Genomic DNA, 72,089 nt, shown 5'->3' on the forward strand with positions numbered 1-72,089 from the left:
GCAAAACAGAACCTTAAAGCAAAGCTGGCTAGTTGTAAACCTTCAGTTTACCTCCTCCTGTAGCTCCATTATTACTCCCTGCACACAGGCCATTAGCAGGTGCTTTGAAATGCTGGGTTCCTTCCTGTTTTTCCCCACCAGCCGGTTTATGGGAAGTGGATAAGGTGTTGCGTGGGCTGATCCTTCTTGACTGGATGTGGAGCAACTTTTGATCCATGCAGGACCCTTTAAGCTCCCATGTTGACCTCTCGGTGCCACTTAAAAGCCTCTACAAACTACCAAAAAAAAAGAAAAAAAAAAGAGGTCATGCACAGTGCTGGTAAATAAATACAAAAACAAAGAAGTTATTATTGGAACTACTTTACACAGAAATTGTGGTAATCTGGTCTTGAGTGTTGACTGCAATGTAATGCTGCCGTACACCTGATTTATTAGTGTGCCACTTTTGAGATAGTAATGAGCTTGACCTTGTGGTGAAGACCTCACATTTTGGTCTGGGGACTGATTACATGACTCTTAATTAAATTATTTAGTGAATAACTCATTTGCATTTCTTTCTTTTTTCATTTTAGTGCCATTTTTGTGCTTTTACACAAAGTGATCTTTTTTTCAAATTGAAATATAAATGGTTAAAAACCACCCAGACTCTGATGTTATTAGTAGTAATTAGTTAGGTTTTATTATAAAGTGTGTCACAGCTCTGCGGAGGAATAGACTGAGGGAAAAATTATATTTCGGCATGAGAGGAGAAAATGAAAACTTTGACAAAGTGTAGTAAATTAGTAACTGCAGCCTATACAGAAATGTTTGTTGAGAATATGGAGCAGTGACACACTCAATAAAAGATGAAGTTCATGAAGAGTCATTAGCATTTAAATCAAGTACATCAGTCATCTGTGACAAAATGGATTTTTTTTTGTTCTTTTAACAGAGAAGAAATGTGACTGTGTAGGTCAGAATCCAACCCAGCATGACCCTCTATACTGTTTAGGTTACAATGTGCTAAAGATCTGCATATAGTACATGCAATGTATTATACATAACATACCATGGTAACGTGCTGCTCTTACATGTGAGAACTATAACAGCAGAGTTCTACGGAACAACAAACACCCTTGTTTCTCAGCATGAATATTGGAAATATGATTCCATCTGCAGAGTCTGGCTCTCATGTGAGGCCTGATCACGATCTCAGCATGATCGGAAATCTGATGTGCTCGGGGGAAGCCAAACATGGTGCTTCCTCTCCTTCCTCCGCCTCCTCTTCCTCCACTGACATTTTAACTCAATGCACAGTGTCCACTCAGAAATATGGAAACAGCGTGGCACTGTTATGAATGAGGGGAGAACAGAACGCCTCCACAGCCGAGCGGAGGAGTAAAAAAGAAGAGTGGACGTCACAGTAACAGAGAGTGCGTGGGCACAAGAGGAAGAGTGGGAGTGAATCTGTGGGAGGCATTTCAGTATAACTCTCAATCTGTTTTTTATCTTTGTTCATCTCAGCTAAATCACTCTGACTCTTTCAAATGACTCGTCATTTTTGTCTCTCACTGCCATCCTTTAAGTTTAATAGTAAATCACTGCTGTCCTGTACTATGCCGCACCCGTCATGTTATCTGCACATTAAGTGGCGCTTTGTAGTTAACACCCTTTTTATGAGCTAGTAGCCTCCTGTTTGGCCATAACTTTTCATCTGCTGATGACACCTCAACATAACTGCTTCTGTTAACAAGAGTTAACAGAAGCAGTTATGGAAAGTCAGCAAACCTGTGAGGCAACTGTTCCTTCAGGATTATGTAAAGTTTGAATTAAATGGCTTCTAGTTTCTCAATTTGAATGGAGGAGCTCAGTAGAAATCCTACTGGCTGTCTGGTGATGGGGAGATCTGAGGAATGGCAGAGGTAAACGTCTTCATATCTTAACAGCTTTTACTCTACAACCACACAATAGAAATGTATAGTGTTTACCCTATGGCTCCTTTAGAGTGTCTTATCACGAGTTTGTATCCTGTGTAGCAGGAACAAGTGTAGCAGGAACATATGGGACCACTACTGATGTAAAATGAATGGCAGTCAGCACAGGGCGATCTGTTTGGCCCTTCTGTACCATCAGTGTGATCAGATGGTTGGCATTCATGGCCTATCCATGTCGAGGACTGGGAACAGAAGATGGACCATGTGTAGGTGGATGTCAGACAAAAAGCCAACTACAGAAACATCTAGAAGTGAGAGCAAGATGGAAGAGTTTGGATAAAGAGGTCACTGTGTGAGATTACATCCCATTCCTTTACAACCTGGACTTGACCTTGCAATTCCATGTGCAGAAATCAAACACTTGATTATTTTGTGGAGAAAGCAGTGGAGGAATGTTATTTTTGTGGAAGTCTCATGTTTCATGAATTTACATATCTACACAGATATCTTTGACGGGAGCCTTTAAAAGAAAGAGAACAGCACCTGGGCTTAGATGTATGCGTCCCTGTTCTTCGGTTATAGATGCAGTTCATGTTTGTGGTGTTAAACAAGGAGAGAAAAGGTACATTCTGTACGGTCCAGTCTTCACACCAGTGAGGAATAGTGATTAGGTACTGTTCTTTCCCTGTACGAGATGAGGATTGTGGGTGATGTGTGAACACTAGCAGCCGAGGGTGTGAAGACTCATAGTTAAAATTACATTTTTTGGTAGAAGACAACTTTTCCTTATTTGTAATTAACCGGATATGTTAATGAAAGACAGACATACACTCATCCGTGACTGACCTGTATTTCAGTCATAGTTCAACGGCAACAGTTTCTTCAAATTTTACGCTCTTGTCTCATCATACTGTCATTTAACAACTAATGATTATTAAACTGTAAGCCCAGAAGAGCTGCACTGCTGATTATGCATGACACCAGCATCTGTCTTAATGTCACTCTCCTGTGTAAAAAGTTGGGGGTTGCCTCTTGGCTCAGTGCACAAAATGCATTGCCTGATTAAAAAAAAACTACACCATACCTTACATTCTAATTTATTCAGGAGACAACAGCATATCATACTTAGCAAATAACCTTTTACCATGTTTCATGCTAAATTACCTCAGTTAATATTACAAGCTGGATGCTCGAATCTTTCAGTGACCCGTCTGCTTCATTTAGATGCTGAGGGAAGTCTTCACTTATCTCAAGCACCACTAACAAATGTGCTCCTACTAAAAGAAGCCCAATTACAGCAGATGAAAAGGCTGCATGTGCCGAGGCTACATCTACTAACACTGCAAATTTGAGAAAATACTGAGAAAAAAAGCAAAACAAATGATGGGCTCTATATGTTATACACCACATCAAGTCCAGCAGTGAACTTTCAAGTAGAGCCATGCATAAGGCCAATACAATCCGTTGCGCAACATGCATGCTGTGTTGTCCCCTTGTTCTCCGATGACACTGTTCTACACTGTTGTTCGTTCTTTTCAGAAAGCCGGATTGTTGATTTTCTGAGCAGCTGCTGAATTATTGAACAAAGCCATCATTACACCAGCAGACCAAGTATTTACAGTACTGCTAGGATTGTTGTGCTGTTAATGGGCCTGTCCATTAGCCTCTGTGAAGGCCAGAGTAACACCTGCATCAACAACAGCACATGTACGCACACACTCGCGGACACAAACTCTGTCACGCTGTTGTTGTGTGTGTGTGGATGTGTGTGTGAGGGGACCCTCATGGGAGCAGGTTGTTTTTCAACAGTGGTCGCAGTACGTCAGAAAATGTGCTTACACCACGGCGACGCATGCTGGCTCAACAGTATTACGAAGTGTGGCTGTCCTTCAACCTCTCCGGAGACTCTCAGACAAACAATCACATGCAGAAGGCCCACGGCGACAGCATGTGTGAAAGATGTAACACTCTGCCTTCCTTGTTCGTGCATGCATATGTGCATCTGACCTTTTTGTATTCGTGTGCCATCAGTCTTTTCCATCATCATGGGAAATGAAGGGAAAGTTATAAAGAGGCCGGTAACTGCAATCCTCCCCCAGAGACATAAGTGACGCCTTTGGCCTTTCGCTCTGGAAACTTGCATGTTTATAGTCTCCACTGGCGACTCCGGTGCTCCTCGGTCAGCTGACAAACTGTTACATAAAGCAACATAATGGCAACAACATTTGTTGGCCGTTCTTGACACACTGGTTGACCCCATTGCCTTATTATTTCACTCATGCACACATGCCTGCTCCTGAAGAAGAGTTTTTTTTGCCGCTTTCAGTGCATTTGCGTGGGTTTTGCTAGCTTTTGTCCAAAAATAAAGTGCACATTCACACGTCAGCGTTACAGTAGCAATACTACCCGTCACTTTTTAATTTAAATTCACTGTAGCGCTACTTAAACTGACACTTTGCTCAGCCTCACCCCTCTGGATTGCATTTACTGGTCTATCGAGCAATCTGATACTGCACCAGGAAAACACTGTCATATTTCCATGCATACATAAACAGACATTCGTGGCCCATTTAAATTTTAGATTTTACCCAGAGGTAGCCAAAAGCAGTTTTGTTATTTCTGCTTTTGATCCTCACCATCCATCCATCCATCCATCCATCCATCCATCCATCATCTATAACCGCATAATCCTCATTAGGGTTGTGGGGGGGCTGGAGTCTATCCCAGCTGACTTAGGGCGAAGGCAGGGGACACCCTGGACAGGTTACCAGTCTATTGCAGGCCTACATATACAGACAAACAATCACGCTCACACTCACACCCACTGTTCCCTCTAAGCTGCGCGCGTGCGCAAATGCGCACTGCTGACACGGTCTCCGCGCACAGAAAATCTGCGCTGCGCAAAAACAAAAAAAATCCAACTTAAATTATAAATAAAATAAACACGTAACAATTCATTCTGTGCTATTTTTCAATGTGAGTCAGTGAGTGACCGGTGACTGGCTGCTGCAGCCAATGATGCGATTCACATACGTATTTACCATAGACTGTATATAATGGTATTTACGCAGCTAACCAACGTCAGGCGTCCTTATGTGCAGCTACCGTTGTTCTCATAGATATGAATGAGTAGATAGGACACGCCCCTTTGAGCTGCGTGCTACTGCGAGGCTAAGCTAGTGGGGGCAGAGTTTCAGTGCATTCCGTTGATGTAGACGGCGTGAAAACGGAAATAACAAGTATACCGGCTCACTGTGCTGCATACAATTACACACTACGTCGTACGATTGAGACAAGGAAACTTGGAATGACTTTTCATAGGTAAGAATAGTTTTTGGCTCTTTTTTCATTATGAAATTTTGTTGAGAGCTTCCAGTCTGAGAGCTAACTAGTTAGCCACTAGCAAAATGCTAAGGCGAGCTAGCAGCTTGACAAGCAAATACCAGACGATTAATAGTAGCTGTAGTATAGTTGTACAAGCAGTAGTAGTAATACTAAAAGTACAAGCAGCAGTAGTAGTATAAACAGCTGTTAGAGTCGTAGAAGTAGTATCAGCATTTGTAATAGTATTACAAGTTGTAGTAGCAGTAGGGTTGCCACCTTTCAGAAACGAAAATAAAGGACGGCCACCACGGCTCCTCGGGGGCCACAGTTTAGTGAAATTAGACAATGAGGTACAAACCCAAGTAGCTGTCTTTCAAGCTGCAGGAATAACATTGGTGTCAATAGGAACCAATTGATGGCTGCACCAATGTTTTGTGCAGCTTGAAAGACAGCTACTTTTGATAAAACTGGGCTTGTAGCACATTGTCTACTGTACAACGATGAGAAAGAGGCATCGTTTATGTTTGACAACCTCTATCTAATGAGTTATTGATGTCAGAAGCCTGAATCTGTGAATATCTTTCCAATTTTACTGAACTCGGGGCCACTACCACCCAAAGGGCCATATATTTTTGAAAAAAGCACTTAGCCATACTTAATGCTTTAAGTGCTTTATTAACACGAAACTAAGAATTTTGTATTGTTTTATGATCACAGGTTCTGCATGAAAAGAAGTGGCATCATTTTAAACAGTGAAACCATACTAATAAAATGTAATGAGCAACCAGTGTGCAATACTGGATTCTGCAAAAACATAAACAACTGAATGCAGAGTACTGTATAAAGAAATTCTACAAACATTTTTCTTTCATCTGAATATAAATCTTACCTTAACACAGTTATTTATGTGTGTATGCATATATTGATTGATTTATTTAGTACTGTTAACGTATCAGAATTCTGAGTGAATTTTTCTATAGATAGACAAAGGCCATTTATTGATTACATATAGGCTATTAAATAAATGTTTATTCAAAACTAAAAAGCATTTAAAATAATAATAAACAACTTGGGCATTTATTGAGTCACTAAAATACTGTAGAGTCTATGACCACATCAGCATGATTATAAGCATCTTGAACCAGATACTGATGTCTCTCACCATATGGACTTCAGGAGATGATTAGATGATGATAAACTGTGACCTGCTGGTTGGGTTCTCTCTGTTCTCATGTTTCTTCCATGTTGGTCCCCTGATGCTGCCTTACTTCAGCCAGTCCACGAGCAACAGAAAACACAGTTTGCCCTGTACCTATTGCCAGGGGTTCCAGTCTTCACACTCACGTCTGTACATTTGCAGATGTTTTTGCTTCTTTGGATGTGGTGGAGTTTCGGGTGTAGACATTTTTAAACACGCTGGCGCAGCAGCGTCTGTAACCTGGCAACCTGCAGAAGGTCTGTCTGCTCCACTGGACCTCGCATCAGGTCCTCGCTACAAATGTCCCACGAAGATGAAATTGGCTGCCCTTAATATTTCCTGTGTTTTATTTTATTTATTATGCAGTTTTGATGAGTGTGTGACAGACGTGTATGGGATATTTATGAAAATACGGAACAATTTGCATCCCGTATTGATTCAATACGAGACGCAACAATTAATTGTGAAATAAAGGACGATTCCGTATTTTAAGGGACGGGTGGCAACCCTAAGTAGCAATGCCAGTATCAGCAGCAGTAGTTAGTGTAAGACCACTACTACTAGTAGTAGTCACATTGCTATTACTACCACCAATACTACCAATAGTAGTTATAAAGCCTAACTCATGTATATCCAGATTACCATCTATGTTCTTCCTCCAAACCCATTTTATGATTGGGATTACAGGCAGTTCTTTAGGACTGCTCTCAAATAATTGACATGTTACTAAACAAGGTTATACTTATGAAATTAAATAACTCTGGTCTCCAGTATATTGGCGAATTCGGTTCTTTGTACTTAAATTATTAGCATGATTTCTTTTTAATATGTTGTGTACAGACTTAATTACTTCTCTGTCTACTTTTCTTACTCCATGTAGGTTTCCCAGAGACTATGGGTTGAGGAGGAATTGGAAGTTTGTCGGCTTAGACCTGGTGTCATTCCATCAGTGTTAAACTTCCCGGTTCATCTTGGAAGAGTACGTGCCAGAAAGACCACGACCAAGCAGCCTTGAAATCTTAGGCAGCGTCTCCTTCAGGTGGGTGTCAACGGTGTTCACAGTCAGGTCTGTGGTAATCCTGTCAAAAAACAAAACAGAAAAAAATCTAGATTATAAATCAACATGTAACCAAAGCACTCTGTGTATAACGCCATAGTATAGGATGCAGTTCAGAAAATGTCAAAGTATAGTATACTTTACTCAAGAATAACATAGTATGGCCTGTAGTTCATAATATAGCATGTTGGCAAGAAAAAACAAAAAAAAACATAGATTATTATGTGGTTCAAAAAGCGCAAAATGATAGGATGTTGCCTAAAATTGTCATGTATGATATTTGGTTCAAAAAATGTCATAGTGCAGTATATTGTCAAAATAGTATGTAATTCAAGAAAACATCAGAGTATAATATGTTGTCTAAAAAATGCCATAGAATAATAATTTCATTGCACATTAAAAGTATAGTAACTTTTAAAACTTCTTTAAAACTACTTCGAATTCTTATATGTTGCTAAAAAAACAAAAAAATCTAAAACAAAAAAAACGTCAGTAATATGTCAATTAAAAAAGCCTGTAGTATAGCACGTCGCCCAACAAACATCATAGTATAGCATGTCGCTCTAAAAATGTCACAGTATAGCCTTTAGTCCACAGCTGTCAGTAGGTGAGGAGCAACACAAAAACAGTCCAAACGCTGGTTTCCAGAGGGTTAGACGAGTATTTATTTGAAAGAGTAAGTTTACAACAACACAACATGTCAGGGGGTTAAAAACAAATTGGTGTTAGTAAAATAAAAATAAATCAACAGAACTAAAAGTGAACTTCATGTTGACATTGATGGGCATTCCAACCAGGAACAAAGTAAAAGATAATCAATATGAAAAAAAACTCTTCCTGTTCACCTCTGAAAACCCAAAAACACACCGCAGTAGCACCCTAAACTAAAACTACCAATGGGTTCCCTGTTTTCCTTTCTGAACAATTCAAAGGTCCCTCTCTATCTCCCCACACATCCACCAACCACTGGAACACATCTCCAAAGTTCTGCTGGACCAGCTCAGCTTCCCCTCAGAAGAAGTGCTGCCACCTGCCAGATGAAGGAGCCTTTTGAGAGGCAGCTGGCATCGTGATTGGACTGTACTTTGGTCTGTTCCAATCCAGCTTCAGCTCCAGAGACGGCAGGCGGGACGAGTCAACGGAGGCCTGGTGGACGAAGACATGCAGCTGAGTACAATCCAGAAAACAACAGAGGAGGAGTGCAGCGGCCCAGAGCCAGAACAAACAGAGTAGCATCGTATGTCTCTTAGAAAACATCATAGTATAGCCTTTGCTATAAAAAAACGCCATCATATACATTGTATATTGTACAAATAACAAGTCAAAGGAAAGAGACATACATTGTAGAATTGTAGTAATTGTGGGCTGACTGATTTACTGATTATCAGTATTTAATTTTTTACTGATTTACGGTAATAAATAAATTTTAAAATGGTGCTACTTTGGCTCTGAACCTTTATCTACCTGTGGTCGCTCTGTCTTCTGGAGTGATTTGATTGGTTATACGTCACGAATAAAACTCCTTTAACTTAACATCTGTAAACAAAACAAAAACGTATCAAAGTTTTCTGTTAAAGTTTGTGTTCTTGTAAGTTTAACTCCCAAGATTTTAAATACTTTCATTTACTGCAAATGAATATCTACTCCAAATGTCTCACTAATAATCATTATCAGCCTTAAAAACCCACAAAACACCCCTCTATACTCGACCACACTTAGTATAGTCCGGTTCCCCCTTCTATAAATCTGCTTGGAATCTTCCACTTCCTGTTTGTCAAAGTGGCCTTCTACCTGGACAGGTTTTGTTGGAGCTCATGCAACAAACATTTTGGGTAACTGCACTTTAACATGGATGGATGACACTGAATTAGAGTCTGTTTTCATGAGACTGAGTTAAGATGTGTAGCTCTTTCATTAAATAGTAAATTATTTCCAAGAATTCACAGAGAAAAGTCTGAAATGTTTGCTAGGTTAGCGTCCCACATGTTCTTTGGCTCAGCTAAAGCTAACTCTCTCCAACTTCTGGATCTCTTGAGTTGCTTGTTGTTAAAATATCTTGCTAGATTTGCTGAAGCTCAGAAAGTCTGAGATGTTTGTTAGAAAATAAGCTCATTCTCAAGTCTTATCTGAACTGTCTTCTTTTGTTTTAACTTTCCCTAAACTTAGGAGTTAATGACAGAGTAGCACATCCAGACTCAGTCTCATTTATGTAGAGATTAAACTTCAGTGTCATTCATTGATGTTAAAGTGCAGTTTTTCAAATGTTTGTTGCACATGCTCCCGACCAAACCAGTCCAGGTGGGAGACGATGTGAAGAGAAAGCTCCAGAGGATGAATATCACACATTTATGTTGGAAATAAATGTCCTTCAATTTGACATTGTCATGCAAATGATGTTCAAATCTTTGAGTACTTTGCTGATGTTTGTTTCTAAGTGTTGACACGCGGCCCCAAAGATTAAAACCTTTTACAGCTCACAAGCTGCAACAATTCACACATTATCAACTATCTTTCTGACTAAACTAAGATAAAAAGTGAACAACTGCCTGATTCCTGCATCATGAATTTAAATCTTTTTGGTTTTTATGACAGTAAACTGAATATATTTGGGTCTGACATTTTATAAACCAAAACAAGAAATGAATTACTGGAGAAAACAATCAACAGATTAATGGTCAAAGAAAATGTGTTTTCTAACATATATGGCTGAATTACTCCAACCTTACAAGATACATACAATTTTAATTAAATTTTATTTATATAACGCCAATTACAGGTCAAATTGTCTCGACACTTTATTTTTATATTTTTTGTCATATTTAAAATATGACAAAGTAAGAAACTTAAACCTCTTGATATCCAATTTATTATTTGGTTTTTAAGAGACTAATGGACAACTAAAATAACTTTCTCCACTAAAACTAATAAACATGAGGTCAAATAGAAGGAACAGTTTTAAATACTGCAGTCCCACAACGACAAGAATAAAGTTTGTCAACAAAAACTAAATCTGCTGGTGGATTCCATTAAAGTCCTAATAAAGGATAATAAAGTGTGATACTACAGGTTTGTGGTGCTAAAAATCTCCAAGTAAAGATATCAAGTTGAACATCTGGATGGAGGTTGATAAAAGTTGACCTCCCTTCATTTCTCTGGAGCGACTCCATGGATTTTATGGATGGTGTTAAAGACCTGCTCTTCTAGTCGTCTTCCTTCTAGTCGCTGTAAAAAGTCAGTCCATCCTGGCCGACTTCAACACCTCTTCATGACAACTTGTTCTGCCTCCGACCTCGTGGAAACTCCAGAAACTCGGGAAAACCTGTCAAGACTCGAAGAACTCGTCGAGACTCGAAGAACTCGTCGGGCGGGGGAAGGTGTGGTGGGTGGTGGGGGGAGGTGGGGGAGTAGAGGGGGGAGGCCGCCACCCACCTCCCCGCCCACTCTCCGCCCTGACTCCACCCAGACTCCGCCTTGGCTCCGCCCATGTGGTCACTTCAGAAACTACGATGTCAAAGGGACGACGAATTTATTTCTTTTTATCTGATCTGTAGCTCAGTGAGTTAAGGATTTGCCTATGGAGCTGCAGGTCGCTGGTTCAAGACCAGACACTTCTTAAATTTTATTGAAATCCTGACAAAGACAAACAAAGAAAAAGGCCGGTGGTGGGTCTTGAACCTGCGACCCTCCGCTTGGGAGTCTGTCTTCTTATCCCCTGAGCTATCTGCTCAGATACTAATTCTTCTGGTTTTTGCGCATTTATCATCTATTTTTTGTCGTTTTCGAGTTTTTTTTTTAACTCGTGTCTCGTCTCGACCGTTTTTGTCAGGAGGTTGGACTTCAGCCTTTGTGCTGGAGGGTTGAACCCTCACTTCCAAGACTTTCCAAGCCTCCAGACCTCCCAAGTCCTCAGGACCTGAGCTTTCACACAGTCTGAGGACTGAAATTCTCTAAGTCCCACAGTAGTTCTCTGTTAGATTTAACTTCCAGACAGTCCAAGGACTGATATCTTCTAAGTTCCTGAGTAGTTCTCTGTTAGTTTGAACCTTCAGACAGTCTGAGGACTGAAATCTTCAAAGTTTCTCAGTACTTCTCTGTTAGTTTGAACTTTCTGGTGAACAGAAGCCTTAAAACTTGTGACCATGAGTCTTGATTTCACATTTAGACCATCCGAGTTCTTCTCAGACCTTCACCTGTGGGTTTTTTAGAAATCCTCAACAAACTTTGATTCACTTCACTGAACAGTAAAGTTTGTGGAGATCAGAAGGTAACATTAGTTTGATCGATGCCTTCAACTACTAGTAAACTTTATCTGGAAAGCAGTTTTCTGAAATGAGTTCTTAGTAAATCTATCCACAATCAAACCAAGAACACAGAAAGAGGAAATGTTTGAAGAAACAACTTGATGTTTTCATTTCAGACTAGAAAACGCTTAAAGGCCTTTATTTGTTTTTGCTCTTTTTGATCGTTTTATTGTCTCTTCTGTTTAATTTGATCTTCTAAAGTTTAACTGGTGTCTTTTCAAATGTTTTGTCTTTAGTTTGATTCTTCTTAAATGTTTGGTTTTCCTCTTTTCTCACCTTTTATTCTTTTCTAATGTCTGATTTGATTTCAAAATGTTTTGTCTTTTTAATGTTTAATTGTTTTTTCAAATGTTTTATCGGCTTGTTTGAATTTTTTTTCTTTCCCAATATTTAATTTTTCGATTAAATCTTGAAGGTTTTTCTTTTTAAATATTTTGCCACCTTTTAATGTTTAATTTTCTTTTTAAATGCTTCATTGTATTTTCTCTTTAATTCCTATTTGAAGTTTTATTGTCTTTAAGATGTAATTTTCTAATTAAACATTTAATAATCTAATTAAATGTTTTGTATTTTTTTAAATGTTTACTATTCTTTTTTAATTGTACTTTTTGAATGTTTAATTGTCGAAAATATTTTATCTGTAATTTTGAATATTTGTATTTGAAAAATTCTGTTTAATTTCATAGTTACATGTATTGTATCATGTTTAATTATCTAATTCAATATTTTGTCTGTTTAATAGAATTTAATTGTATTTAATGTTTAACTATATTAAACAGACAAAATATTGAATTAGATAATTAAACAAGATACAATACATGTAACTATGAAATTAAACAAAATTTTTCAAATACAAATATTAAAAACTACAGATAAAATATTTTCGATAATTACACATTCAAAAAATACTTTTTAATAATAAACCTTTTTAAAAGTTTTATTGTATTTTTTTCCCTTTGATTTAATTGCTTTTTGTTATGTAGTTTATTTCTTTAATCTTCTTTTTCGGTCAAGATTTTAACCCCAACCTTAACAATGAAATAAACCCTTAAATCACAATGAAAATATTTCTGTTGTCACAATCATGAGTTAGTCAATTATTCAGTTTATCAATTCAACTTTATTTGTTTAGCACCTTTCACACAGATGACAAAACTAAATAAGCAAAGAGAAAAAAAACTATGCTAAAACTATGATTAAAACTCAAAAACATTAAACAAAAAAAAAAGATTTAACATGGTAATAAAATATGTTGTGTGCAGGGGATGGAGGGAGTTTATTGAAGTCTTCTTGGGCTCACATGGGAAATCATTTAAAATATAAACTTGATATTCAGTCTAAGGAAACTGGGAACTGCAGAGTGACAGAAGAACCAACAATATCTCCTGTTTTCTCCTTTAATGAGTCGACTGTTCTTGTGCTTTCAGACCAAAGAACTACAGACTCTTCACAACCTGCTCAAACTCTTGGTACAGGACCTCACCACACGGGTCAAGAAGGTTTCCTTCTCCTCATTTCTACTCTGAAGCTCACCTTCTCCTGCTCAAACTGCTGACAAATGTTTCTGCTGCTCTAAAGTCTGGTCTCCAGAACTTCCTAAAAACTCTCAAAGTCTCTTCTGCTGCAGGTTGCTTTGTAGAACTGTTCCAGAAAACCTCACTAAACCACATGGAGGGGCCTCAAGATAGTCGTCCAAATGAAACCATACAAAAACCAAACTAGCACAACCCAAACGCTAAAGTCTCCTGCAGCCTACCAGAGAACCTCTGAGAACAGAGAATCAGGACAAGAACTCTTACCTTCTGGACAACCAACCTTGGTTCTCAAACAAGAATACAGAATGTGTCTGACCAAAAACCTCTAAAGACTCACTACAGCCAAGATAAAGACACAACTCAGCTGCACCAAATCCACTAATCACTGCACACATTAGCACAATGTGCTACTTGTGTCTAAAGAACCTCATTTACCAAGACAACTATCCAGTACAAAGCCCTAAAACACACCAAGAAACACATTAAAGATGATTTTACTGCTGGAAGCTACAAGCCAACGCCTAAAGAACAGACTAAAGCAATGGAGCCAAACCCAGTTCAGTGGTGAAGAGAAACAGAGGAAATGTTTGTCTGCAGCTAAATAAAGCAGGAAGACACTGAGCTGCTCAGGTGTTCCTGATAACACCAATCAGCCACCTGGACAGCCAATAGGAACACAGCTTACTGGAAGTCCAGAGGGCTGGCTTAGTGAAGGAAATTTAATTTAAAGTTGAAGCAGAAAGTTAATAAAGAAAGTTGAAAACCACCTTCTGATACCTGAAATCTCTGAGTTTTCACACAAAGAACACCTGAACATGTCAAACTGGTTCCATAGTAGAACCCTCATTGTAAAAACGTCATAGTATGGTGTGTTGCTCAAAAAACATTAGGACCCGGCTGTCAGGGGACAAACATGTAAGAAACATGAGAACAGAGAGAACCCAACCAGTAGGTCACAGTTTATCATCCCCCAGTCATCTCCTGAAGTCCATATGGTGAGAGACATCAGTATCTGGTTGTTAATTTACCAGAGGATGCTTATAATCATGCTGATGTGGTCTGTACTCTACAGTATTTTAGTGACTCAATAAATACCTAAGTTGTTTTTTTTAAAATGCTTTTTAGTTTTTAATAAACATTTAAGAGCCTATATGTAATCAATAAATGGCCTTTGTCTATCTTAAGAAAAATTCACTCAGAACTCTGATATGTTAACAGTACTAAATAAATCAATAAATACATGCATACACACAAAAATAAGTTAATACATTAACTGTGTTAAGATAAGATTTAGATTTTTTTAAAAAGTTGTTTCTGTTTTTGCAGAATCCAGTATTGCTCACTGGTTGGTCATTACATTTTGTTAGTTTGATTTCACTGTTTAAAATGATGCCACCTCTTTTCAGACAGAACCTGTGATAATAAAACAATACAAAATATTTAGTTCTGTGTTAATAAAGCACTTAAAGCTTTAAGTATGGCTAAATGCTTTTTTCAAAATTAAATATATCACTCCTTAGGTGGTAGTGGCCCCAAGTTCAGTAAAGTTGGAAAGATATTCACAGATTGGGACTTCCAGCATCAATAACTCATTAGATATAGGTTGTCAAAACATAAACAGTGCTTCTTTCCCATTGTTGCAAGGCAGACAATGTGCTACAAGCCCAGTTTTATCAAAAGTAGCTGTCTTTCAAGCTACAGGAATAACATTGGTGTCTATGGAGTGAACAGGGTCTGTCTGCAATTTGCAAAACCACTGCAACAGTAAAGAGAGACAAATATTCAATAACTTCACTCTTATACATTGTAGTGTCACTAAAATCACTGCAGCCTTCAACTGGCTCCTGTTGACAAAGTGTTTTAACAGAAATGTAAATGCTGTAATTTGATTCTTTTAATGAACCATGTAACTTGAATGGATGTGATGCTGGTGTGACCACAGTGCACACGTCTGATGTTGCTCACAGTGGTCCATGGAACGTTCAGGGAGTTTGTGTGTTTGCTCAGACTCAGGAAAAATTACAGGGAACATTGCTCACACCCATGGACAATTTTGGGGTTCCAATTAACCTGAGCATGTTTTTGGACTGGGAAGAAGCCGGAGTACACGGAGAAAACCCATGCATGCACAGGGAGAACATGTAAACTCCATGCAGAAATATCTCAGGAAGGCCGAGACACAAACCGGGGATCTTCTAGCTGCAAGGCACAAGTGCTAACCACCAAGCCACTGTGCAGCCACACTGTGCTAAATTGATGATGCTTTAATACTATATCCAGCTGGCTAATTGATCATAATTCCAGGATGCAATTAAATATTTCCATGCCATTAGTTTTAATGTATACACGGCACATGACTTACTGCTAAAATGTGTATAAGCAGGTTAAACAAGTGTGTCCCAGGCCTTAGGTTAACATCCTCAGCAGCTGACTAATATCAATAATAAGTAAATAAAATAAGGCATTGTTTTCTTGTGTGGTGGAATGGCCTAGTATTATACTGAAGCAGTATAAAGCAAGATGTAATTTTTAAAAAAAACTTTCATGAGCCTATTTAGCTGTTTACTATAGAAAAATGTATTTGGTAATACAACACTCAAAAATTGGATTTTGTCACCAGGTAGAATTACTTTTTAAAAAGCTTGTTCATTTAAGCAGATACTCAGTTCCAACTGTTTGTCTTCTTCTGTGTCTGTTTCTTCGCTCTCTGCCCTGAAATCTTCTCTGATCTGCAGAACCTACTGTGGACAAATGAAGAGGTCAGGCTTATCATCACAATCATCTCCTAATTTCTTCATGTAAGACGGAGGTGTGGAAGCGATGTCTGATCCTTTAATCTTAATTAGACTATCAAATTATTTCACGTAACCACTCACTGCTTTGTTGTTACCAGCGCACGTGAAGCCTGATGATTAACTGCGAGCCTCTCTGGACTGAAACTTTGCAAATGAGCTGAATTGATGCTGACAGAGTCATGCTGTGTCTAGTCTGTATTTATTAAAGGTTGACAGTGTGTAACTGAAGAAAAGGCATTGGTGCTGATGAAGACAAGTGAAACCGTGCGGAGGGCGGTGGCAAATCTTCCTATTTGAGTACCGTCACACATGAAAGCTCAAATCATCAGCCACTCTATTTCTTGCATATCAAAAGCGCCTTCCACGCGCTATCAATGTCAGGACTCGTCTCATGAGGCCGCAACCTGCAGGACCACTATTTCTCTGATCCCAAAGGCCTCTACATGCAAATGTATATTTAATGACTCCCCTTTTCATCATTCCAGTATATCATTTATTCTGTACACAAAGGCAGCCATGCATTGTCCAAATGCCTGCTCTCTATATCATGCATTTCCTCTGCTGTTGGTCTTTAGATTATTCTTTTAATGTCATGTAAAGTATGTCCCACCACCTCATCCTGTGCAGTTTTATACGGGTAGACTTTAATATTTTAGGTCTACCTATCATGCTCGTGTAGCGTGAGAGTGCAAATATACATTTCATCACCCACGTGCACTTGAACATATATACACATGCACTCATGCGCAGTAACGCAATATTTGTACCTATAAGGTATTCATATAGTCCTCATTCCTACTATCATGTTGAAACTCCATTAAACAGAGAATGGAACAAGTGAAATGTTGGTATGTAAATGTATGTAAATGAAGGGCTCTGCTGCAGCCTCAGTCACACTGAATGGCGACAGAGACTGCAAGACTGACATTTTTCTGTCTCCTAACATTTAGCTCAAATCACAGCCTCAGACAAAATACAGGTGTATAATCTTCCTCCCATTAATATTATAGGCAAATAAGCGATATAAAGGTCAGGGTTAGGCTATACAGACGATACTTGTAGGATGAGTGCATTGTGGGTTTTGTATCGACATTTCATTGACATTAATTCAGATTTTTGTACATCGAACTGCAGCTGACGCAAAACTTCCCTTTACAGGGCAATTTGTCAATTATAGGGCTCCGATTCAGGATTCTGGCCACATATTTTAAGGGACTTAAGGTACTCAGATCTCTCAATAATCCCTAAATTGTACTATAGTTGATGATCACTTTGAGTGTGTGACTGTATTTTTTTTTTTAAACCGATATCAGTGTTTCCAATCGCAGATAGTCGAAGCTGTCCATCCCACAGGGGGTGTCCAGCGCCTGAGGACGACATTTCCTGTGTTCTCTGGCAATCAGTCCACCTCCTCACATCCTCCACCTCCATGGTTGCCAGAACCACTCCATTACTCCTCTAGCCACTACCCACACAGACAGCCTCTGACTGATGATGAGGCAGGCAGACAGAGTGTTTTTACCCTACTATACAATACTCACAAGGTCTTCTGTGATCTCCACCCACCACATGTTGAGAGGAATATGCCACAGAATCTTCCAGACTGTACGGTGGTAAACTCACGAAAAACGGTTTGCTTCTCTGTATGGATAGCCTGGGTTCAAGTGAAAGCTGTCTGATTCACCGTAAGGATGAGGAAGATGGACGTGGATCATTCTGAAATGTTAAATATTTAAGAGCTGCAGGCCTCTGAGCAATAGGAGATGGGGGGAGGAGGAGTGAAAGTGAGAAAGATGAAGAAGGAGTGGGTAGAATGATATAAAACTCCATCTTTCTAATTTCAGAGTAGACTTCATTACATATTCATGTGATGGTGCACTCATTATATTGCAAGTGTGCAGTGCAGCCAGTGATCATATATATTATCTATCACTTCCACTTTAATTGTGCGCGGCCAGGAGAGGGTGGGCTCATATCAATAATTCTAATGTTACATAAAAGCAAATATTCTCGTTTTTCAAATTATCTGCTTGAACGCTCTCTCCCGAGCGTTAGATGAATGTATTTATGTGTGTGTGTCTGGCATATGTTGTTATGACGGATTCTTTCATTAGCACGGCTATGTGCATGCATGGACTTGTCTGCGTGCGTGCATGTGTGTACGTGCGTGTTCATGTGTGAAGCTCCATCTCCACATAGATTTTCATTACAACCCCATCAACATCCAGTTTATTAGATATCATGCACGACTCATAGCATGTTGCACTTCAAATAAATGCGATTATGGTGCCATTGTGTGTGTATGTGAGGGACATTCAACAAATTATTTATGTTATTTGTAGTTTATGTACCCTGACTAATAACATTTTAAGAATGATCCATATGAGAACAAAATTTATTGCTCTGCCAGCCAGAAAGTTCTCATTCGGAATTTTGCCATCAGATAGATTTTTGCCGATATCTGATATGTCGATATTTTCCAACTCATTCTGGCCGATACTGATAAATGAATCAATTTTTTCCATGTAACTGCAGAAACAAGGTATAATATTACCATACAAAATTATTAATGTGCTAAAAATGTGAAGATATTATTAGACCAGCACTAAAAATAAAATATGTAGTTTTACTACATTTTTTCTTTTAATATTTCACATTTTTAATAAAAAATTTTAATGCACAAAAATATTAATATAACTACAAAAATAGACTGAATTTTCATGCAAATTATCATTAAAGACTGTGATTCTGAATAGTCATAAACTTTCCATTTAAAAAAAAAAAAAAAAACAACTTTTTTTTTTCCAGATGGCTTTTAAATCTTACAACAACCAGAATGCATTGCGATGTTGTTGCTCTCCACAGCTCTGCTACTAGATCAGCTTCATACTAGCTTTCATCAAGGTGGGGTTATGAGTTTAAAGTAGAGCCTGGATTCTGCAAATTTCCTCCAGATGATTGCAAAAGAAGAAAGAAGATCCAGTACAGGCAACATTTAGTGAAGTAAGTTACAGTTGACAGGAAATGCTTCAAATATCGAGGAAGCTGAACTTTTAATGTGATGGTAATTCATCTGAGACTCTTTTTTAAACACTGTGAAATAATATAAATAATAAGAAACTTCATTCATATAGTGAAGTGAACTGAGACCACAACAACTGTGAATATACATTTTTTTAAAAATTAAAAAGTATGTAGAGCTGCAGTTTGTGGAAAATGAGCCAAAGAGGAATTCAAAACAAATTATGAGTATCTTTTGATAGACGTCTTTCCAAAAAAAATTGTTTCAAAACTACCAGCACACTGGCTTCAGAAGATCCAATTGTGATTTTTAGAACCTCACTGTGTGAAATTATGTGCAAATATGTGCCCTGCCTGACTGAAAAGTGGCACTGTAAAATTAGTTTCCAAACAAAAGACATGGCACTGCATGGTGAAACAGTAACTATTTGTGTTCATACCAGACAATAAGTTGACCCAGTTAATTCAAGTGAAAGTATTTGTAGACCAACTAACCAAAAGACTTCCGATCATGTGTTTTTGGAGCAGTTTATGAATTGAATTTATTTTGGCTTACATTTAGCTCCACATCCGCTGGTTTCTAGGGTGAAGTGAAATTAATCCGACCTTAATGGGAATGCTGTTGAAGGAGTTTACAGTCGCTTTGTGTATGCAGTCCAATTACACTACACGATGTGATGAGGATGTAATTAAAGCCATATATCAGATAAACTAATAACCTACTAATGGCATCATTAGAAAACAAATAAATACAAGAGCTTATTTTAGATGAGCACATAAACAACAACAAAGCACTTTATAATCACTGCAAACCAGGGCTTTTTGAGAGTGGAAATGAGCGTGTTTGTGCACAAAGCCAATGTAATTGTATTACTTGTCATGGGTGGTTTTTCCTTCTTTGTTGGGGAAAGCCCTCTTTGACCTGAGGGAGTGCCATCTTCTCGTTTGTGGCAAAGAGTCATCAACATCCAATTTAAGCACTTGATGGGCTAATTACACTACATGCATAATTTAACTTTGTGACCCCGCTCTCCTTTCTGTCTTCATTAAAATTAGTGCCACGCACACAAACACATACATGCATGCAGGGGTTTACTGCACTCTAACACCATGTCTGCACATCGCAATACAGAAATACCAACATACAGTAAATAATATGCCAGTGCAGTTACTGTACATATATATTTCCTTTAAAAAACTGCAAAAAGATAAGATAAAATTGCTCATAATACCTGCATTATGCTTGTTGATTAGATTTTAGCCATAAGATACTTCTTTTGAGCATTTAGCTTATCAGAAAGTGTGCGAGTACATATCTGTAAATACCCATATGCATATTATTATTATTATTATTATGTCTGGGATGTACCAGAAAAGAAGCCATAACTAAGGGGGAGGTGAAAAGCCAGCTGTCAGAGTGGGAGGAGGTGCAGCATCATTTAAATATGGAGATAACGACAGATATTTTTATAATAACTCTCTTTGAAGGGATTCATAGTATTACCCATCACTGCTCTCATGTAAGAAATAATTGCTTTTTTGTCTACATGCAGCTACGACATGGGCTGAAAAAGTTAAAGAAATGGTTGGACACAAACACCTCCCTATCTGATATCAGGAAGTTGTGGCAAAATGGGGAATCCAAGAGTTATCCAACGAGCACTTCTGATGGACTCTACTGGAGCCTTAAACCTTCACCAGTCACTCTGTAACATCTGGTTTCAAGGTAGAACTCCTGACCTTTCGCATCATGTGAGCCCAACATCTGAGATCATCCTTAACCAGTACTGAGTTTATCTCACCAGATTACCATTGTGTCTTTTTTCCCCAGCAGGCTGCTCACTCTTGCAGGGTCAGAAATGTGCTATTTGTGTTTTTTTTTAAGCATCCTGTGGCGCTGGCAAACACAAACACACTGTCATTCAGTCTGTACTTAGCTTGTGGCTGCCACACAAAGAAGCTATAATCCACGTGCAACGATGTAATCACCTTGCAGTGTTCCTCGTTTTATCGTGTCTTTGGGTCTGTCTGTCTGTTCCTATGTGATTTATGGTAACTGGCATATGGCTAAGAAGTAGTGGGAAGCCATGAAATTTACTCTCTAATGAGTTCCTTTCAGCAGTGAGGCCTGAATCACAGCTTCCTCTGTGAATCCTTTAGATCTTGTGCTCTCTCCCTGTGTCCATGTTTCAGTTGTTTCCACAGCAAGTCAAGGTGGATTAAAGTTCACGTCTGAAACAGGAACGCATATCAAATGTGCCTCGAGTGACCACCAGTAAGTGAATTTTGCTCTCAAGCTCTCATTTGAGTTTAACTGGGACTGTTGCTGCTAAAGAGAAAGAAAAACCCATGATTGTTCTGAGCCATTTAGAGTATTGTTGTTGTCTTTAGGTATTATAAACAGCACCAATATCAACTGTATATGGATGTTTGTCAGCAAACAGCTTTAAGCACATTGAAGTACACTACATGTATATATTTGACTAACTGGTCCTTGGTCATCCAAATGTGACTTGACCAGCGTTTTTCGTTGTGTGTATCATATTATGTCACAGAAGGACACTGTTGAAGGCTGTGGGAGAGTTAAACTGTATTTAATTCCCATTTTTGTTGCACTCTTTCATACACATCAGCTATTAGGACAGGCAGCTATGCATATGAACTAGGGATTGGTCTTTCTTTTCATTTGTTTTTTTAATAGTGTCAATACTGATACAGATTACTGTAAATCAAGAAAGGCCAATAGCCGATTTTCAGACCCGATATACATTACATGTAATGTTTCAAGAGCACATGACAGCAGTCATAACTAGGCTTCTTTACTAATAAGGGTGACTGGTATTGAGATTGATCAGTTTGTCTCCTGTGTCTCTTTTTTGTTAATCTTTCACCTATCAAATATCACTTTTATTGCTCACTAAGGTCCCGTTCTTACAGCATTATTAATATTTTTCAGACTCTGTTTCAGGGAAATTTTGTGTCTGCCTTCTCTTTTAGCCACTAGCCATTAGCCTGAGCCACTGTGAAAGAAGTTAATTTCCTGGTTTGTGGCAACAGCTTGGATTTCTCGTTCTGTTTTTGCAGTCTCTGCTTGAGAAACATTTCTGAGACCACTGAGTCACGACAGACAGAGGGAGGAGGCTTAAGCAAATCTGAAGTAGTACATATAATTTATCAATACTTGGTCAATAAAAGTACAGATAATTGGAAAAATGCCAGGTATCACTACAATAATCAACCAGGCCATAATTGATCTATTCCTAACACGAGCCCGGCAGCATCCTCTGCAGCTTAAAAATTAAACCAACGCTAACTACAGTTCCTTAAATGGCCACTTGAGGCTGGTTTCAAAAACAAATCAATCTTCACGTCTGTGAAGATTACCATCACAGAACAGTTTCTAGCTCAGAGATGTTTATGCGGCCCGAATCAACTCAACTCCTGCAACAGTTCCTTGCTTGTTTTTGGATTCATCATCATCATCATCATGTGCACACAACCTATTCATTCTATCTGGTTGCAGTTTAACGTCTTACCCAGGACGGTTTTTGGATTATGGGGGGGTCAGTAGGGGTCATTGCCAAGATGGTGACGGCTGAAGTCACCGCACTGAGTTTCAAAATTGCTGTTCAGGAAACCTACTGATGACATTAAACAGGGTTTATCCATCTTTACTTTCAGCCACTACGTCCCCAACATAAGATGAGGCCTAAAACTAAGTTTTTCTAAGCACCGCATATGTTTTTTAAACATGACAGGTCCTTGATATTACATTAAAAATAGCACAGCTGAACATTGTTGTTCGTGAATCGTCTGGAATGCTGCAAGTTGTACAACCACTACCTAACAGTGTTTTTCCACAGTAGTGAAGGTAGCCACAAGCACTCAAGCAACACTGGCATGGTCTGAGTATTTTTCCACTGCACCACAACAAGGTAAAGATGTTTATGGTGATGACATGTTGGAGGTGTACTAGTCCCAAACTGCAGCAGGAGCCTGTCACCTGCAGCCATTTTCAGCTCGCTGTGTTTTTGTTCGCACTATTCCAAATCAAATATTGCAGAAGATACGCAGGTGGGGTTGATATGGTCAGATTGTATTGAAGAATAGCGCCTCTAATGAAGACAAAAACAGGAGAAAGCTGGTAATGTGAAGCTGCAATTGTAGGATAGGTTTGTTTTGCAACACCAGTAACTAAACACAGCTTCAGTTTGCTGTAAATCATCAGCATGCAGCGAAATCTGCAATGCACAAACAAATGCACAACTCCAAACCACACAGATTCAAACAGAAACACACAGCGAGCTACACAAGTTAAGCTGCTGTTGCCACATATAAAGGGAGGAGACCATGATGGGTTGCAGCCATGCAGGACCAGAGCAGAACGGCTTGGCAAACCCCCATGTGAGGCTGTTGTGGAAACGCTTGTCATCGTGATTTGACTTGGTGCATTGCAGCTAAAACGGATTGACCCAGACCAAGTGGAAAAACCCCAAAACCCATCTACGATTTAACACCCATGGTGACCAGACAAAGGGCCACCTCATGCTGTTTTTAGGCACAACCTTAAACATGTTGCTGTAATCACTTGTATTCAGATGTGTCCTCTTCTAACCTAATCAGACAAGACACATTTCGATGTACATTTGTAGCATTTCCCAGGATATCACAGATATAAATCTCAATATTGAGGAATGTGTTTGTTTTAAGTGAGCTGTCACTTTATGTTGCGTAGCTTATGCATTATGATTTTGGTTGGCTGCTATTAAAATTACACCTTTTTAGCTTCTATCTGTTTTTGCATTCGGGTTCGTCTTGAAACTGCAACCCTGGGCGCCCGTATAGCTCAACGTGTTGAGCAGGTGACCCATGTACAGGGGCTGGTCCCCGACGCAGCTGGCCCGGGTTCGATTCCCGCTCGCGGCCCTTTGCTGCATGTCTTCCCCTGACTCTTCTCCTGTTTCCTGTCTCTCTCACACTGCACCTATCCAATAAAAGCTGATAAAAAGCCAAAAAAATAACTTTAAAAAAAAAGAAACTGCAACCCGAGTAGGGCTGACCATATTAATCGTATATTAACTGTATTGTGTTTAATTTTATTTTTAATCTCTCTGACTTTAATATTTCTTATCATTGTATGAATGTGTGTGAATCTGTTTGCATCAGTGGCAGACAAGAGAAGATGGACCAATGCAGAATGTGTATGAGAAAGGCACGAATATTAGACCAGCAGGTTAGCTGAGGCTAAGTTGCAGCAACAATCAATGCACACTACACACTGACACACACATGCACACACACGAGCAAACCAGCAGGAATGGGTAACTTCCCACACACTCCTACGCAGTTCCTTTTTAAATACAGTACTGTTCTTTTTTAAATAATGTACACGTACTGTTCTTTAATCTTCCTTCACTATTCTATGTGTGGACTGCCTTCAATGAAAACAACATCTGCACACTGATTTGTCATTACATCACAAGGGGGGGAGCAATAAATTGCCATAAATCAACCTCAGGTCTCTCACAGTTAAGCAACAAATGTCCAAATTTGAACAGCTGTTGACTCTAAAATTATCTTTATGAACAGGGAAACACTTGATCTTTGTATTTAATGCACTCCTTCTGTCGCAGTCATTGGTTTGTTCTGTTTTGACCGAGGCAGAGAAGGGGCTCATGTATCATTGTCATTTATGTCAAACCACGTGACTCCTGATAACGCATAATTATGACAAATGACTGATGATGGTATTACGGAGCCTGAATTTCATATGCATTCATATCTGTTTAATCACAGCTACACAGAGCTCAGATTTTAGATGGCAGGCTGTTGCTGTGTCTCTGTGTGGCCACAAGAGTAATCTGTTGGGGAGGGGGGTGAAGAGGTGTTCATGAATAAATGTGTTGTCTGCCTATGTCTTCAGCCTACATAAACATATTATCACTGGTTTCTCTTCCAGTCACATGAGCAAGCTGCTGCTGGCTTGTGTCTGCTTTCCCTTCTAATGAGCATATTGAATAAATATCTGTCTCAGTGACCTGTGAAATGGGAAAGCCCGAGTCATTCTGAGCATGAGCACAACAAACTCTTAAAAGGAGGTGATAACATTATGAGGAGATAAGGGAAAGGGTCATAGTTTAAGGGGAATTTTTCACATTGCAGCAGTTCAGTTCGTCATTAAACATGCACACCCATTACCACACAATGATAGCGGTCCATTGATTACAGTATATCAATCGATAACTGAGTTTCTTGTACCATTCGACACATCCATGCTTCCCTGTGTCCATCTCGTAGACCACCTAAAAAATAGAACCAATCCAATGAATTGGTTAACCGAAGTAATCAAAACTGTAATCGCTTGTGCTCCGGCTCAATACGAGTGCGTGCCGTGATGTCCAATAACACAAAGATCCCCATCAGCACACGCTGTCTTTCCTCCAGGTCAGCCTGCCTGTGATCAATCAGCACAAAAATTAACCAGAAGAGAAATTTCAATTTCGCGTCGCCGCATTGATTAGAGAATTGAGTAAATTACTGATGACAACACGAGACTGAAGGGAGCAATCTATACTGTGTGTGCTCAAGAGCACAGAAAACAGCTTCCATTATGTTTACCTGGTTACAGCGCTGGGTTAACAAATGACAGGATAAGACAGGAATGATGTTTAAATGTTGAATACATGCTTAGTAAATGAGTAGCTTAGTAAGCAAGTTTTCCACAATGTGCAGTTTCAAACCTTGTGTTTGCGGTTTTAGTTACTGATTTTTGGGGTCTCTTACAACCGCATTGTTGAATTCATAAAAATGCAAATAGAAAAAAAATGCATCAATGTTTCATTTTCCTTTGACCTCATTAAAACACTGTATGTATAAGTATTGACCTTTTCCTTTGTTACTAAATCAGCTTGCACATTTAATTAAGGTCAAAACATGAAAATGACCAGAAAGCATTGTCACTAAATCAGTTGAGGGAATAATTCATGTTTTATACATTAAAATGGTTATGTATGAACAAATATGTGTTCAGGCTGTTTGCTCAAATTCAAGCAATATATCCAATATTTACATTCATATTATTTATTTCAATTTTGTCAGAATAGAAAAACAGAAAGTCAGATAGATTTATTGAGGATCTGTAAGGAGTGGTGTGGTATAAAAATACATTTTAAAGTCTATTATATTTATCCATGATTTTTTGCAGTCTGCGAGTCTATTAATCACTGTCTCAAACATTTTCTGTATAGCAGATGTTCTCAACCAGTCACCACCTCTTTTCAATTCAAAAACTCTTCATAAATAAGTCATGAACTGTCAGTGTTAAGTGTGTTTTTCAAGATGATAAATAAAGGGCCTGTGATGCCCCGAACTGAACATCACTTATTCACCACTTGAGCAAAAGTCTAACATATTCAGTTAAGTCCCTGACACAACACCCTAAAAATTCAAAGAAATGATCTGTTTCTACACACAATAAATAACAGCATGATTATATTCCCATCAAAAACATCAAAACAGCGCCGTCACAACAATATGAATCAGACACCCCAGGCTTCGCCCATAATCTGTTTTGCTTTTGACTAATGAGATGAGCTAGGGAAGCGGGTGAGTGTTGTCTGTGTGTGATGTTTGGACGCCAGCGATACATGTTTGTACTGTTCATTTGATGGGGCCCCCTGTGGCAGCGAGTGGACGGAGCCTAATCTTTACCCCCTCCTCCCCCCTACTGCTTGTCCTTAATCTTATCTCATCAGTTTGGCTATTCTAATCTACTTTATGAAAGCTTATGAAACTAATCGTCGCACACAGTGACAGTGCAGTGGGTGACTGAGACATTACGTGCTTGGGACTCAGCAAATGGGCCAAGCGAGGCTGCTTGTGTTCGAAGGCCAGCCTAAAGAGCCTAAATGAGATTAGGGCTTCAAAGCTACAGGCTCCTGACTGAACTCAGACGATCTGTTATACTTATACTCTTTGTATGAGATTGCATTTTACTACTGTTTATTTAACACTTTGTGATTGTTTGCTTTAAGATTCTAGTATAAATCAGTGGAAAGCGGAATAAATGCAGTGAGTGAAAAAAGGCCAATCTGTTCTGAGAGGATGCGCCCTTAAAGTCACAGACCCTATTCTTAAATAAACCTATAAAGGCCTAATGTTTTCATTGCCGGGGACGATGAGAGGGCCCATTTAAAGCCTTGTAAATCAGGCTGGGCCGGCCGTTTAATTAACTTGTAAATTAATGCACCATGCTGTGTAAATTGGAGGGTGATAAATATTCATGTAGTTACCTAAGGAAAGGGCAAGGACGTATCACAGACACAACCAGATTGGGTTTTGCAAGAAGCACAACCAGTAAACACCTTACTGGTATTTTATAGACGGCTAATTTGCATTTCTTATGCTTCATGGGTTATGCAAAAAGAAAGAGTCACTCTCTCTGCCCCTGCCTTCGCTTCACACCACCCCCACTCGATTTCTGTTTATCTCGCCGGTGCCAGGTCATGGTATTATACAAGGCGAGCCGTCATACACTTGAAATACTTCTGACAGGACAGTTTAATCCTAATTTCTCTAGGGTTTAAGCAAAGGTAATGGGAGTATATGCTGTGAATGTAACATGTTCACAATAGAGACAATCTGAAATGTTGGTCAGAGTGTGAAAGGGTGTCTGTCATGTAGGGATATCAACAGACAGGGAACCCTTCTTATCCTGCAGAGAGATAAACCAGTCCAGGATGTTTAGGTTCTTGACTCTGCTGCATCTTTTTACATCAATATGCCTGCACAGCACTTTAGATAAGGCTGGGGTAAACATGGTAGCTTATATATAGCAAACAGCTGCACAGAACACAAAATCGTCACTGTCTGTGGGCCAAATGTTGAAATGAAAGCTAATTTAAGGGCAAAAATCACACAATATGCCTTCATAATGCTCATAATAATACTATTACATAATACAAAAAATCTGTACAATACTGCTGACATGCAATAATTATTGTCATAATAGTAGTAGTGTATATTTTGGTTTATATTTTTACCTTTTTACTAAATTCCTTAAATGTTTGCACTATCTTTGCTGCTGTAACAATGCAAATTTCCCCACTGTGGGACTAATAAGGGGTTATCTTGTCTTATCTTACAGCACTATAGATAAGGCTGGGGTAAACATGGTAGCTCAGCTATAGAAAACAACAGCACAGAATGATCACTATCACTGTCTGTGGGTCAAATCTGTAAATTAAAGCTAATTTAAGCACAAAAATCACACAATCTGCCTAATTTGATTCTTCTCCACAATGGCAGGAGTCAAATCATTGCTCCTGGTGGCATAATTGACCTGCACAGGGCACGGTAATTGACCTTGCGGCTGAGGACAGGGTGGCTGGGTGCTGAGCCAGCACTGTGGGATCTGAAGGAAATGGGGACATGAGGTGGGGGGTAGCTTTCCTCATCATCATGGGACGTGCGGATATTCAAAAGTGTCACTGCAGCGGCTTGTTATTGACTGATTATGTAGTTTGAGTGGCAGTGGGAAGGTAGATTAATCCCCACTTAATTAGATTCCAGGGCTAAGTTTAATTTCTATGGCTGTTCGTGTTTACTGGTCTGGCTGTTACTGCGAAGCCTGCTTTCGTCAGTGAAGCTACATCATCCTTGTGCTGGGCAAGAGGAGATGAATGTCATCCCCCAGGAAGTCAAAGGCAGACCACTGGCTTTTCTGCAACACGCACTTTCATCACCCATCACACCAAGCTCGTCTCCCGCATTTCATCATTACGCACGTTAGCAGCCACTGACGCACTGAGATCAGGAGAATTTTTTTGCGTCATCATGATCACTGTTTTATATGACCATATATGGGTGCTATCTATCTGTTACAGGGTGAGGTCTTCTCTTTTACATAAGTCTAGAGTAAGCTTTCACCCTCAGCCACCTTAAACGTTTTGGACGCAGTCTGTGTGTGTCATCCCGAGTTGTATCTTCCACGCAGCCACGCTCTGTTTCTGAATGGGAGGACAAATATAGAGATAAAGCAGTCGGAAACGGACTATGACTGAGCAGCTCAGCTATCCTGGGAGCTGGAGGCAAACATGAATAAAGCAGCAGGCGACAGCGTTACGCAATAAAGCACACTGCACTATATCTGCCCTTCCACGTCTCCTGTACTAGTTGTTTACCACGGAAACGCTTTGACGCTTTCACCGAACACCCGAGGAAGGAAGAGTGGCTTAGAATTTTTTTCTTTTATACCAGTAAATGTATTCTGGCCGGACGGCGCAGAGGGAATATTAAATTCATGTGCCAGAGCTGCAGACTTGACTGGGCGATGCTTGTTTACCAGTTGGAGAGGAGGGCTGACTCCCTCTACAGTCACCTTAAAATACACTCAAAGGTTTGGGTTGAGAATAAACTGTGATAATAAAACAATAACATTAGGTTGGATAAACTCCCTTATTATGTTTGATTTCTTTCTTAAAATAACTATATCCAGGTCATATGTTTTATAATCCACCTCGACGCCTTAAATGACGCAAATGAAGCCTTTATAGGTCAGGAACATCTCTTTTGGTGAGCTATTTGTGACTATATCCTGCTAAAAAATCTGCACAGAAGCCAAATGATGGATCATAGAGGCAGAGATGCTATAAATAAATTTACAAAAAGCTCCAGCCCTGACTGACTACGCGCAAATGAGTCGGAAGAGGGCAGAGTGATAGTAGGAGGGCTTTTTCCTTCTCTCTCTCTCCCTCCTTTGAACGGGGCAATCTCACTCCAGCATTCATCCCGTTTCCACCAATAAGCCCAATGAGCTGAGCGCGCACCGCCCACCGTCGGTGTGTGTATTTTTTTTCCTTCTCCTTTCCCCTTCTCTCCCTCTCTCTCTTTTTTTAAAACCAGAGCTGGATGTGTAGATCGTCACATGTTGTTTGCCCCTCTTCAGTCCGGACACCAGCAGACATGCGTTATTTATTGCTCGGCTGTGTAAGAAGACGCGTAAAACCGGCTCTGGAGACGGAGGATTAAAATTAACGCGCGCCGTTTTCTTTTAAAGCAACTCGAGGAAAAGGAAGAAGCATTGTGTCTGATCAGCAGAAGAGAATGGCGAGTCCGCCAAACACCGGCGATCAGTCGTTATTGGCCGGTAACACGAGCAGCAACGTCAAGAAATGCGGATACCTAAAGAAGCAGAAACACGGACACAAGCGCTTTTTCGTTCTCAAAGAGCCGAGCGAAGGTTTCCCGGCTGCCCGGCTGGAGTACTACGAGAGCGAGAAGAAATGGAAAAACAAATCGGCCGCGAAGAGAGTTATTCCTCTGGACTGCTGCCTCAATATCAACAAGAGAGCGGACGCAAAACACAAATATCTCATTGCTCTCTACACCAAGGACGAGTATTTTGCGGTGGCGGCGGAAAACGAGCAGGAGCAGGAGAGCTGGTACCGGGTGCTAACGGATTTAATGGCAGAGGGGAAAGTGTATGACGGCTCCGCGTCCAACTCTGCGTCCTCGCTAGTTGGCTTCGACGAGGCGAGCTACGGTGTAATAACGCCGGTGGCCGCCACCTACAAGGAGGTCTGGCAAGTCATTCTGAAATCCAGAGGCCTGGGACAGAGCAGAAATCTGACCGGCGTCTACAGACTCTGTCTCTCCAGCCGGACTGTCAGCTTCGTCAAGCTGAACTCGGAGGTGGCCTCGGTCATCCTGCAGCTCATGAATATCCGGAGGTGCGGCCACTCTGACAGCTTTTTCTTCATCGAGGTCGGTCGATCTGCAGCCACGGGACCCGGGGAGCTGTGGATGCAGGCTGACGACTCCGTGGTGGCTCAGAACATCCACGAAACCATCTTGGAGGCGATGAAAGCCATGAAGGAGCTGTCGGAGTTCCGTCCGCGCAGCAAAAGCCAGTCGTCTGGTACGAACCCCATCTCTGTGCCCACACGGAGGCACCTGAACAACCTCCCCCCGAGCCAGACCGGGCTTCCCCGGCGGTCACGCACGGACAGCATGGCCGCGACCTCTCCCGTGAGTAAATGCTCGTCTTGCCGAATACGCACGGCCAGCGAGGGCGATGGCACCATGACACGCCCCATGTCAGTGACCGGGAGCCCCCTCAGTCCCGGGGTGCACAGGACCCTCCTGAGCAGATCTCACACCATTACTGCACGACCTTCTCTGACATTTGAATCGTCTACCCTCCAGCACAGCAAATCCATGTCTATGCCCCTGTCTCACTCTCCGCCTGTGGCCACCACCTGCCCGGGGAATGTGTCCTGCTGCCAAGACAGCAGCGCCCCTCGCCCCTCCAGCTGCAGCGCCTCTTTCTCAGGCTCCCCCAGTGATGCTGGTTTTATATCATGTGAGGAGTACGGCTCCAGCCCTGCGGACGGACGAGACCTCAGGTTACCGCTCACCCTCCGCAGCAACACGCCAGAGTCCCTCAAAGCTGACACCCCCCCCTCCAGGGATGGCAGCGAGCTTGATGGCTACATGGTGATGGAGCGGCAGGGTCAGAATGGTTACCGGCGGTTACCGGAGCTCGACAAGGTGTATCGAAAGCGCACATACTCTCTCACTACACCCCGGCAGCAGAGGGGCACCCCCCAAGTGTCCTCAGCCTCCCTGGATGAGTACACTCTCATGCGGGCCACTTATCACAGTGGGGGCCAGTCTTCTCGGAGGTGTCACACTGCTTCACCTAAAGGAACCTGTCTTGAGGATTACCGGGATGTTCAAATCAGCTCAAACAGTCTCCAAGCTGACAGCGGCTACATGCCCATGATGCCTGGTGTGGCCCCTCAGACGCCGGGGTCCAAGGATGACCCCTACATGCCCATGAGCCCCATGTGTGTTTCTGCTCCAAAGCAGATCATCAACCCTCGTTCTCACTTCTCCTCAGTGGGGCTGGCCCCACGCACAGACTCCCCCGGGAGTGTTTCTCTGGAGGACAGTGGATATATGCGCATGTGGTGTGGAACCAAGATGTCAGTGGAGAGCACCGATGGAAAACCCAACAACGGAGAGTACCTGAACATGTCTCCCATTGACACGCTGGTGTCTGTAACGCCCCCAGACTACATCCTCAGTCCTCCAGGAGACCACCACCACCTCCAGCAAAGTCACAGACAGCCTTATTCTTACAGCTCTCTGCCACGACCACTTAAAGGACAGTTGCAGCGCAGTGGGTCCACTGACACAGACCAGTATGTGGTGATGAGTTTACAGAGACAGCGGATAGATGAGGAGTCCAACTACTGCCCCATCTCTCCAGGAGACTCTGCGGTCAGCAACTCTCCAGTAACACCGGGCACTCCGTCCTCTGCTCCATCTCCCCTCAGAGTGGCTCGGACAGATGGGGGTCTGGTACATCGCGGTAGGGTGTGCCGGCCCACGCGCCTGGCGCTGGAATCCCTCAGAACACTACCATGTATGAGCGAACACCCCCTTCCCTCAGAGCCACGCAGCCCTGGAGAATACATTAACATCGACTTCAGCAGTGCCACTCATAACGCCCTGGTAGCCACAGTGTCAGAGAGCTCTACATCCTCTGTGAGTTTAATGTGTGCAGAGCGGAGATCCCTGTCACTCTCAGACTATGCTAATATTGACGTCAGCTCCCCGGTTCACCTTGGATCACACCAAGCCGGGGGTTCCCCTCCAGCGGGGTGCCAAAAACACACACCTGAAGTTTTGACTTGCCCCAGTCTGGTGAAAACCCAGCAGGATTCACAGGGAGTTGAGGGGGGAGAAGAGGAGAAAAGCATAGAGGGACAGTCAAAGGAGAGGGGGATGGCAGAGGAATATCCTCTGCAGCAGCAGGGGAGCCTGGTGTGTCAGCCGGCTCCAGTCAAAGATGACTACACCGAGATGACCTTCAGCCCTCCCGCTGCTATACCTGCTCTCTGCCCCACTGACGCTGCCCCCCTCCCCACCAGCCCCACCGCCTGTGTCCAGAGACTCAGCCTGGAGAACAGCATCGTGGACGTGGTGCCCCCTGTGCCAGTGGACTCTTTCCTCCTCGGGGGTCCCTCGTTATCTGTCACAATCGTGGATCCACACAGGGGGGCTAAAGTCATCCGGGCCGACCCTCAGGGGCGTCGGCGCCACAGTTCAGAGACCTTCTCCTCCACCACCACCGTCACACCCGTGTGCCCATCTTTTGCCCACGACACCAAACGGCACAGCTCTGCCTCTGTGGAGAACGTTTCTCGCCCTGTTCGCAGCTCCGAGGGCCCCGGCGACGACTACGGCAGCCCCATGTGCAGGGAAACGTCGGCTGGTTATCAAAACGGACTTAACTACATTGCCTTAAACTTGATGGAGGGAAACCTTGGGGGATGCCGGTTAGGGGGCTGTGACGGCCTCCTGAGGTTCAAGACGGCCTGCGGCTGCAAGGGGGGGCTGAATGGGTTCAACACCAGCCCCTATGCCAGCCTTGGATTCAAGGAGACGACTGCTGCTGCTGTGAAAGGTGAGTATTTCCAAACACGCCGCACACACTCATTCATTCAGCCGGTTTTCATTCATGAAGGGAGGGAGCGGTGTCAAGGCTAGAGTAAGATAGAGATCTGCTTCAGGGCAACAGTATACTCTGCAGAGATAGGGCCCTTGTTAACTTGTTTGCAACACTTTTGAGCTCATTTTTATTCCGAAGTTAATAATAATTTTCTAGAAAACATGCATACATTTGGGTTAGCCTGTGATCCTACCACTTGCTGTACTCACTGACACACACACACTTTGTTTACTATTGTTCTCGTCAGCCCTTTTATGGCCTTATAATGACTGACCAGCTGCTGAATATCTAAAATGACCTACATTGTTATGCAGTCTGAACTAAAAGGCTGCGTCCCTTTTCCATTCAGAGTGGTTACATGCTAACACAGGCTACATATACTGAGAGAAGTAAACTAGTTCTGAACACTGCTGGTGGGTGTAGCCTGTGATGTTTAGATAGGATTAGTCACCTACTAGTCACACCCATCACACACTGGCAGATCTCAAGGCTGCGTGATGCTGAGGAAGACTTTAATCTGCTTGAAATCGCAGATCAATAGCACTGACTTTGTTTCCTCACAAGTAAAAGCAGTGAAGTGTGAAAAGCAACACAAATGTATCCATATTCTGTGGTGCTTGCTGCATTTGTGTCTTATAGGAGAAACAACAGCTCAGGATTCACTGTCTTATTTTGAAACAGTTTTATTTTGAAAATGATAACAGGACCTGCTATATTTTCTCCCCTTTGGCTTGATGCTGCAGTTGTGTGTTTGTGTGAATGGTCTGCTCTGGTTTCCCCTCAGTGACGCAGTTTTGTACCACGTCAGTATTTTTAAAAAAAAGAAAGAAGAAACATCTAATCTGATTCAGTGACGCATACAGCACTACACACGATGCCTCTGTGGAAGCACCGAGAACTGGCAAAAGAAACACTTTAGTTTTCTACATTTATAACGCGGTGTAACGAAGCATTTAGAGAGCAGATATGTGTGCATGATTAAGTCGTGAAATCCTTGTGACTAGTGGGAAAGAGCAGTTGCCATCAAAATATTACCTTTCACCTCGTTTTGTTCGCATCGATGGCTTTTCATGTGTCTGTTAAATGGCAGGGATTATTTACAGGGATAGATGACCAGGCAGGGGCATGTCAGAAGCTGCTGTTGTTCGAAAAAGAAAAACACATAGTCTGTGGATCATCGTGAGTCAGGAGTCAATGTTCCCGATGGTGAAACGCAAGAGTTTAATTGGTGTTTGTGGTTTCACAACCGAGTTGTCTGGCTGTCTCTGTCTCAGCTGGCTCTCATGCTGCGAGCGCAGCCAGCGTGGGGCTTGGTGCAAGTCATCGGGTTCCCCAGAAAAACAAGTGAGTCAGTTGTTTATCAATTGTCAGGTACTGGGTTTCAGGGCTGGAATGCAGCAGTGTGCAAAGGTTGCTGGGAGAGGTGAATGCTCACTTGTTTTTCTAACCTGGTGGGATGGACTATGAGGGGGGTGGAGGAGGGGGATGGGAGGATTCTTTCTTTCTTTCTTTTTTTAACTGAGAGCAACTTCACAAACATGCCAGTGAAGCTTTTTTTTTCTTTTTTGCACAGGCACTGACAAGTGTTTTGCTTGAACACACATATGACTTAAACACCCTGTTGAGAAACTTTGGTTCACTGTGTCCTGGTACATTCTGTTACAGGAAATATTGAATTTTCACTCTCAGTGGAGACATTTGTCCAAGATTACGAGAGCAAGGGTGAGAGGAAAGAACAATTGTGAGGGATGGATGACTTGTTTTGTTTTTCATGTAGAACAAAATAAACAATTGAGCTGTTGGCTGACAGGAAGGAGGGAGAGGAAGAATGGAATAAGGAAGGAAAGAAATGAAACACAGAAAGATGTCAGTTGTTTATCTCTGGACTTCTTAGAGTACCAGTGTGGCAAGTTCAGTGATGCTGTCATCAAAATACAGAACATTTGTCTGTCTCATCTGGGTGATTTGAAAAAAGAGTGCACGCCTGTTTACTACAAGATGACAGGCTTTACCACATTCTCTTGTTATCGCTACGTGAACTGGAGTTTGTATTCCTGCCAGCGCATCAATCGGGCACAGGAAGATGACGAAACTTGTCCTCATTTGACATCTGAGGAAGATGCTGTAAATATGTAAGCATATCCTCACTGGCTGCTTGTCTGACTGTCTGTATGTGAAGGTTTACTCATGGCTCAGCGAGGAGGGGTTGAATCTATAACTCCAGTGCTTGGGTTTTTGGTCCTGCCGTGACGTGCAGATGTGTTGTCGCGGGGTGTGTTGTGTAGCTTCCAGTGTGCGCTCTCTGGCCCTGCCGACAATGTCACTTTCTTGACCTCTGAACTTGTTTTATGTGTGAGTGTGAGAGCGAGATATTGCCATGAGGGCATTGCCAGAAATCCACACATTTCCGCCTCACTGGTGGTAAAGAAAAAGGGAGGCGTGTGGGGCCTTTCTACCCCCCTTTGTTTTGGCTGCCCTCTTACTGTCTCTCCTTTTAGAGTATCTGCACTGCCACTTGTCTTTACACCTTAACTGCCTCTTTATCATCCTCCTGTCATCTTCTCTTCCCACTTCTGTCCTCATTTATCTACTGTTTCTCTCCCTGACTAAAAGCGGTCTCGCATGGCTGCAGACGGGAGAAAACGGCATCGCCCTCTTTCCATTTGTGGGCCCAGACTTCCCCCCTCTTCGCGTTTCGACTTTGTGTTCCTTCTCCCTCTCCCTCATGTGTGTCCACATACATCAGCAGATGGCGGAGGGTTTTGGCGAGGAGGTGGGGAGGCGGGGGTCATGGGTTTTTGCACCTGCCCCAGCCAAGCAGTGCTCGCTGGTTATCTGGCCCTTCAGAGGAGAGTGACAATACGCGAATGACTGGCCACCATCTGCCACCACAACAACGATGGAGAAGGTGGGGGGCGTGGCCAAGCAGTTTCAAGAAGCCAACCCCAAAGACCTCCCCCATCTCTCTCCTCTCTCTCTCTCTACCCCTGTGCATCCTCCTCCTCCCCCCATTTCTCCTTCTCTCCAGGCACTGGTTTCTGATTTTCAGGAATCATGTGATTCGTCCCCTCCCTCCCACCCCCCACCGCCTTTCCACACACAAACACATGCCTTCTCCACATTGGTGCATTCAAGCCGTTTGTTTATCCTGTTGTTATCTGATTGACTTTTCACACCCTAGGCCTTAAACTATTGTCTAATGATGCAGAAATTAGCTAGTAGATCCACAAACGGGACTCTCGCATCTTCCGCTGCTCTAGAGAAAATAATATCACATATTTGCTTGTCGTTATGTTTTAATTTATCATTCTAAATTGAATATCTTTGTGTTTTGGACTTCCAAAGCAATCCTTTTGGAAATCTTCATTTTGGGCTCTGGAAAATACTGATAATAATCGATAAAAAAATGTGGGTTTTTTTGTAACTTTTAGCAGACAAACGATTATTCATGATAGTATCCATTAATTGCGGAACTCACCCTACAGTATGTTACGAACTAATGGGACAGTTATCTGAAAATCACTAGCTAGCTGCCAAACTATGGCCTTAATGGAAGACGTAACATAATTCTTTTCAGCTTTTTGAAGTACACTGTAAAAAAAAATCTTTTTCTTATCAGTATTTTACTGCTATTTCACAGATGTTCCCTGTTTTGGTAAATTAAAGATAATAACTAGTGAAATTAAAGAAAAAAACATCAATTTCAACCCTAAAAAAAGGCCAAACAATGTTTACTTTATGTGAATCACAAAAAAAAATATATTATTTTGGAGATATTTGTTGTTGTTTGAAAGAAAATTCAGACATTTTACGGATTTAAAAATGGTAGATCTTTTTTTTAACTGGTATTTTACAAACCTTTCCAGACTGGTTAAATTATAGATATCTACTAAAACCACAGGTGTAAAAAAGTATTCATTTATAAGCCATCTGTTTAAAAAAACAAAAACGGAATAAAAAGAACACATCCACATCAAAAATCAATATTTTTTTTGAAATATTTAGTATAGCATATATATAATTATCCTTTTACAATGTGTAGCCATGAAAATGGACAATTTTTTCTATTTAAATCAGCAAAATCGTATTGTATTTTACAGATATTTGCCATTATCTTCCCAGTTTTGACAATTTCTGTACATTACAATATCTCATGCTTTTTTAACATTTTTTTTCTGTCAGCAAAGGTGCCAGATTTTCACTGCATTTGCAGTTTAGTATAGCTCCTGAATGCAGGCATATATATACACAGAGTGTTTGCTTCTTTGATACCACACAGTTTTTCCCATTCTGACTCCTTCCTCACCTGTTCCGCCCTCCCCATGCAGACACATATACGCTCCTGGCTGACTGATACATAACTCTTTGAGCAAAGTAGGGCGGGATGTTCCAGCACTAGATAAAAACAAAGTTAACCTCCCGTATCCTCAATTTAGCTTGGAGGTAAGAAGGATTACATTCACTTCAGGATTAGACATTGTTCAGTAGCTTGTTTTTCGAAAGGTGGAGGAAGAGCCAGAGCTTCTGTGTGCGGCATGAGTGCGCATTCCTCATAGTAATTAAACACACGCACAACACACGCCAAGTATGTTCAGTCTAGTCTAGTGGCTACCGGATGATTAGACCGTTTTCAGACCTGCTCGTCATAAACTTTCTTTGACTCTGCTGCTGCGTTAATGCTTGTTTATAGAGGGGTTCAGCCAGTTATATAATTAAGCTGCACTTCTAGCGGGGGCTTCTTGTTTGTGACTCATGACACATTTGGAGGTGAGGTTGGGAACTTTTTTTTCACCACTTTATGAACCGAATGATTAATTGAGGAAACAATCATGAGATTAATTAAGAGCCAGACTCAGTTGTTGCAATAAAAAAGGATTAGATGGATTTGGATTTATGTAATAATGAGTCAGCAGACTGAGGGAGTTTTTACAGCGGCGGGTGTGTTTTTTTGTTTTGTTTTGTTTTTTTTGTTTGGTTGGTCAGACAGAGGTGTGGGAGGTCAGAGGTGAGGAGTCAGTCGGTGTTTGTTTGCGCTGCTGTAGATCAGGGAGGAGCCAGAGAACCAGGAATGTAAACAGAGCACATCTGAACCTGCTGATCTCTGACCGTCTGTAAGGTCCATTTACAGCAGAGGTGCCAAACATGCGGCCCACAGGCCAAAACCGGCCCTCCAGAGGGTCCAATACGAGCCTGCAGGATGACTTTGTAAAGTGTAAAAATTACAGAGAGGACATTAACTGCAGATTGTACATTTGTAAAACTGTACATTTAAAATAATTTCTACACCTTGACAGGTTGTTTCGATCATAAAGTAAACTACTAGATTTCTCATTGTTCTTTTGTCATTTTGTGTCTCGTTTTTGTAATATTTTGTCTTGTTTTTGTTGTTTTTTGTCTGATTTTTGTCGTTCCTCTCATGTTTTATTGTTTTGTGTTTCCTTTTTGTCTCACTTGTGTTTTTTGTCTTGTTTTTGTCACTGCGTTTTGCCTTATTCCTTGTTTTGTGTATTGTTTGTGTCGTTTTGTTTTTTTTTTCTCGCTTGTGTTTTTTGTCTACTTTTTTGTTGTTTTGTTTCTCGCCTTTGGCATTTTTTTTGCCTCATTTGTGTTGTTTGTGTAATTTCTTGTCTTGTTATTGTCATTTGTTAATTTTTTGTCTCTTTGTAACTTTTTTGTCTATTTTTTTGTCGATTCGTGTTTTGTCTCATTTTTTGTCATTTTGTCTTGCTTTTGTTGTTTTTTGTCCTTTTTTGTATGACTTTTGTCATTTTATATCTCGTTTTTGTAACATTTTGTCTTGTTTTTTTTGCTTTTTGTCTGACTTTTGTCATTTTGTGTCTCATTTTTGTGATATTTTGTCCTGTTTTTGTTGCTTTTTGTCTGACTTTTGTTGTTTTGATCATAAACTAAAATACTATATCATTCAGTTCCAGACTAAATGTTTTGCGTCTTTGTAGACACTGCGATCTGTAAGTTTTAATGTGTGAATAATAAACTGAGGCATAATATTGCTGAAATTGAACTTATTGTTCTTTAAAAAATTCAGATTGTTCATTCCTGAAATGTGAACATTTACAGAATGTGATTTTTTGCACAAAAACAAAGGAAAAATTTGGAGTTGTGGTTATTTATAGGTTTTTGTGCTCTGATTTTACTGGTCCGGCCTACTTGAGATGAAATTGACACCCCTGGGTTAGAGGGTAGCCAAAACGGGGGGAAAAAACAGAAAAAGGTGATGATTTTTTTTGTTTTTTTTTAAACTTTTGCAGAGAATTCCAGTTGAAGAGGTTCCCCCGGTTGTGTAGCTTTGCAACAACGTAAAAAGTACTACACACTTGACTTGTTTACACTGCCTCTGAGGAGTGGAGGCTGCTAATACATGCCTGTGAGTGTGTCCTGGCCCTGAATGGAGCAGCAGCTAAATTTAGCCCGTGAGAACTAAATAAATAATGAACAGAGCCTTTGCATATGTGTGTGTGTGTGTGTGTGTGTGTGTGTGTGTGTGTGTGTGTGTGTGTGTGTGTGTGTGAAAAGTGTGTGTTTCGGGACAAGGGGCGCAGATATGGGGGGTGATGGGAGGGGCTGCAAAAAAAAAAAAAAGAGGGAGGGGTGGAAGCCGTCGGGTTCATTCCCCCCTGGACCTCTGTCCCCTTCTCTCAATAACATCCCCCCTCCTCAGATCTTCCTGCCCACCCACACACACACACACACACACACACACACACACACACACACACACCCCTTGGTGTTTGAACAGCAGCGAGTGTGTGTGAGCGTGTTAGCTCATTACGCTGCCCGCTTGTGCCATAAAGAAGTAATAATGTTTCAGTGTGTTTATGTTCGTGGCTACACCTGGTTGCTAATCTGAGCTGTTAGTGATTCAACGCTCCTTCCCGGCAGATCCCAGTCATTCTCACCCAAGTGCCTGCCTCTACAGGCCGCCGACTGGCCCAGCCCCCCTCCACAAACACATGCACACACACGCACACACACACACACACACACACACACACACACACACACACACACACACACACACATTGGGATTGTTATGGTCTGTCAGTCCCATGACCTCACTGCATTCCCGTTCCTCTCTGTCAGGTTGATTCTGTTACTGTGGTTTTTCCACCACTTCCCACCCCAGTGTTTCTATTTTTCCTCCCGACACCCCCGTGGCAATGAGGAGACGCAGCTCAGCCGGTCCAGGTGGCCCTCAGGAGTGAAATCAATTATTCTATTATTCAAACCAAGTCTGCGGTTCCATATTTTTCTGCAACTCAGACATCAGTTGGCAGCTGTGGAAATGCTTCAACCTCTTCGGAGTGCTTGTGTTTTTTTTCCTCACCCTCTGATGTTTTGCTCATCAATAATGTCTGTAAAGCTTAGCAGCATTGGATTTTCATTAAGAGCGTATAGGGGAGAAGACGGAGAACAGACGTGTGTGTGTTTACGGTGGGAATAGTTGAGGAGAGGAGGAGGAGGAGGAGGAGGAGGAGGAGGAAGAGGGGGTGGCACTGAGGACTCTGAATGAAAGGTTTGTTTTAGAGAATGACGATCACATCCAGCTTTGTGAAAACAGCTCTTGTTCGCGGCTGAGGGAAGAGGGAGAGGAGACAGCGAATGAGGGAAGAAATGCAGCCGCTGTGTGTGTGTGTGTGTGTGTGTGTGTGTGTGTGTGTGTGTGTGTGTGTGTGTGTGCGTGTGTGCGTGTGTGTTGTGTGTCAGCCGGCCAAGACTTCCGCTCCCATTTGATAGCTCCGCATGCAAATGAAACCTCACAAACATGTACACAGGGGCAGGGGTCAGCACAGCTTTCCACTGGGAGAAAGGAAACACTCAGAAGGCTCCGTGGTTGGTGGTATTTGGAAATGCGCAGCCGCGGCGTGCGTCGGCGCAATCGCGTGTTGTCGCTGTCACTTTCTGTTGTCGTTGGAGACTGCCCTGTTTCAGCTGCACGGTGCTAAATGCCACGCTGTTTTTCCCCTGTCAGGAAAGCACCTGCCACTCCAGCGTCTACCAGCTGAGGAACACACTCACACAAAAGCAGGGCCTTTGAAGAGCACTTATTCCTTACTTGGTAACAGAGTGGGGGTATCCGTTTGACCTTCACCTCCCCTCTGTTTCTCCGTCCTCCGTGATAAACCGCGCACACTGTATGCCCACGCTCACATTTCTGAATATTTAAAGATTCTGCTCTGTTCGTTTTCATTCATTTTCAACAAACTAACTCGTGTTTTCTTCTTTTTTGTCCTTTCAGAATGAAGGCTGTTGGGTCTTCCCATCCCTCCCTCCTTCGTCCTCCTCTTCCTCCCCCCCTCCTCTTCCTGTGAAAGTCGGATTTCACTGCAGCCAGATGATGGGGTCACCACGGCGACAGCTGGACTTTGCGTCCTTTGACCTCTTCGTCGCATCTGGGGGTCACGGGGACGGCCATCGCTATGGCAACAAGGACACTTGACCCCTGCCCCAAATCTTCCCTCCTTTTTTCTTGGCACCTAAAACATTCAGGCGCCATTGCTGCTGTAGTGCTAGATACAAAAAAAATAACAAGAACCTAAACAGACTATTAACTCTAACAAGAGATAGCTAACTATGGATCTCTGTACGTAGGCCTGCAATTCCTTCTGCAGTATATTATTATGTTATTGTTATTATTACTAATTATACACTTTCAGCTGGCTCCCTTATGGCTTCAGCCAATAGTAGCCAGATATTCTCAACCTGAAAACCTGTGAACCAAACCTGGAGAGCATGCGTGCACACACACACATATGCGCAAAAAAAACCTTTCATGCATACAGATTACATGTATTTATTTATTTATCTATCGTGTACGTATGCATTAAATGAAATGTGTGTGAGAATTTGTATACAGATTGTACTGCAAAATGAGACGGCATTTATGAACATATTTAAAAATCTAAGGTAACATTTGCTTAAAAAAAGAAAAAAAAAGAAAACCCTACCTCAGCACCAAGTCACACAGTAAAAATATATATAAAATATTTATTTTCAGAGGTGAATGTTTTTTAAAAATCACCGATCCAAAGCCTTACTCTAGCCATCAGCCCCCATCTGATGGACCTTTTTAGTTTGGACCTGTAAAAACGCAGTATATCAAAGATTTAACCGATCATCTTGGAGACTGAATGTTCATCGGAGCTGAATGAGAGGCTGCCTCTCTGAGATTAAGTTCTTTCTTTCCCCACATTTATGACAAGATTATGTATTAAAAATCCAGAGTAATATATTTATTTATATGCCTGAGATGGAGGATTCAAAACACACTAAAATAAAACCTAGAGGACCTTACAGGGACAGTTGCATTGTGTCATGCATGGGTGCAACAAATCCAAACACTGCAGCATGAGCCAGGTTCAACCCGACCTGACCATCAGATCTGTGGCCTGTCTGAGCCCAAGTCTCAGCACATTTATACACTTTACCAACTCACCCACTGTTCAGCCTATGATCTCCTGCACACCTAAACAGCCTGCAGGAAGTTATGACCTGTCAGGACAAGGGACAGAAACATGAATGTTTGAGGTTATTTATACAGAGTAACTGGAGAGCCCAGTATCTTACATTTTCTCACCTGATGCCTCATAGCGGAGCTCTGTCACACCATGCTTGGCGGCACTGAGCCATGTGGCACATGCAGGACTGCAGGACAGCAGGACTGCAGGGCAGCAGGACTGCAGGACTGCAGGACTGCAGGACAGCAGGACTGCAGGACTGCAGGACTGCAGGACTGCAGGACAGCAGGACTGCAGGACTGCAGGACTGCAGGACTGCAGGACTCAGTCTGACCGGCTGATCCGTCAGTCGCTCGATATCTTGAATCCACGGCCTCCACTGCATGGTCTTGCATTTACAAACTTTATAGATTGTAACACAAGACACATTGAATGTAGTACACGCTGTGTTCCGAGCTTGGGAACACACAACCCAACAACACAACAGCAACAACAACAACAACAATGAAACATGCAGAGGTACAGAATGGGAACTACAACACAGACACAAACCGAATAAAAAGAAACAAACCAGGGGAAGTATCTTCTTATTTATCTGAACTCACAGGTACTTAACCTTTGCCTATATACTGTAAATAGTACAGTGTTATAGAGAATTACATCTAAGCAAATGCTGAGAAACTCTGAGAGATGTTAAGTTAAATAACTTATGTTGTTTGTACTGTACATACTATGTGTTTGAGTGAACTTTTCTGATACAACAAAAGCACTAATTAAGTTATATGCTAACCAGTATGGTTTGGCTTTGATTTTTTTTAAACTGTCATGTCTTGTAAAATGGATGCCACTATGAGGACATTTTCTAATGCTGTAATTCTCAAAAAAAGATTTTAAAGAAATCATTAATACTTGACATAATTAATTCTTGATACTTAGGTACAACACAAATGGCATATATGCAATATTTACACTTTTGAAAATTAGTTTACAAAGACGTACCAAATGTATAAATACTGTCAATAATGTTTGTTAAAACTTAAATCAAATTTTTGCTGTTTGTACATTTCTCTCTCTCTCTCTCTCTCTCTCTCACTTCAATTTTGAAATGGAAACTTTTTTCTGCTAGTTTTTTGCTAATCGAGCCTCTTTGGTGTTTTGAGCAGTGTTTTTTTGCATTTGAATAATGTTTCAAGTTTATATTCAGCATCTAAAGGTTATGATATGGGCTATGGCTTACCTTGCTGTGTCTTTTCATTGTAAATACGTCATATCATGCACATTGTGATGCTACTAAGAAATGATAATTTAAACTTAGTTCATTGCTTTAGATTGTATTGATTCTTTATAGACACATGCAATAAATAATGATATTTAAGAAAGCTATTCGCCTTGGACTCCACTCTCTTCCTTCTCTCTCCCCATCACATCACAGCTTTTAATGTCTTGTATGAATAGACACTCACCAGAGCAGATGTCTCAATTCACTTTCCTACCTTCTTCATTAAGGAGGCCTCATTAGGAGAGGCAAGGGGTGGGTTTATCTTGCGTATCTTTCACGATGTTTGTTCTTCTTAGTGTTTGTAAAGCCTTGATCCCTGTTGAGAAAGAGTGCATCAAAAAAAATAAAAAATTGGGTGTAGGCCTACCCTAACATTGCCTCCAGCATTAGCATTGTTATTGTTTTTCTGTGCTTTCCTCCCAGTCCTCACCCCCAGCAATAGTAATTAGACCAGCATGTTGAAACAGCCCCAGGAACTGGGAGGAAATAAATAACACAGTGATAAGATAATGATTTTTCACCCTAGCCATATGCTCACTGATTATTCATTCTCACATATTTGCTAATTAAAAAGACAATTAATGCTGAGCTATAGGTCTAATTGTCTACTATGGCTACTGTTATGTGTCTGGATGGCACTCTTTCAAGGTTTGCGTGAAGGTGCCATGTTTGACGACATGCTGAAGTATGTGAGACCAGTCAAAAAGAGGTTGTCCAGAACAGCCGGAAACATGGGTGAGGTTGCAGGGAAATGTGCAGGTTAAGCGACGGAGGTAAAAGCTGACCGATAGCCCCAAGGCACATGTTACATATTATAGTCAGATTTGTCCCAGCAGCATATGTAAAGGCTAGAAGGCTAATGAGAGAGCAAAAATCCTGGAGAGCAAAGTGCAACATATTCTTTGTAAACCAGATCTCATCCATCACAGTTGTTCTTTGCTGCTGTTCTCCCTCCTGCTTGACTTGCTCCTAACGTTTAATTAAGGATTGTACACTATCTCATTAAATTGTAAAGAAGATACAGAGAGTAAGTTTAGGGCTATTTGTCCAGCTGTCCGTCTCCTCAGTTGTTTACTGCCGCAATAGTTGCATGGTTAGTGGTCAAACTGAGATGTTTCCATTTCTGTAATGTTGAAAGATATACCTCAGCGTAGAGTCTATGTGGGGAAACTGACACGTGCGCTCGAGATAAAACCATGCAAATCCCAATTACAGTAAGATAATGCAAACTCAATAAACCAGCTCGCCTGTGAATACACTTTCTGCCAGTGTGTGAATTCATGTATGTGTGCATGTGCTGGTAGGGGTGGAGATGGGGGGGTGGGAAGGGGGTGCGGGGCATGGTTGTGCAACAATCAATAGGTCCATGTGAGTAGCATAAAGTAGCCAATTGCCCCAGGGAGTCATCAGGCTTATGGACAGGGACCTGCAGTAGCTCCACAGGAAATGGCATGCTTCCGGAAAGCTTGTCTGGGACACTGCCACTACATTAGTGTGTGTGTGTGTGTGTGTGTGTGTGTGTGTGTGTGTGTGTGTGTGTGTGTGTGTGTGTGTGTGTGTGTGTGTGTGTGTGAGTTTAAAAGCTAACACGCTTTGTGGCCATTTGCGGATGCCCCTCACAACAATCCATCTTTTGTTGGTTTTGGGTGACCAACCTTGGCCACTGTACTACATATTTTCTGTATTTTCCAGCACATGGTATGCTGAGTGCATCAGAGACAAAGAGGTTATCCAGAACACATACAATACGGACAAACCTTGTTTTGTGATACTTATGATCTCTTCATATGTTGCATTAACTACAATCTTGTAGGTTCCTTGTGCGAGATTGTAGTTTCAGTGCTTCATTGTACAGTATCTAATGTTGATAGCAATCTGTAACAGACTGTACTGTACTGCTTTATCAGTTGTGAGGAATGTCGGATTGAGCGATGAATTCTTAGACAATTTAAAAGATAGGCAAGAGACACTGCAGATGTAGCTGTACTAGTTGGTTTATAGATTGAGGACAAACCTGCAGTCACATTTTGAGGATGTTTTCATAAGTATTAAGTTAATGGAGCATTCTCTGGTCAAAATGAGCTAATGGTGAATTTGTCAGTGAAAAACCACAAAACATTCACCAAGTTTCTCTCATGACTGTTTTGTTTCTATTGGCTTAAAATCACATGTAATGACATTTTCCCCAGAATACCTGCCAGAGGTGTGGATGATCTGATGATTTTTTGAGCTTCTCATGAGTGTAACCATCGAGTTTTAGGCTGACCTAAAAAAAAAACACAGCTGCGAATGGCAAGAGACTTAGCATACTTAGTATTCTCCTAAGCTAGCCTTTTAAAGAAGAGTCATTCTGTTCTTCTATGGCGATCACTGGACAACTATTTGGCTTTTGTCAAACTCCGTCATGTCTGCCTGTAGAAGGTTCCCAGAAATTTCCTGCAGATCCAACAAGAAGGAATGTACACTTCTGCATACAAGAAGATTTTCTCCATATTTGTATATATAATGCACAGGAGGTAATGAAAGATGAGAGAGAGAGAGAGAGAGAGAGAGCACATACAGTAGTGTGAGCTGAAACACGCCCATTTTACTCTTATGTGAGTTTAACTGATTCCTCTTTAGCAGTGTGGACACCTATTCAAATAGCACTTCTTATTTTATGAGTTTGCACTGTGGTCAGTGGCAAATGCTCTGACACTCGCTCTCTCTCTCTCTCTCTCTCACACACACACACACACACACACACACACACACACACACACACACACACACACACACACACACACACACACACACACACACACACACACAACTGTACACTCACACTTGTCCCATCTTTTCAGTGTTGCATAATCTGCCAGCAAACATGCAGTAAACAAAGGATAACTTCCTCTTTCCAGTGAAATCTGAGAAAACAGAAACTGTTTCTTCCCATCCACTTTTACACTCTCACGTGTACTATAACTCAAACAAAAACAAACACGTACTGTAATGAACCCCTATTAGAGGAGCCCGTCAAACACGGCAACAAAATCTGCGTTTAAACAAGAGAAGCCAATGAATATTTGACAGAGAAGCCAGACGGAGATGATAAAGTGCTGGTAGGGTTGTGGGTGTTCTTCGAAGTTATGCTAATCCGAAATAATGTTTCATTCAAAGTTACAGACAATGACTGAAGGTCTTCCAGGCCTTTAAGAGAGCTCACTCCTTTGTTTTCTCCACAGTTCCCAGACCCTGAAACTATGATTCTTGAGAAATGAGTCAGTATGGAAGTCCCAGTTGGGTCGGACCCAGCGTGTATTTTACAGGAATGTACATGTGTGTGTGTGTGTGTGTGTGTGTGTGTGTGTGTGTGTGTGTGTGTGTGTGTGTGTGTGTGTGTGTGTGTGGGAGTGCCTGTTGCTCCCTTGCATGCATTAGTGTGTACGTATGTGTTTGTAAGTGTACACATGTGTGCTTGGTCAGCTTGCTCAGCAGACATTCTCAGCTGTTTTCCAGGTAGTGTTCCCACGCTTCTTGTGCATCTCCTGTCTCTCACGCTGGCTGCTTTGACTGTAATCCCTACCAGCACGCACGCACACATTACGTACACATCACACACACACACACACACACATATCACTGCCTTTTAAACTGGCCACCAGGTGAACAAAAACCCACCTCACACATTCAGCACACACACACACACACACACACACACACACACACACACACACACACACACCTTCCTGTCTCTGATGACAGAGAAGCAGCCACAACAAAGGGGAGGATGGTGGAAAATAAGCATGCTCATAAACAAACACACACATAATGGGAGAGGGAGCAAGTGTGAGGTGACGAGGGAGAAACAGGAAGAGGCAGGTAAGAGAGGTGGAAAGACAAAGCCACGGAGAGGGGAGAATGTGCAGGATGAGCTCATGCTAACTGCAGGCCCGGCCCACTGTGCGTGACTCATACCTGGCAGGTGTGTCTGTGTGTGTGTTTACAGCTGTAGGTCAACTCAGGGTGTGTCCTCATTACTGTTCTGGTGAACAAGTTTTCTCAAGCACTGGTAGAGCGCTTTTTTTTTTTTTATTACTGCCTAATCAAAGTGACAATGAGCGATACAGAACAGAAAAAACACCAGTTCTGCAGCGTGTAAATATAGAAAACAGAAGCCCTGCAGAGGTTGTGATGTAAGGATTACAAACTTGGAAACACTCGAGCATGCAGTCCCTTGAAAGTAACCACAACCTCCCCGAGAGTGCAGTATGAGGGAGATTTTTTTTAGGAGCAGGCCCCTGCTACAAGTCTTGTGTTCCCCTCCCTGTTTTTGCCTCAGAGTGATGGATGTGGTTGGTGGAGACAGCACACAACCTGCAGACAGCCACCAGCTCCTTAGAAGGAAACGCCATCTGCTTCTTTGGCTGCTGAGTGTCAGTGAGCTGCGTGTGCGTATTTCATTTCGTGATCACATGTGTATGTGTTCGAGGTGGTGAGAGAACGTATGGTAATGACACATTAACCCAGAGATCTGGATTTCAGCGGCTGAGTTGCCACTCTGCAAAATATATCAGTCTAGTTGGGTCAGCTGATGGTTCTCCACTTTGGAAAAAAAAAAGAAAAGAAAAATCCTGGTCACTGGAAACATGCCAGTTAAGTAAACAGTAAAAAACTGTACACTGTCATGGACATCATAACCTGCCAACAATTCACTAACAGCACAAGGTCAACCTTGGTGAAATTCCTGTTGAGTGACATTGTGGTAATTCCACCGTTTACAAGGTTCTGTAACACTTCACTTATTAAACATCTGTCAGTCTGAAAATGTCCATGAATAATGTTTTGTACTGTGTTATAATTAGACCAAAAGAACAAATAAGCAAGAACACACCGTGACCGTAGGTTTTACTCAATAACACATACAAACACCAAAATTTTAAAAAGTTTTGTATCTTATAACTAGGAAAATACCATCATTATTGAACTCCCTGCAAAAGACTGTCATCATTCTTTACGATGACATGAAAAAGTAATATTTTCCTATTAAATTTAAGATGAAACGACGATTTGCAGATAATTTTGAACCTACCTGCAGCCATTTTACAGCAACAGAAGATGAGGTGATCAGTGATTGAAGAGGTAATTCCCATTTTAAAAATGCATACAGTGGAATAAAACCACATATTTCTGCCATCCAGTGTAAGTTATTGTATGTCCTAAAAAGTGAGACTGTTTTCTGAGATTTTCTTGAGTCATTTGCTAAAATGAAGTACATCATTCCTACATCTTGTTCAGCTAAAGCCAGTATAATCTGCATTTGTGACCTGCTGCACCATGCAACAGCAAAAAAACTTAGTATTAGTAGCAATATTTATCTTAAGTAAGGTAACATTCATTGCTAAAGCTCATGTCATGGAAGACCAGGTAAGGCTGTACAGACAAAATATACTGAAGTGTATTAACCCGAGAAAGGGGCATTTTATTCTTTATGAATTAATCTTTTCATTTGAAAGATGACGAGGAAAAATGTGTCTTTTCCTTTTTCAAAAGTTCCAGTTAGGCGCTTTAAAGGTGGAGTATGCAATTCTAATCTGGTGATTCTCAATTTTTTTTGTCATATTCAGGGAATATCTCCCCAAGGTCAACTAGCTGTTCATCCTGTGTGTGAGCTGGGGAAAAATGTGTGTACTATAATGTGTATCCACAGCCCTGGCTCTGTAAATGGGAAACTAATGAAGAGGCTCTTACCAATCCACACAACGCTATTCCAGCATGTTGCATTCATGGTCATGGAAAGGAAAGAGGAGAGGGGAGGGCAAGAGTGCAGTGGGAATGACTACATATGCTAACTTGCTAAATATCAACAATCCATCTCCAGAATCACAGACTGGACCTTTAAGTATCAGCAAACCTCTGTAAAACCTGAAAAAAACTCTAATAGAGACACAAGAAACTCATTTATGTGACATATCTTCCACATAACCACAAATGGTATTCCTGTCTCAGCATGCAGGTGTTTACTGCTCTTCAAATTACAGTTAGTAGTTGGGTGACCTTCACACAAACAATAGAATACTAACCATCGTCTTGCTACAGCTGTATGACTAACCCGCTTGTGTCTTTGTTGTGTTTTTTTTTTTTGTTTTGTTTTGAAGATAAATTTAGTAGAGGATGAGGCAGAAATCTACTCTTATTAAAGTATTTTGTACCTGGTATTAAATCTTTCTCCAAACATGACTTTGAAGATGCACAAACAAAGCAATTACAGCTAACGTTATTTAATAATCAGCTGCATGAACAAGTAGAACATTGTGCTACCTAACCAAGAAAATTCAAGGAGTAAGATTTGTACCTTATATTCCAGAAAAACAGAAAATAATTATCATGCGTTTCTCTTTCTGTATACAACCTCGACCACTCTTCTCTCCAGTCACTTTTTTCTATGTAACCTGTTAATGAAATGCATTTGTCATCTAAACTGATGACAACAACTGTTTCATGTCCTGTAATCTCTGCGATGCCAAAATCTACATTTTTCTTTATCTCTGATAATATTCTGAATTCTCCAGGCTCATGTCTTATCTCGGCCTCTCTCCGTATGACGCACAGAGCTGGGCAAGGTCATGCAGTTTCTATGCTACACTGAGACAACGTCCTCGAACAGTCAATCTCAGAATAACTCCATGCTCCTCTCGCATGTTTCTATATTTGAGAGCAACAGAGATGTAAAGAGAGATACAGAACAAGCGAGAACTGCAGGATAATGATGCAAACATTTATATTCTGATTGACAATAACTCTAGTCATAAATGACATATTCAGTCTGTGCTGACCCCTACATGAGGTCACTAGTGTTTATGTGAGAGAAATGTACAAGTGACTGATAAACAGAATAGGTGGGTGGGTGCAGAAAGCAGAGCTCGTGTGGAGTTGGAGGAGATGTGAGTAGGGGGGATGGGAGACTCATTTGGGAATTACCACATTATTATATGAATGATGGAGGCTGGCAGTGGTGAAGGGGAGATAAATAAATAATTAGCGAAACACACAATTCAACAAAATGAGGTCTCTCGTTTTCAAGGCAAAGTAGGGGAAGAGCACAATCATTCATGAAACGGACGCACGGATTAATTTTCCCACTTCACGATTCATTTCATCGACAACAATAACAAAATGGGACTCGAGATACAAAAGATTTCCTTGTTTGGCTTCTCCTATATCAGTGTAACGAAAGCTGTTTTCCATCATTGAAATCGCACAGCAGGTTTAATGAGCGCTCCAGAGACACTGACACTGTCTGGAAGTGGGCCATCAGTTTCCTTCAATCACCCCAATGTGTAAGGCCGTGAAGCTGACAGCCATCTATAGCGGAATGATACCCCTCCCCCTGAGCGCTAATAAACAAACACACAGCCTCCCCGGAGTCCCCCAGGTGGTCTCAGTCAACACACTGAATGGAGCATCACTCAATGACGGATCAAAAGAAAGACCATCCAGCCGTCCCTCATCTTGTGTTCCCCCTCCGTTCTCCCAGCGATCCTCTCCTCCACTCCTCGACTCTCCCACTCTTTGATCCACCTATTTTCGTTTAGCCCCTCTCTCATCCATCTTGGGTGTTCCTGCCCTTCTCTGAGCTCCACACAGTGCTGAGGGGCTCTAGACATCATCCCTCACCTGGCTCTCCCTGCTGGGACAAATAGGTCCCTGAGCGCCCCTGGTGAAGGATGAGCCTGTTACACATACAACCATTTCTTTTTTTTTTTTTTTTTTTTTTTTTAACTAATTCCTTTATCCTGAGCTCTCATGCATGCACTGTCACGTTCGGAAATATGAAATTCAGCTTCCATTTCCATACAAATGCATGAACTGAATCCTTTACTAAGTGGTTTGTCAGAGATCTGGCAAAATGTCGTCCATACCTGATGCATTTCTAAAGGTTACACAATCCATCTGACCCACAAAAAGTACCTATGCATGGCACACATTTACCACACTGCCTCTGTGCTCAGTGCTCGCATGATTTCAAACACAACGATACCTCCTATTTACTTTACAAAGCGAAATATGTGACACAAGGATGCGCTTGTGCATGCCTAATCTTATTACACCAAACCAAATCCACACCAAAGTATATCACAATGTTGGAAAAAACATGTTCTGTATAGGATATATGTAATTTGTCTTCACGGTGTCTTTGTCACAATGTTCACTGGCAGAATGCTGAATAAGTTCTTCACATCATTTGTTTGTGCCTTAAAAATCAACTTTGCCACACAAACAACAAATCATGGTTTGAAATATGTCAGGGCACCGTAGCTGACATCGTTAAAATAATAAAGGTAGGTAAGAGAATTTTATACTTCAAAACTAGAAAGAGAAGCAATGTTGATTGCTGGTTCGATTATATAAACAAACAAATGTGTCCAATGTTGAAGTTCGATGCTTTATTCACCCATCCATCAACCTGGCATTCCTACACAACTACACTACCATCTCAGTTACATTGTGAGGGAGTCGTGTTTTCTGTTGGATTAAGTTTGTAAAGTATCACAAATCCATTTCTAATCAATGCATCTCTGCCATGAATTTTATTGATTTACTGTTGCTCCTTTTTCCAGTCAAGAAATCAAATATAGTATATTAGATGGGACAGAACTCATTATCCTATACTATTTTCCTAATCTGCTTTCCTGTTCTTACCTAATGTTGATGCCTAAGCTTAACCAAGCTGCTAACATGAAGTTATCATTAGGAAAGTGTAAACCAAGGTGTCATATTTCCCTTAACACAACCACGTAGTTTTGGTGTCTATATCTAAACAGAAAGTGACTGAAAGCAGATGGTAAACAACGACTGAAAATGAAACTTAAGTCTAAGAATAATGGACCTTTGTTGTCTATTATTTCCTCCCACCTCCTTACACAGAGCCTGTGGCTTTTTAAAATTCTTATTTTGGAAGTCTTTTCTATGAAGTCACAGGTGAGAAAAAAGCACTTTTCTCCCAAATGAAATAATGTTTCCCTCAAATTTGAGAAATAATAGTTATAGTAATAATAATAATACATTTGATTGTACAGGAACATCATTTTTCTGGGCTCCCATCCATCCACCCCGACCTCCTCACTATGGTGAAAACTCTTACGATGTAAATCCTGATTTCTTATTAGGTCTTCTCATCATCTCAACAACCACTAGAAGGCAGCGTCACTTGAACGTGAATATACACATGATTTGGGGTTGGTTGTTGAAACAAGTGATGCTGCCGTTCTTCCAACACACTACCATGCACCGCACATTTTACTCCGAGTGCCTCACCACGACTGCAAGGGTAAAGGGTTCTGACAAACCAAACTTATTTGAAAGAAGTAGCACTATTACTGGCCGCTAAATGCTTCATGTCACCTCATGTTGCTGCACAAATACTGTGTAAAAAGTTCCTGTGAGCACAAAAACAGAAGCCAGTGACCAGCTGCTTGCTTACGTGGGTGGTCATGTACGCACTTGCATGTGAAAAAATGGTTGTCAAGAGGTTTGTATTTGTGAACAAAGCAAACAAGCCTAGCCTGGCATCTAGCCATGTATCCAGCTGAATCGAAAGATTGAGGGCCAACTAGAACCAGCAGGACTGGACAACCTGCAAAAACTACCAGCGTTATTGTGCTTTACCAAAATGCTTGTTGAATGGTCAGGCGTTGGGACGGACACATCATACATTTTTTGTGGGCAGCTTTCCAAAACAATCCAACATTCACATCGATTGTCCAGGTTTGCAGAGCTGAGAATGTAAGCAGGGTTTAAATCTCTCTCTCATTCTCTCTTATTCAGACTCTACATGGAAATATTTTGATTGTAACTCCATGGATGCCTTCAAGAACAGACTGTTACCTCTATATTAAGATTAAAACATCTCTCTTCTCTCTGTCAGCAGGACTTAAGCCTCAACTGAGTGTTTTGACAGCTGAATTCCACTTGGGCCTGGTTCAAGTGCAATATGTACAAATGTACATTAGAACAGATTGAATTTGGCAGCAGCAAAGTTGAGACTAGCAGCCCAATAACAGGCAGGGAGTTATGCAAGTGTTGGCATGGCATACGCACAGAGCATCATAACAGCTGTAATGAAAACCAGAGGCAAATATAGAGACAGAGACAGAGCAGGCCAATGAAAAGCAGCAAACCTTCCATCACAACTCCAACCACACTGAAAAGATTTCACTACCCCCTTGGTTCACTTTTAACAGTAATGGCCTGTTTTTTCTCCAAGTACTTTTTTTTCTTCATTGCTTCTCTTCAAGTCCTCGCTTTGCTGTTTCTCTCTGCATGTCTCTCTTGTCCTCTTCTTTCTCCTTGAGCATGATAGCATGATAGGTTTTTCTCCCTTTGAGCGCTAGCAGAGCAACAACACATTCCTGTCCGCATTCCAGCCTCAGGAAAAACAGTGTCCGGAACATAATAAAAGGCCAAGCACGTCATTTGTTTTTAAACCCACTTGCTCGCTGGAACAAAGCTGCGCTGAGGGCAGGATTGGGCAAATGTGTTTGCGTGAAAGAGACAGTGAAAGGGATGTGTTTGTGTTTACAAGAATCCGACGCGCATGTGTTCTTTCTGTTTTTCTCTGTGGTAATGACATTGTGATGAGCTTACCCTTCCACCAGCGATTCACCGCACAGCCTCCGCCCAGACACACCACCTGACATATAAGTGCGGAAATGAAAATATAAATGAAACAAATTGGACTCTGATCAGCTCATATCTCCAACTGAAAAGCCTGTCAGCACTTTATATGCTCTCATTCTTTCTATCCCTCTTTCTATCCCTCTCTCATGTGCGCTCCAGGTCACATAATCCCCAGGTACACTGTGACCTTGTTTGGACTACCTGCACTTTCATGTATCTGCTGTACAAACATGCGCACTGGACACTGGCAACACAGAGACGGATAGACACAAGCACATATTTTGGCTGCGCACACAATAATTACCATTGGACAGCTGATAACAGGAGTGCTGGACATTTTGGCGCTGTCCAAGTTTGTTGTGGAGACGGCGTTTGCACACACACACGCGCACACACACACACACACACACACACACACACACACACACACACACACACACACACACACACACACACACACACACACGCACTAAAACCTTGATAATTATCCATGCAAACAACCGTCTCTGACAGTGGTGGCAGCATGAAGGTCAGGGCAGCTTTAATGTTTTAGTGGTTTGGCCGTAATGTATCCTTGGTCTGAGAGCCTCTTGACCTCTACATCCTGCCTGAAACAATATCACTTTCACTCCATATCCTACGCGCTACCCATCAGTCTCTGAGCTCAACTGTAACCGATTCTGGTGCAAAACCCTCTGCCATTTCCCATCTTCATCTCTATTTTTTCTCTTTTTGTCCATCTATTCATCTTCAAAATCCATCCAACCATTATCTATACACTGCTTAATCCTCTGTAGGGTTGTGGGGAGGCTGGAGCCCCAGCTGACTTGAGGCGAAGGCAGGCGACACCCCAGACAGGTTGCCAATCTATCGGAGGGCTACATATAGAGACAAACACTCACATTCACACCTACGGACAATTTAGAATGACCAATTAATCTCAGCATGTCTGTGATAGGTGGGAGGAAGCCGGAATACCCGGAGAAAACCCTTACAGGGAGAACATGCAAACTCCATGCAGAAAAATGCTGCAAACCGGGGATATTCGAGCTGCAAGGCGACGGCACTGACCACCGTGCCACTGTGCAGCACGCCCCCGAACTCACAAATTCTAAATACATCGAGGTTACACAAGTGAGAGTTTCCGACTGGCCGCTCCGTAGCACTGTTGACCTCATCCTGTCCTCCTCTATGTCTGCCGCTCCACCACCACCACCACCACCAGTCCCATCAGCTCTTCAGGAAGTTAATAATCTCCTTCCTGCATCTGACACAGGACGCGGCGGCCGGCAGCAGCGCCCGCATGTGACGGGTGCATGTGCACGTGCACGAGCTTTACGTGTATGTGCAAGCCCAAGCACAATGATTATTCAGCCATAACGGAAGTCATAAAGACTTCCGCTGATCACTATCAGTGTAGACAGAGGGAGTGGAGAGATAATACAGCCACGGGGTATATACGCAAAACTAGACCAGAGCTGCACTGACACTGAGCCAAAGCTGCTGCCTGAGAGGCTGGGAGATTCCACATACCACTCACATTATTTCCAAATGTCACTAAATGTCAGCCGGTGCCAGTTAAAAACAGTGGTTATGCCCTTCTAATATAAAAACATGTAGCTTGGTGGCTGCATGACAGTATCACTGACGTTTTTTCCTTGTTGAGATTAACCCCAATGTGCATTGTTGCATGTAAGCTACCATCTCTCTGGCAGATAAAGAATTTCATTAACTGCACAGGATCTGACAGACTACCTGGGCTCAGTTTTGTTTGGCTCTCATTTCTAGCCTGCACAGCTCTTCTAGTGAAATGACAAAATAATGTTATGTTACACATTTCTGCTGGGGTTAAACCAGTCTACTATGTGTGCATTCTGAGGAACAGAGTACAGCAGAGGACATGGTAGAGAGCAAGGCAATGACTAAAGATCAGAAATATGCAGAAGCAGAGGGGATGAGAGGAAGGGTGAAGTGAGGACAGAGAAAATTTGTGTCACAAATCAAGCCTAACATTGCTTTAAAACGATACTGTAAAAAAAAACAAAAAAAACAATGTTAACACACACACACACACACACACACACACACACACACACACACACACACACACACACATACAACCAACATGACATTACATGTTTTTTTTTTGTTTGTTTTTTAGTGGACTGAAATGAACTGTTAATTTAATGGGCATGATATGTTGCTTTTTAAGGTTATGGCTCCCAGCATATTTTCCTTAATGTCATAGAATGTGACAAAAAAAACTCCCAAAATTAGCAATGAATTGACAAAGTATTTCCTTTGTACCCAAAGGCTGATTAGCTTATTCCTGTAACAAAGACCTCCACTGTTCTCAAGAAACCATAAAAACACATCAATGAACTGATAGATCACTGGTTGACATGTTCTTAAAATATAATGGACACGAACACTGTGGTTTTAAAATTTCTGTGGACATTTTTGCCTTTGTCCAGGAAATGTGGGGAAGAGATCACATTTGGCAAAGATTCGTTCAGTCAGGCGTCAGGAATCAAAGCCAGGACTGAGCTGCTAAGGGCATCTTCGTCCATGTGATGTGGACTCGAATCACTGGGTTGCCTCTGTAGTTTATTTTCAGCTGATCTCACATGCACTATCTTGTAACCAGAAAAAATTACTAGCACACCAAAAGTGCAATCCCCCTTTGGTAGATGTCACAGTGACATACTTAGGTTTCTTTCTTATGAGTCTTCCATGTAGCACCTGCTTGTGCATCAACTCCATACAGTAGAACCGTGCACCATGATGTCCCTTTCACTTTTCCGGCAGGTGTTTTGCAGGTATTTAGGATTTTAGTTTTACCTTTCTGGCCAGTTTTTCAAAGAATTATCTGAATCATAATCCGCCGACAATTCCTAATGACACTTTTTGACCCTCCTTGCAAGTCCTAATGAGTCAATTAAGGCCGAGCAAGAGTTTTCACAAACTCAGCAAACTGTAATTTCCTCACATTTATGGATACTACTATAGCAGCGTTATCTTTAATCTTCCTAAGATGAGCTCTGATGCTCACTCAGTGGTAACAGCAAAGATCCACTCTCCTTGTCCACTGGTAAATGACCTCAGAGAGATGTCCCACACAGGACACATCAAAAGGCCAAAGTTTAACAACCAAACAATAAACCAGCAGTTCTTACAAGCTGCTTTTATATGAGCCAATATCACACTGCCACTCTGTTAGGACTTGAGGGGCCAATAACTTATGTCATTAATGACCACTGCTTATTCTGACTCTTGACCTGGACATCTCTCATGAAAAAATAGTCAGTCCCTCCCATTTTTCCCCACATTTTCTCTGCTATTCAAGCCAACTCCTCTTCCAACATCCAACCATCTTATTTTCTGTGTTTTTATTCTACAGGCGCACAAACGTGGCCATTCGGGTACAGTAAGCTAAATGTTGCTAGGCAGCTACATCTCTTTGTTTTTATTGATAATGCCTCTTCCCTTGGAAACAAGTCCTGTGATTTAATCGTGACTAGGACAGAATATGGAACGCAGAGAGGGAAAGAAAATCTTCCCTTTACTTTCTGTCTATCACCTTCACTCGCTCTCCTTCTGTCTCACCCTGCCTCTTGTTTTCCCTGTAGTGGTCTTGATGTTGTAATCCACACCTGGACAGGCGCCAAGCATGTCTGCAGACACCTGCGTCAGACCGACTGAGAAAAACAGGAGTGAAAAGAACAGATCCCACCCCTTCCTCCTTTTCTGTGTCTCCCTCTCGGTTTGTCTGCCTTCTCTACCCCCCCACCCCTTACTCGCTCTCTCTCTCTCTGCGAGTTCTGAATGGGTCATGTGACTTCCTTCCTGTTTTTTTGACCCTCGGGTCACTCTGCCTCAGGGTCAGCACGTCTCTCCCCAACAGCACCCCCTTCGCTTATTAAACACAATCTGAAAATCTCTCTCAAGCACACACTGAACCACAATGGTATGGAAACACAGAGAGGTGGGCCTCTTCTGAATCTGATTGAACTTTAGAAGAACTCGATGACCGTGTTTCCTCTTTATGGTGCTCTCAGGTTGACCTTTCTGTCTGCGGAGCACAGCAGACTGTAGGGGGTTGGGTGTCGGCCTCTTGTTATGGCGAACTTGAAAAAAAAAAAAAAGAGCACCTTGTTTTGGACTCAGACATGGTCAGCTGGATGAAGGCTACTGTTAACATCAGTAAGTCAAGTGTGCCCTGAATGATCTGCATGTTTCATACAGTTCTCACATCTCAGCACAACTCCTCCAGGGTAACCCGTATTCTTAAAAGGTTTTGAGGTCAGTATGAACAATACAATCCAAGGTCATCAGAACATAAAGCAGCCCAGAAAATCGCTCTGGATTTTTACCGTGTAATCTCCTGAATTATCAAAGGTCCCGTTATCTTGCCGTTTTCCCACAGCACCGGGCTTCTGTTCCCTATCTAGACGCCATTCGCGACACTTTGCAGATTCAGAACAAGCGTCAGAGGGCCCACGGTGGATTCAGCGAGTTGTCATGGTTACAGATAAGGCTGTGCGTTATCTCCCTCTTCAGCTATGAAAAACACATGACCGTGAATTGTATTGCAGTCGGTTTATGCGTGTATTTACGTGTGTGTGTGCGTGATTAGGGGGACTTGTATGAGTGTATGGGCACGAGGCGGCAACATCAGAGGCTGCATTCAACATTTATTCAGTGCACTTAACTTATCATTGGAATTAAGCCTGTGTCTGGCCACAGGAGCGCCACCCCAGCATGTGATGCAGTATGTCAAGAGAGAGGAGGGGAGACTGACTGACCACTGCTCAACGTAGTGTAGAATGAGAAGCTACTGATGCTGTCTCTTTGATTTTTATTGGATGTTAGAAACTAGAAGCACACCTATGCCTCTTGGAGAGAGTCCCTGTATGAATGCCTGTGTGAGTACATAGCCATAATCATGCTGTACGCCGAGTTTAACATTACTACACGTCAACTCAAAATATCTTTTCAGTTTAGAATATAGCAGAGTTCTTGGCACACGTGTTGTGTTTACTGTCACCTCGAAGGAGTAAATCTTGTTGATGTATAACGTCACTTCTTCACCGGCATCTATCAAGCTTCCAGACGTTAATGCTGCTGGCAGCTGTTTATGAGATGTCCGAACTGGGGCTACAATCGGCCAGTGTTCCGCTACTCTTTACCCAGCTTGACCTCATGCTTGTAATGAAATTGTTTTCAGTCGCTGTAAGTCGATACTGTGTCTGTTAACCGAGCTTCAGTAATGTAACCTTGGCCAAAGTGTGCTTAACTACTTTAGCTTTGTTCGGCCCAGCGGTGGTGGTGGCATAATGAAAACGATTCATTGCATAGCAAAGTTTGGTCTCATTCTCAGAATGGTCATTTTTTAAAAAATCTCTGTGAACTTTGCAGGACTGGGCTCATATTCACTTCTATAAAGAAATCAGTCAGTGCACAGGAAAAACATCTCTTCACTTATCGAAAAGTTCCTGAGTGGCATTTTCTCTGAAGAAGGAACACTCTGTCTTACTCTTTGTTTAACCTTTTTGCCAAATGCTTCACTCCATATAGTTCCGCTGACTGAGAGAAAGAGATGCTCTCTATGCTGCTTTGACAGCTCTGGAGCAAACAGCTGTTAAGCAGTCCAAATTAAACCCGCCTTCAGCTGCATAATGTTCTGTTCCCAACCTGGGTACGATCAGACCCTTTGGCACAGAGTCAGACATAAGTCTGAGTGCTTCTCAGCACCTTATCCAAGCAGAGCAAGGTGACCTACTAGTGTCATGTCAGCCATTTGTGGAACAAGGAGGGTTGAGAGTACTTTCTCCCTGTGAATACTAGGGGTGTGTGTTACCACTCATGTGGATGATAGAGATCCAGACAAAGATCCAGAAACAAACACAGACAGATAAGCCCTTTTCAGAAAAGGGAAACACTATACAGTTCTGAACACAAGTATTTGGACAGGTCCACTCTATTTGTTCATCAGCTCAATTAAAGTGCCACATCCTAGTTTTAATTTGAGTACGATTACATCAATATTGAAAGAGCAGTGTGTAAAATATGACCCTTATCATACAAAGTGCACAAAGATTTCACAAACTTTATGCACAGAAGCACAGAGTCTAAAGAGCAAAGACTGTAGCTGGACTATATAAGTAAAACTAATGATGTTTGGTCTGTCAGTGGTGTCTATTAAGCACATGTTCTGTAACAGCAATATGCAACATGACAGGACTCTGATGGAAACATCTTAGCTAAAAAAGCAACATACTCACCCCGATGTCCTAACTAGCCAGAAAACACAGTGTAACATTGTAATAGTCCACTATGACAGAACAACAACAACCTAATTATAAGTTTTGTTTCTTTTGGAAAACACCTTGATAACCCTGTCGGTAGAATACAGGCATAAAAAGTTTGGAAAGTTACAACATGAAGCATGAAGTTGTTTTTACATATCCGCTGTCAGACTGAGGGAAAAGAGATACATCATAATTACTGAGCTGTGGCGGAGCGAGTCGGTGTCTTTGTGTCAGCAGCTGATTTTATCAGGAAAGCACCTGCAAGTCCGGAGTGGCCTGGATGTTTTTAATAGACGTTGGAAGGAGAATGATGACTCCAAATGGGGCCATGCATGTAAAAACAATGCAGAGCAGTGGAGATTGTGTAGGTGTCTGTATGACTAAGAGCAATAGAAAATTATTATTGTCATTAAATCCTTTGAAAAAGCCCCCTATCTCACTAATACAAATAATAAAAAGTGGGAAGGAAAAGTGCTACATCAAGCTTTTCGTTAAGAATGTACAGATTCAGTGAACTCAGCAGTGCCATTGAAAACATTAAGAAAAACATAGCAACCAAGAGAAAGCACTGAGTATTATGCAGCCAGACATGAATGCATAATATAGAATATAAAAGCCAATATCCTACCTTTTCCTTCCATTTGCTACATGTGCCTATGATGCAGTATTACCTAACAGTACAGCTACAATAACTGGTATACCACCTACATGTTGCCTAGCAGGACTAACAAGAATTATAATGTGCAGATACAGTCAGATCAATTACAAACCAACTACATACAAAAGAAAAAATAATAATAACTCTCTGTGTGGTGCCCTTGTGCATTCTTTAAAGTGCCAAACACTTCATCAATCATTATTATATTGCTTACTTGATGGAGCGTGAGAAACCCGCTGCTCTTTTTCTGTTTCCTATTCACATTCCACTTCTTTTCTTTTGAACCTTTCCCCAACATTAATCAAGTGTGTGTTTTTTTCCGCCTAAAACTAAATCTTATGTGTCTTGGCACTATAATTTTTCAAGGTGTCATCTCTAATGGTCTTGGAGACACAGACAAAACAAAAGTTGCCCCGGTGATAGGTGGGTGTCACATCAGAAAACGCCTCTACGGTACAGGCTGTTTTGGAAGGCAGCGTGTTTTGCATTTTTGTTTGGAAGCCACGTTGGGACTCTGTGTTGAAACAGGAACGCCATAATAAGTTAAAATGTGACCATGCCTGTTGCACAGTGTTGGTTCCTTAACTGCAATGATTCACATATTTCCCCTTTGTGTTCCTTGTAAACATTGCACCAGTAACATGATTCTGTTCTCCTTATCTCTTAACTCTTGACTAGGATGTCTATAGAGCAAAAGATAGAAATAGGTTAGTCTGAGCCCTGCACTGCTAGTTCGATTCTAAAAAAATTCCAACTGTTTGTATGCTATTTAGTACACTGTGGAGTGGAAGTTTTCAACATGATTAGCACTGTCTAGGAACAAAGAGTCATGCTAATTGCCATTGCAAGTGAGAATGCACTACCAACTGTGACGCTTGACAATTATTTTACTGTGTGTCTCTGAGCCGTTTCACACATAAGAGGAATCCTCACTGCTGCAAATGTTAAATATTCCAATCAAACAGGAACCAAACCTCTTAAAGCTTATATGGTAAATGCACATTTACCATTGATGTGAAGTCTTGCATTCTCTCCCAACCCCCATCGTGTGTCTCTGTCTGGCTGGTTGCAACCTCCACATGCAACGAGTGCCGTAAAGTGCAACAGTTTAACTCAAGCACACTCGTGAATTCCCAGCCCCAATGGACCTGTCTGTTTACAGTGAGCTTTATAATAATCATTATATGCAGATAATGCTGCAGATCCAACACAAGTATTTAATCCTAATACCCCTAAACAGCAGGATTCTCAATATGACACAAATCAGATGATAGAGGATTGCGTTACAGTTCGTGTGTATGCGTCTTTGCGTGTTCGTAGCAGAGAAGCCTTGTGCTACGCCTGCTGTATACTAATACACAGAGCTAGCAGAGTGTGCTCATTAGGATTAGACCACTCTAATGGGATAGGGAGATGAGGACCATGAGGACTTGGACTTGAACGGTTCGAGTGCTCACACATGCAAAGGGAGTGAATGGATGGAAGACTGAATGGCTAGATGGAAACATAACCCTTGTGTATTTGCATGACTGCCATGCTGTTTCGTATGCAAACATATTGAGGGAGCTTTGAATGTATACGGGGATGTTCAAATGAGGATGACCATACTTGCTAATGTGTTCACAGGCTTCCATGAAATTATGCATACTTCACTTTTTTTTAATACAAGATGCAGCATCCTGCTTCAAAATTTAGCAGAGTTTGTTCAGTTTGTTGTATGCCTGTTGATTTAAATGAAAGCATAATGTAAGAATTATGTATAGAAAAACATAATTTAAAGCCACACTTACAACTTTATATCAAATAAACATCTTTCTTTTTTCCGAAGTAGCACCAATCCTGGACTTATCATTTAAATATCATCTTGCCACATAAAATGTTCCATATCAATGGAGCTTGCTGAGCCTCCTGGCAATAAGGCAGAAGCACTCTTGTGGTTCATGGTTGAAAAACATACCCTTAAGAAGAATTTGCAATGACAACTGGCTGCCCATTACTACAGGAATATGCCTTCAAAATCCCTCATTTTCTTGACAGTGAATGCAAATGGCCTGTAGCTGACTCTAAGGTAAATTAGGATGGTCCAGGCAGCTCATTGTAGCACCATTCAGCAGCTCTTCTTTCACCCATAAAGAGGAGCCACCCATGCTAATTAAATTACTCATACCTCTAAAGTAGGGCAATTATGAGATTTAATTAGTTGGCAAATGGCTGATTAGATAGTTAACTAATGCTTGATTAAAAACTGCTACGGCGCTATGTGGCGCTGATTGTCATTTACATTTGGGGGAGGGGAGGCACGAGGGGAACTCGGATCTTTTTAGATAAACAAACATGTGGCGGACTGAAGGTAAAATTGTAGGGTGTTCTCCTCTCCGCATTTGTCATTGTGTCTCCCTCAGATGTTAAGTGTATAAATGGTGTGGGGTTTTCTCTAATCTTTCATTTTACTGCTGACAGCGGAGACAAATGAAGGAAGAAAGCTTGGCCACCACACAAAGGCAAGGCCCATGGGACGAGGCAGAGGATCATCGGATATTTCCCCCCTGACCGGAGCCGTATTGCTTGCTGAGCGTTCTGCATATTCCTGAGATTTGAACGCATAAATGTCTCTCTTTTGAATCCACAGAAGGCATGATTTATCTCACCTCCAAATGTACACATCCATGGAATCAATGGGTATTTTCACAAACTCCTAAGTACACGTGAGCTGGAAGGGCATGCGGATTTCATTTTTCATTGCCACTGCACACGGACGTATAGACCGTGGTATAAAGTGGCATATGTTTGCTTGAGGGCGTGGCCTGGGGGTGTTAATGTAAATATGACATACAGCAAAGAGAAGCAAAGGAAGGTCCTTGGAGGAACGACCCAAGGGAGAGAAGCAGCATTGCAGCACAATGGTTATGCTGCACTGACAGGGCCTCCAGTTGCCATGGCAACAATACAGAGGTTATTGACATAATTTCAGAGAGTTCCCAGGAATTCTACCTTTGCTAATATTATGCCAATTTCCATCCACACTCCAGTGGTAAAGGAACTGGAAACAAAAAGCACCTGCTTCTAAATTCATACTCGTTTCACAGTATATTAAATATATGAGAAAATTTACTTGAATTCTTTTACAATTTCTCCCAATACGTTTGTGGAATCTGCTCTGTACAGACCTATGTGTCTGTGGCGACATCACACACAATTATAGCTAATTGCTTCCCCATGACCCCCTGCGAATGCCCTACCTGACAGATGTTTATGTATATATGCGCAAGTCCCGTGTCTATATGAGCAAAAAAGTGCGTTTCGGTCTGTCTGACAATGTCAGCAGTATGGAGCCTTGTTAACTGCCGTGTTAATTAGCTTTATCATAGACAGCCTCAGACTCTGCTGACTGCTGGCTAAAAGGAAAATGGAAGGAGGAAGATTCCAGCTGCTGCCGTCTGGATGCAGGGAGGGTGGGGCAGACAGGATTCATCTTGCGTTACTGACCTACTGTCACTGATTTATCACTTTGTTTTCCTTTTCTAAAAGCATATGAGCACTGGATTATTGTGTTCATACATTAGAGCGTTAACTGGATGTTTATCAAGTTCAGATGAGGGAATGAATTTCCTTGATGGGTATGTAAGGAGCTTGTTTGAGGAGCTACTGACACAATACTTATCTGGACTTGCAGATAATTTTGTAATTGGAAGTAAAATAAGTAAATATTACAAATAATGTATGTAAGTGAAAGTCATGACCTGAAAACTGTATCTTTTTCATTCAGTAAAGTAATGTAGTAGTTGTCCAATACTTATTGAAGGGAAATTTACTAACTTATGACATTAAAATAATTTAATAATTTGTAGTGGCTATTAAATCTCAGCATTTGCTATGAAGAAATGAAACAATCAATAAAAATAAAGAAATTAAGCTGCCTAGCAACATTTAGCTTATCGTAACTAAAGATCCTGCACCTCTTTTCATTAATGTCACAGCATCTAAATGTGTTTGGCTTTATGTCTGAATGAGCACCCAGGTCACTTTTCCATGAAGGTCTTACTATGTCAGATCCTCTAACATTTACTTATCATTTTCAACAATCTGAACTTAGGCATGCATAATATTATGATATACTGCTGTAGGATGTTGTTATATATAGTGAACGACAGTCTAAAACTTTGAACTAATCCTGGTAGAAGTCGCTCATACCACTTGATTTACTTTACTGTGCAATCTCGTATGTATTGAACATAGTAATTCACAAATTGTGGTTTTCTCTAATTTCTGTTGCAGGTATGTCTCAGTGAAACCATGAAGAATACAAATGTAAAAAGTGACTTATGTCTCTTTGAAAACATGGCATTGCTTAAACAGATTGATGAAGCCAACGATCTAGCCTTATAAAACTGATCTAGCGAATTACCAAACAGTAGATGGTGGGTGTACACTTGCTATTTGCTGCGCATTTCACAAAGTTTTTTCTTCCTCTTCTGCTCCACGTAGTACCATTTTCAAAGGACAATAACAACCTCCAGGTGAGCAACCTGTGCAGAGAAAATTTCAAGCTTTGCCAAAAGTTTGAAATGTGCTTTGATGCACTCCTGCTAGTATCTGAATGATCCATTTTAAGGGCAGCGCTTCCCTCCCTGCATGCAAATGCTTTACCAAAACAATTCCACCGTTGATGCATCCTGTGCTTAGCCCATCCCAAGACAGTTGTGATTTGTTTATAGTGATGCAAACACAAAGACCTTTGTTCCCCCTTTAGCAAAATCATGAGGTGTAGTCAGACCATTCTACACAGCACCTTGTTAGCACTAGAGAATGGTCTGACTATATCAGACTGTCAAACATTTGCTTCTTTATACACCCTCTGGAAAAGTGACAAAGGCAAAGAGAAATGTAAGTTCAGTATTCTTTTCGTTTTACTCTACTCCTGTGTTCACCAACCCCTGTGAAAGGCTTTGTGGTTGATAATTGTTCCACTGCGTTTGCCAGTTAATTGATAACTTTGTCTGTCTGCCGTTTGGTGCTCGTCGGGTTTCACTGAGTCAGTTTATCACATGATTTTCTCCTGGAAACATTTTAATGTAGTGGCTAGAAAAAGAGTTGATAAGCTGTTGGTCATAAAACCAAATCAGCGTGATGTTTGACTCTAAAATGCTGCTTAGAGCTGCAAAGTACAGAAAAGTTGGATATAATTCTCTGTAGGTTTGTCACTACATGCAACCCTTTTAACATTACATATACTTTTGATCCACTGTTTATATGAAATATTAATAAGTGTACCTTTGAGATGAGGCTTCAAGTATTTCTTTTTACTCTGAGAGGTGGTGTGCAAATACAGTACGGGAGCTGTGTGAGTACAAGAGACACTTTGTGTGCGAGTTTATCTAATCTGATATTTCAAAGCCTGATCTGATGTGATGGATGTGTCTGGAGAGATGGACCTCAAAGTCGTTAATTGAAAATTGAGGCAGTGTTGAGATGATGTTATTGATTTTCACACTCACAGCGAGCAGTGCATGGAAGGCTGTAGCATTGTGATATAGGTGAAGAGGTGAAAACAAGAGTGGAGTCCAAGCAGGATGGTCAGAATGGGATGTGGGGGAAGGAAGAACATAAAGGGCAACAGGAGGTGTGACAGGGATCATCAGGGTGGGCAGTAAATTGGGGTTGAGAATTGGACATTATGAGGTCTTTAAATGCTTGGGAAAAAGGCACCACCCTTCGCGTATTACAAGAACGACCCTAAACCTTTGGCTATTGTAAAGCTGGTGAAGTCTGGTGAAGGGAGCAGCCCTTCGAACCTGTGCCTTTTCTTCAAAGCATCGATCAGACTGGAGCAAGCCAGTCCCCAGGCTGTTTGTAAGTCAACATAAACCTACCAGCCCTCCAACCAGTGCTCAACTAATCAATAGAGGTGGGAATCATGTTTACTCCTCTATTTCATGGCCTTTGAAATGTCTCAGATGGAGGGACTCTTACAGCTTTCATCAGCTTCCCCTGTTTGGCTTTGGTCCTTTCTGAAGCACAAACACATAGACACATGGACAAACAGTACTGTACGTCAGTCTGTCTCTGGTGGTGGTTTCGAGACCAGAACAAACATATACGATCAATGTGATGCCTCTTCCTTCTGATTGTGCATATCACATGCATGAGTTCCATCTTCCCCATCACTCCCATCACTCCCACACACCTGCTCTGTGGAGCAGCCATTCATTGCTTCCTCGCAGCGAGAACAATCTGGTTTTATCCGGCATGAGAGGATGCAAACATTTTATGCAAATACTAAATGGAAGCATCAATTATTTGTATGCCTGAATGGTAGCTTTGTATTCATTTTCACAAAACACATAAAAATAATAATAGAAAAAATACAGTAAAAGATGTTGTTATTTTTATCCACTTAGTACAGGGGTGTCAAACATGCGGCCCGTGGGCCAAAACCAGCCCTCCAGAGGGTCCAATCCGGTCCACAGGACGACTTTGGAAAGTGTAAAAATTACAGAGAAGACATTAACTGCAGATTGTACATTTGTAAAACTATAAATTAAAAATAATTTCTACACCTCGAAAGGTTGTTTTGGACATTTTGTGCCTCGTTTTTGTAATATTTTGTCTTGCTTTTGTCTGATTTTTATTGTTTGTCTTATGTTTTTGCCATTTTCTGATTCCTTTTTGTCTCGCTTGTGTTGTTTGCCTACTTTTTTGTTGTTTTATTTCTTGCTTACATCATTTTTTTGTCTCATTTCTGTCATTCATGTAATTTCTTGTCTCATTTTTGTCATTTGTCCACTTTTTGTCACTGTAACTTTTTTGTCTAATTTTTTTGTCTTTTTTCTATGTTTCATGTCATTTGTCTCATTTTTGTCATTTTGTTTCTCGCTTTTGTCGTTTTGTGTCTCGTTTTTGTAATATTTTGTCTTGTTTTTGTTGTTTTTTCTCTTTTTTTAGTCTGACTTGTGTCGTTTTCATCATAAACTAAAATACTGTATTGTTCATTCCAGATGACTAAATGTTTTGTGCCTTTATGGGCACTCTGTGATCTGGAAGTTATAATCTGTAAATGATAAACTGATGAATAATATTGCTGAAATTGAATTTATTATTCTTAAAAAAACTCAGGTTCATAATGTTTTGTAAAAAAATAACTCCTGAAATGTGAACATTTACAGAATGTACTTTTTTGAACAAAAACAAAGGAAAATTTGAAGTTGTAGTTATTTATAGGTTATTATGCTCTGATTTTACTGGTCCGGCCTATTTGAGATGAGATGAATATGGCCCCTGAACTAAAATGAGTTTGACACCCCTGACTTACTATGTAGCAAATGGATGTATTTTCTGTGGAGACATATTTTTGCTTCTAAGTGGACCCAGCAACCAATTAGGTGTTAACTAAGCCCCACTTAGTAACCCTTTATTTACTGTTTTTCTGTTAAATTTTTCATTAACACCTTCCATATGCAGTTTACAAAGATTTACCACTTAAATTCCCCTGCAAGTTCAAAAACTATTGGTCTTTAATAGAGGACGGAGGCACATGAATGCAGACTCATCAAACCAACAGCTGGCAACTCTGCTGGCTGAAATAACAGTTGTGAGGAGGTTTTCTTTGTTCTTTGCCTCAATGAGTTATTGAAAAGCTGCCTCCAGTTCTTAGATAAGCATTTAATGGCAATACATATCTGTGACAAGCCATCGGTATCCTTAACAGAGGAAGATCCATCTATAACATGTACATAACATGGAAATAAAATAGCTGAATATCTGTACAGGCCTTTAACACAATTTGACTTGTCAAAGTAGGAAAAGCATGAGTGTTATAAGCAACGCTATGTCTCTGCTGTAAGGGGTCCAGTAGACCACTGAATGCTGAATTTATAATGCTTCCCCACTTTAGATAATGTCACGATCATCCATTCAGCACAGCATGCCAGCTTTTGTCATACTGCGTTAGCAAAGACAACAGCGATATGCCTTTTAGTACCACTTCCTGCTGGAGTAACATCAGAACAATCACAATGTGAAAGCCTGTCACTTAAGTGAAGCAGCAGCAGCACCGCAAATGAACACAACATTAATAGTACAACCTAGTTTAAAATAAAATGGATCTGTTTACAGGCTTACTCAGATTTGTTTGGAACTTCTTTTTTTTTGAGAGAGTGGTTTCCTTGTAATTCACACGGCATAAACTCCAGTTCTGAACCATGTGGCAACCTTCGTGTTTGAAAAAAGGAACAGATGTGGAAGTGGCAAAATGGCAGTTCCTTGAATGGCCACTTGAGACTGGCTACAAAACAGAGTTTATCTCCATAGACCTCCATGGTAAATGTTCAACTTTAAAGCTGAAATAAACATGTTTACAGGCTGGTACAAAACATGGTTTTGGTCTCTATCATTGCTTGTGAATTTCTACACAACTAACATAATGTATTAAAGCTTGACTAATTCAGGGTGTGGCCACATTGAGTGACCAATCACAGCTATCATAGGACAATCCCTGATCTACAGACGTTTGCATGGCCTGCATCACATCCATTCTTGCGCCACCTTTTTGCTTTTTTTTTTTTGGAACACTTAGGCAGTCTCAGGCACTGCCAGCAAGATATATGGTAATATCATGGAGAATTCATCCCCCTCTACATACAAATTATTTTCTGAACGGGATCTGAAGTATCAGTTGAAGGAAAAAAAAAGTTTTTTGCCGTTCTCTGCTACTATTAGACCGAAGAGTGTCAAACTGTCATCCCGGCCCCCACGTCCATCATGTTGTTCAGCTTGTTTTATAGTTTTTTTTATGGGCCATCCAACCTTAAAACACACACAAATACTATTAATAGACACATTACATGCCTGGGAACAAACTGCTCTTTAAAGTACCCCTGAGGGAGTGTTGGAGACCAAAGAGAATCAAAGAAAACAGAAGATATATGGCAAAGGTGAACACACCCAGTGGCCTAAATGGAGACAAAGAAGAAGAGTCTGTGTCTGACTCAGAGCTTACTGGTGTAGCATCAGGGGGCAGTTTGGTCCAAATTACCTCTTGGCCATTTCCCCTCCTCCTGTGTAATGGTGGAGCTTTTCAACCCCGAATAAATGATATAATGGCCCTGGTGCCACTTCTAGTGGTAGAGATAAATTAGAGAGGAACCCTCCTGTACTGCTGGTTTAGATTTAGATTAATGGTCAACTAACACTGTCCCAATAAAAATGGATTTTCTATTTAAAAAAAAAAAGTGTAGTTGTTTTGCACATTACAAATGAAATGAAAAATATATATATTATTTATTTAAAGCAATAGATTTTTTTATTTGAACTAAAAAACATAACCCTTACACAAAATAAATAATACACATAGTAATTCAAAATAGGACATAAGAGGTCTGCACATGTATGTTATATATTCTAAATTAAGCATTATCCCAAATGTAGTATTTTCCGATTGAGATATGTGAAATATATCAATGTTATTGGGGTGTTTAGAAACATTCTTTGGACATGGATACAATACATTCTAAATAGACATCTCAAATGGAGTATGCACTGTAATTAGTCATGAGTTGATTTTACAGTCAGCTTTGTGCGTTATACACAAAACCAACAAATTAATAGTTTGCAAGACTGGAAAAAACTGAAAAAATGCATGTAAAAACACACCTATAGTACCTTTAAACATTAAGAAAGGCTCAGAAGTCACCAGGTTTTGTGTCTGCAAATATTGCAACACCGACCTTCAGAAAGGGGATTGCAGGAATGAAGAGGGAGATTGTGATTGCACAAGACTGAAACAAGTGGGAACCTTTGAAGCAATTCTGTTTGGACACAAAGAGGCAGATTGGCACAAGTGGCCCCTGCTGTCGCACTCTACCATATTTTGATGCGATAAATGGCATGTTAGGGCATCGACCCTCGTCAAATAATGCCAAGAATGACATTGATGTGACATTCATCAGCCCTGCTGGTAGAGACGCAGCAAGCTCCTCAAACGGACCAGATGTTAACAAGAACAGGGAAACTGGGGTATGCACGGCTGCATGTAAACAGCAAGATTAG

At 41.3% G+C, this 72,089-nt stretch overlaps 1 protein-coding gene and 1 long non-coding RNA gene across 2 annotated transcripts; both read left to right on the top strand.

Moving 5' to 3' along the window:
* The first annotated feature begins 7,164 nt into the window (after positions 1-7,164).
* On the top strand, positions 7,165-8,759 carry LOC129350010 (uncharacterized). Its single transcript, XR_008603205.1, has 2 exons — positions 7,165-7,474; positions 8,425-8,759. It is a non-coding gene; the product is annotated as an uncharacterized LOC129350010 (long non-coding RNA).
* Positions 8,760-29,954: 21,195 nt separating this feature from the next.
* On the top strand, positions 29,955-44,521 carry irs2b (insulin receptor substrate 2b). Its single transcript, XM_023267274.3, has 2 exons — positions 29,955-33,617; positions 41,920-44,521. Exons 1-2 carry the CDS (start codon positions 30,248-30,250, stop codon positions 41,922-41,924), a joined length of 3,375 nt encoding a protein of 1,124 aa, XP_023123042.2. The 5' UTR covers positions 29,955-30,247; the 3' UTR covers positions 41,925-44,521.
* Positions 44,522-72,089: the final 27,568 nt, after the last annotated feature.

The sequence above is a fragment of the Amphiprion ocellaris genome, chromosome 11 (genome assembly GCF_022539595.1).
Source record: "Amphiprion ocellaris isolate individual 3 ecotype Okinawa chromosome 11, ASM2253959v1, whole genome shotgun sequence".
NCBI lineage: Eukaryota > Metazoa > Chordata > Actinopteri > Pomacentridae > Amphiprion > Amphiprion ocellaris.

What these genes read in the sequence shown, in the direction of transcription:
- irs2b (XM_023267274.3), top strand. Translation starts at nt 30,248, where the DNA reads ATGGCGAGTCCGCCAAACACCGGCGATCAGTCGTTATTGGCCGGTAAC.